The sequence below is a fragment of the Blastomyces gilchristii genome (genome assembly GCF_000003855.2).
Source record: "Blastomyces gilchristii SLH14081 genomic scaffold supercont1.8, whole genome shotgun sequence".
Taxonomy (NCBI): domain Eukaryota; kingdom Fungi; phylum Ascomycota; class Eurotiomycetes; order Onygenales; family Ajellomycetaceae; genus Blastomyces; species Blastomyces gilchristii.
Genome location: NW_003101675.1, coordinates 1,557,792 through 1,629,880, shown reverse-complemented (window position 1 = coordinate 1,629,880; position 72,089 = coordinate 1,557,792). Strand labels below are relative to the sequence as shown.

The following is a 72,089-nucleotide window of genomic DNA, read 5'->3' as shown; positions in this document are numbered from 1 at the left end:
GAATGCAGAAGATCTGATCACACATAATATAGATAATTTCTTCATTATTATGTTCTTCAAGTTCTTAATTAGCTATTCAACATTGAGTTCACTATCATCAGCGGACACAGATCTGTCAATATATAAAGATTTTATATGAATAAAAACAAACATATCAGTATCTGTATTCATGCAAAATTATGTCAGAAGACATGATCAGAAGCTCACTGAGAAGAAAAACAGTCAAGAATGTATGAGAAGATAAAGAAAATATATTATTTATAATAATACATTCTGATAATTATTAGAAGAAAAACAAGTCCTGACTATATTTTATAATACATTACACTTAATGCTAATAAACTGTCTGATATGAGCACTATGATAACACTTGTTATAAGAATAGAAGATCATCATCAGAAATGTGTACAATGTAATAGATAAACAGATAGAAGATATTAAACAGAAGAAGAGATAGAAATCTTGAATAAAATGATAATATTTAATAATGACAATAATAAAGAAGATGATTGAAAAATGAAAAAAGTTAGTGAATAAGTGATATAAGATAGTGAAAGTTTCTTTGTAAGAGTGTAAGAAGAATGCTAGCTAGATTAGAAATAAACTGTACAATTGTGAATGCTAGCAGCACACTAATCTGCATGAAGCTAGAGCTTACATTATAGTCATGTAAGTGTGACTGAATCTGATGAGAGAGAATGTGATTTGAAAGAATGTATGATCATCAGATAATAACACAGCTGCTTTCAAACATGCTTATAAATGTAAAGAGGTTATAGCGGCCACTAATTAATTTAGTATAACATATATATAAGAAGCCGGCGTACGCCTGTAATTATACGCTAACTCAAGCAATCTTTGAATCACAAAATTATCTAAATATATCTTGATAGAAGACTTTTAATAATCTTTTAAATTAATAAGAAAGAGAATATAATAGAAGTCTTCTGAGTCATTCACTAACTTCTTGTGATATGTAATTAAAGAATGAAATCTTCTCTGAAATACTAGATAATTATTTTTCTTAATATATAAGATAATCAATTCTTTCATAATGTGCATACATTCTTTCATAAGTGAGATAATGTACTTAACTTCAATTCTTGTCTATGACATAACTGTGTTATCTGGCTCAAGAATTACAATGATTGTATGTACAGATTCTAATAAGAACTGTAATATACACTGATACAGTGCTTTGATATAAATACTTCATTTTTCAGTACTTAACATGTCTTGACTTATGTCTTCTGAACAGACACATTGATTCTTTGTAAGAATATCAGATTCACTGACAACTTCAGCATTTGCAAAAATTTCTGTATATCAGATCTAATAATTGATGTTATCAAACATAGTTACAGTCTTAGTATTTATAGCTTTTTAAACATTCTTTTGATATTCATGAATCTGAGATTTGAAATTGTCTGTGACAGAGATGACTTTCTGACACATACTTATTCTATCACAGAACACTATAAGATTGTCAAATAATATAAATATTATATCATCTTGACCTATTCTAGATGTAGAACTGATGATAGAATGTGTTTCTATAGATGCTGTATATATAGTACTTGAGCTTGAGATTTCATCATTGAATTTATAATGAGTGTCTATGTCTTAATCAGTGAATAACTTTATGATTTTCTCTGTGACTTCTATGTACTGAGTAATGTCTTCTTTATTTGATTTCTTGTCAATAGAGGTCTGTTAAGCTGTCTGAGTATAAGAATGAGAGTATAGAGTCTTCTTGCTACTTCTCTGAGAAGTAGACAAGCTACTTATTAATTATCATAACCTGAGTATAGACATAAGAAAATAAGAATTCAGACAAGATAAATCTCATTCAGTTGTCAATTTGAAGATTGATCTCTCAATTTCTGAACACATCTACTTGTTTGAGCATGCTTATTCTGAATAATAAGATTGTCTTCTATTCAAATTGACATAGAAAAGTGAATGAATTTACAGACAATTGACTACAGTGTAACCCTTCTATAAAAACGTGTATAAGAGGTCTTATTAAAAGAAAAATCGCGAATATCTGGGCTATAACCTGTACATGGGAAAGGTTGATTTTCTTCTATTCATGTGGAAGTGCTAGCTACGTTATATAACATAAGAGATCACGTGCAGGCGGAGCGACGCCACCAAGGCGGCCGCCGCTACAGAAAGAACATATGACCGCTGAATAATAACGCGGCCGCTTCTGAATACACTTACATATTCAACATAAGATCTGATATTCTGAAGAGTGAATCAATGACTTCAAGTTATTAAGTATTTCTTAAGAAAGATAAGTCTGTGAATTTAAATACTAATTCTGATAATATTCTTAAAAAATTATATGAAGTGATTTATAGTAACTGACTTAAGAAGAATTCTAGAGAAGAGATTTATACTTCTGTTATTACTGATACTGCTAATTATATTCTTTTTATCATAGCAGTACTACACGGTTGAACACTCTATTAAGTGAATATATTGATGATATACTTACATAAATAACTCACTGAGAAAATCTATATAAAATAACTCACTGAATTTGAGACAGATTCACTGAAAATCCGTATCTGTATAGTTGAAAGTAATCTATACAGTCTAAACTCTGCAGTGAAGATCTGATATAATTACTTAATAACTCTGTTAGACTGACTGATGAAATTATGAATTTCATATTTAATCTTATTTAATCTGATCTTATACATTTCTTGTTGTGAATCCCGCTAAGACTAATTATTAAAAAAACATACAAAGTGACTATTTATCAGATCTCAAAATGAGACTATAACTTGAAAAAAATAAGAAAGTAATCTCATTTAATTTTATTTTGTCTCATTCTTGACATTAAGTTACAATTTTTAGACATTTTAAGGTTTTTTTCAGACTATTTTTAATTTTTTAAAAAGTAATGATTTTTGATAACACTCAAATGAGATTTAAAGCCATTTAAAGCAATAAAATGAATTTAAATTGAGAAGTGAAAATCATGACCTTATTTTGAAAATGTGATAAGAGTAGACAGTAAGTCTCACTGAGATAGTATAAAACTACTATCTAATGTTAATACTGTGTAATAAGATCAATTAAATTAATAATGAGACTATCAAATATTCTAGTTCTGATCTCAGACACGGTTACACAGTCAGACTAAACTCTGTTAAGTAATCTTAACTTTACAGTCAGTGTCTATGATTCAGTACTCTGATATCATATATTTAGATATTATTTTTATGTAATAATTTATATTAATAATCTTAACGTTCTATCTGAAGTCTCTGAGAATGCTGATTGATTAGTGAGTATACTCAGTGAGAAATTAGAAGTCAAGAATCTACATTAATTAACTAAGTATTTAAGTATGAAAGTTAATTATTCTGATAAAGAAATTAAGTTAATATATTACTGATATATTAAATATCTTGTTAAAGATTTCTATCTTAATAATACAGTCATTATTAAAACATCAATGAAGAATAAATTCTGTATTGATAATTTTTCAATATCTGAGAAAGAGATCAGTTTTACAATTCAGTAATTTCAAAGTTATTGAAATAAAATCTCATAAAAGAGAGACAAGTTTGAAAGAGGCATGAATATTCTCTGATAGTCAAGCTGCTTTAAAAAGACTTAGAAATAGTTAGATTTATAATGATCAAATAAATCTTGACCTGATTTTAAATTCTGTTTTGAAAATTCAAAAGAGAAGAATATTAAAGCTGATACTTTATCTACACTGAGTTTCTGCTTATATAAATATTCATGATAATAAATTGACTGATTCAGCTATGAAAAAGAATTCAGAATTAAGCAGATCTATTCAAAATCAGTGTGCTGATCTTTCATAAAGAGAAAGATAAAAGAATCTTATTTAAATAAGTGAAATGAAAGCTGACAGAATCAAAAGAAGAGTATACATTATTTCAGATTTAAAATAAAACTCAAGTGAAAATCTTGATTAATACAATTTAAAAAGAAAATATTCTCATCTATAATTTAACTGAAACTAGAACATAATTATTTCAAATCTTATATACAAAGATTTAATAATAGATTTGATTCGACAGAATGCTCATTTCACAATGTAAATGAAAATTCTGAGTATATTATAATGCATTGTACATTATATAATAGTCTCAGAGTCAGATTGAAAGAGAAGTATGATTTAAATCAATTAAATATGAGATTCTTATTCTCAAATGAGACAGAAATTAAGTACTTAATAGACTTTCTATCAGAAACTCAAGCAGCTATAATAAAATGACTGAATTCAGAAATATCTGAATATGAAGAGATGAAAATTAATCAGATATAGTCTGTTATAACAGTTATACACTATTATTTAATATTTTTTATTTTATTATAGTCTCTCTTGACTTTACTTTTCCTTTTCTGTTCTTTTCTATCTACTTATTCAATGTGTCAATCTTTAAGACTTTAATTCTCTTTTCTTTTATCATGTTATGTCTGAATGATTTCAAAGTATCAGAAGGTGTTAAAATACTGTAATTTATAAATAGTTTTTATATTCTGAGCTGGAATTTTCTGATTTTGCATATCTGAAATTCATAAATATATAATAGTTAGCTTTACAGATATTAGAAAAACTCTGAAAACTAAAAGTTGTCAGATAGATGTTATAGTCTCTGACTGCATATATCTATAATAAAAGAATAATAATAATAATAATAATAATTCAGTAATATTAATATGATATGAGCTGCTTGCAATATTTTATAGTTAAAACATGTTCCGATATTACTTACACTGTCTCACTACTCACTCAATTGAATGTTAATTCAATATCTTCATATTGAAAAACTCTGTTACATATTATACATTATTGAAATGAAATACTGCATTTAAGTATGTTCTACAGACACAGTCTGTATGAGAGTTCTGTTTCTCTTAATTCTTTTATTCTTCTCAATTTCTCTGATGATTTCTACTTACTGTCATGCCTCTGGCCGCGCCAAGGCCCTGTTGCGGCTCTACGCGGCTCATTACTTCTCCTCAGATACTTTTATTCATTTCGGAGGTCATTCAAACTGGTTTCAAACCAGTCTATAACATCACTTGAATGCAATATACGAGAATCTGATTGATGAATATAAGAACCCCGCTTCTATACAAGGTTAGCAGATTGCTTCTTTCATAGTAGTAAGATACTACTGAGATATCACTTCAGCTATTCTCACTTATAGAATAGAAGAGAGATATTCATTCATTATCTATATAAAATAGCTAGATACTGACTCTCTATCAAAGAAGTCAGTGATTTGTTTTCTGTCATAATATATACAAGAGTTACTGCAATTCTTACATAATCTTCTTAGTATACTAAGTACTAGATCTATGATATTCTCATAATAACTCTGTAGCTCATGAGCTCACTATTTAAGTAAAATAGTAAAGTTTACTTATACAGCTTCTCTAGATAACTATCTACATAATGTTAATAATTAGTAATCACTTCAGTTTTACTATATTACAATTCAAATTACTTAATTTGATTACAAGTTTGAATTAGTTAAGCTCTATTAATAAACTGATATAATCTTACACAATTATACTAAGACTGATCTGACTTCACTCTCTAAAAGAAACTTCATATTATTCTCTAGAGAGTGTATATCTCTATCTCAGCAGAAATCTGAGATTTCTGAGCTCACTGTACATTTTGATATAAGCTCTTCAATCACTCTAGTATTATCATAGTCTCTACACTTCTACATCTTGAAGATAGAGAGATTAAGATTAAAGGTTCTTTAAATTATAAGAATAATATATCATCTGAATTTCACAACTGTACCTGCACTCTTGAATGAAAATTCTTCCTTAATCTGAGCTAGTTTAATACTCATGAGATATACATAATATACACTGTCAGTCTTCTTGAAGGTATCTCTGCAACTTCTTAAGCTATTAAGAAGAGAGAGCTTAAGTGTATTAATACTGTTATAACTTAGAAAGAATTCGAAGACTTTCTACTGAATCAGATTAAACATTACTATAACTACAGCTTTATAGCAGTACAGCAGTTTAACATATTATATTAATAAGATAATGAGAATTCTTCTGATTTCAATAAAAGATTTAAAGAATATTGAGAGAAATTAACTGATAATTTGAATCAATTAAAGATATAGCTTTATTTCATGAAGCTGACTTATAAGATGTAAATAATAATATTATAGTATCAGAGTTTATTAATTAATTACACTGAGCTTATCAACTTAGCTTCTCAGATCTATTTAAATAATCAATACTCTAGGAAAAAAGATAATAAGATGTCTTTTAAGTAATTAATAATGAGGCCAGCGTGGCTCAGTTGATAAGACTGGTAATCAAGACCACACATATTAGAGGTGCGTGGGTTTGAATCTCATCACTGACATCTGCTGCTTCTTACCCATGAAAGCCCTCATATAATAGAGGCTGAGTTTAATTAGTAAGGCTTGATGCAGAGTAGAACTCTCTGCTGCAAGCTAAGTCACTAGTTAAGTGAGATTCTGCAAACACTTATTAAGACTGATATAGAATGTCAATGTCTCACTATTCTACTGTACATCTATCAAGGTTCTAATGATATAGAGTCAAGCCTAATGCAGTAGTTATACACTACTTAAGCAAGTTCCTAACTAGAACTGTTATCAGAGTCTAGCTCTCTCTCAAATACAGAGAATGATTTTGAAAATCATCTGACTAGCAGGTCTAGATATGTATCTAGGCTCTAGACAGAGCACTCTGATAGGCTAGAGCCTGCAAGCTCACTGTCAAGCTCTAATACTGGCAGAGAGAACTATAGTCATCAAGTCTATGATTAGTCTCTAACACAGAATGAGGTCACAACAGCTGATTGATAGGTCTATGAGTATCTAATGAGACTGAGATCAGCAACTGAAAGCTTGATGTGTACATCATCAAGTGAGTGATAGCAGTCACTAACTAACACCCCTGGAAATTAGTGGCTGGCTCAAGAGAACAGACACGGTGGTCTGTTAATTATAGAGAGTTAAATGTAATTAGCTTAAGATGCATTCTGCGGGTGATCAGCGCCCGTAGCAGCTGCAAAAAAGAGTTCAGAATTAAGCAGATCTATTCAGAAAACAGTGATCTGATCTTTCATAAAGAGAAAGATAAAAGAATCTTGTTTAAACAAGTGAAATAAAAGCTGACAGAAACAAAAGAAGAGTATACATTATTCAAGATTTGAGACAAAATCAAAGTAAAAATCTTATTTAATTAAATGTAAAAAGAAAATATTCTCATCTATAATTTAGCTAAAACTAGAACATAATTATTTCAAATTCCATATATAAAGATTTAATGATAGATTTGATTTAATAGAGTGCTTATTCTACAATATAAATAAAAATTCTGAGTATATTGTAATACATTGTGTATTATACAATAGTCTGAGAGTCAGATTGAAGAAGAAGTATGATTTAAATCAATTAAATATGAGATTCTTATTCTCAACTGAGACAGAAATTAAATACTTAATAGACTTTCTATCAGAAACTTAAGTAGTTATAAGAAAATAACTGAATTCAGAAGCATCTGAATATGAAGAGATGAAAATTGATTAGATATAGTCTGTTAAAACAGCTATATACTATCTTTTAATATTTTTTATTTTGTTATAGTCTCACTTTACTGTACTTGTTTCTTTCTGTTCTTTTCTATCTATCTATTTAATATGTCTATCTTTAAGACTATATTCTCTTTTTCTTTGTCATGATATTTTCAAATGATTTCAAAGTATTAGAAGGTGTTGAAATACTGTAATTTATAAACAGTTTTTATATTCTGAGCTGGAATTTTGTGATTTTATATATCTGAAATTGATAAATGTATAATAGTTGACTCTATAGATATAGGAAAAACCCTGAGAACTAAAAGTTCTCAGGTAGATGTTATAGTCTCTGACTGTATATATTTATAATTGAAGAATAATAATAATAATAATAATAATAATAATAATTAATAATGAGATCTAAAAAGCACTGTGACAGCTTCAGTGCAGATAATATAAAGAAGAATTTCAAGTATTCTGATTCTTTACTCACTGTGAAGAAATATTAAAAAAGATTTAATAAAGATCTCTGCTTTAACTACAGAGCTGATAATCACTATACTAGTAATTATAAGAAGCTGAAGAAGAGAAGAAACTGAGAAGATATCTTCTTAAAATTAACTTCTCTTCTAGCAAATGTATCTGTAGAAGATAAAGAAGAGAAAGAAAAGAAGAATTAATAATTCTTATATCTCTAAGTTTATATTATGATTGCAATAAATACTCTGAATAAGAAGATATCAGTGAGATGTCTAGTTAACTTTAGAGTGAATATTAACTTTATATTCTATTTCTTTTCTTTAATAAAGAGTTAAAAGAAGATAGACTTATTAGATTATATGAAATTTACTGATAAAATGAAATGTCATTATTTCAGTATAATTCAAGTAAAGTATGTGATCACAGACTCAGAAGAATCTTTAAGAAGAGCAGTCTGCTTCTTCACACGATTAATATTATAGATAAGAATATCATTCTAGATGTCACGCTCTCAGCCGCGCCAAGGCCTCATTGCGGTTTCACACGGCTCATCACTTTCATGCGGATGACTTTATTCTATTCAAACCGGTTTTCAACCACTCTATGACATCATTCAGATATATTATAGAAAGATCTGATTGATAAATATAAGAACTCTGCTTCTACACAAGATCAGTAGATTACTCTTTCTTGATAGTGAGGCACTGCTGAGATATCACTTCAGCTATTCTTGCTCATGAAATGAGAGAAGAGTATTCACTCATTGTCTATATAGAATAGCTAGATGCTGACTTCTTATTAAAGAAGTCAGTGATTTGTTTTTCTCTACTGAAATATATATGAGAGTTACTGAATTTCTCATACAATCTTCTTAGTATAGTAAGTATCATATCTGTGATATTCTCATGATAACTCTGTAGTCTATGAGCTCACTATTTAAGCAAGATAGTTAAGCTCACTTATACAGCTTTCTAAACAACTATCTCTATATGATACTGCTGACTAGTCATCACTTGAGTTTTATCATGTTAGAATTTGAATCACTCAATCTGATTATAAGTTTGAATCAGTCAAGCTCTATTAACAGACTGCTATGATCTTATACATCTGTGCTGAAACTGACCTGATCTCACTCTCTAGAAGAAACTTCACATCATTCTCTAGAGTGTGTACATCTCTACTCTGACAGAAATCCAAGATTTCTGAACTCACTGCACATTTTGACATGAGCTCTTCTTCAACCGCTCTGCCACCGCGGCAGCCCCTACACATCTACATCTATTATGAAGATAGAGAGATTAAGGTCAGAGATTCTCTGAGTTACAAGACAAATATATTATCTGAATTTCACAGCTTCATCTGTTTTCTTGAATGAAAATTCCACCTTAATCTGAGCCAGTTTAATAGTCATGAGATATAAGTAATATACATCATCAATCTTCTTGAAGACATCTCTGCAACTACTTGAGTCATTAAGAAAAGAGAGCTTGAGTGTATCAATACTATCATATCTTAAGAAGAATTCAAGAACTTTCTACTGAACTAAATCAAAGATTATCACAATTACAGCTTCACAGTGATACAGTGATTCAACTCATTACATTAATAAGATAATAAGAATTCTTTTAATTTCAATACAAGATTTGAAGAGTATTGAGAGAAATTAACTGATAATTTGAATCAATTAAAAACACAGCTTTATCTTATGAAGCTGACTCACAAGATGTAGATAATAATATCACAGTATCAGAGTTCATTAATCAATTATACTGAGCTTGTCAACTTAACTTTCTGAATCTATTTGAATAATTAATACTCTGACAAAAAGGTTAATAAGATCTCTTCTAAGTAATTAATAATAAGATCTAAACAGCACTGTAATAGCTTCAGTGTGAAGAAAGTAAAGAAGAATTTCAAGTATTCTGATTCTTCACTCACTGTAAAGAAATGTTAAAAAAGATTTGATGAAGATCTCTGTTTTAACTGCAGAGCTGATGATCACTATACTAGTAATTGTAAGAAGCTGAAGAAGAGAAGAAACTGAGAAGATATCTTCTCAAAGTTAACTTCTCTTCTGACAAATATATTCACAGAAGAGAAAGAAGAGAAAGAAATGAAGAATTGATAATTCTCATGTCTCTGAGTTCATATTACAATTATAATGAATACTCTGAATGAGAAGATATCAGTGAGATATCTACTCAACTCTGAGATGAATATCAACTTCATATTCTATTTCTTTTCTTTAATGAAGAGTTGAAAGAAGATAGATCTGTCAGATTATATGAAATTTATTGATGAAATGAAATATCACTGTTTTGACATAATTCAGGCAAAGTATGTGATCACAGACTTAGAAGAAACCTTTAAGAAGAGCAGTCTGCTTCTTTCTATTATCAATATCATAGATAAGAATATGATTCTAGATCTTCTATAATTGAGAGAAAAGAATTCTCTCATTGACTGAGTTACTTAGATGTGATAATACTGTCTCACTGATGAAGAGACAGTGATAGAGAAATCTGAAGAGTTTCATTAAAAGAATCTTGAGAGAAGAATAGAGTTAATATACTGTGTAATAGATGACTGAGACTTGAAAATAGATAAAGAAGTTATCATTCCCACTGTAAGATTAGCAGCAGTATTCATCATTAAAGATAGATGTACATAATATCTCTTTACAGATTATAAGAATGTCTTTTCAGAAAGAGAAGCAGTGAAGTTTTCTAATATCAAAATATAATATAGAATTTGTCTTGAAGATGATGTAACAGCTAGACTGATCATGTGACCGTGTCTGAGACCAGGACCAGATTTTTTAATAGTTTCATTACCAATTTGACTGATCCCATTACACAGTTTTAACATTAGATAGTAGTTTCATACTGTCTCAGTGAGACTTACTGTTTACTCTTATCACATTTTTCAAATGAGATCATGATTTTCACTTCTCAATTTAAATTATTTTTATTGCTTTAAATGACTTTAAATCTCATTTAAGTGTTATCAAAAAGCATTACTTTTTAAAAAATTAAAAATAGTCTAAAAAAAACCTTAAAATGTCTAAAAATAGTAACTTTATGTCAAGAATGAGACTAAATGAGACCAAATGAGACCACTTTCTTATTTTTTTCAAGTCATGGTTTCATTTTAAGATCTCATATATAGTCACTTTGCATGTTTTTTTAATGACTAGTCTTAGCGGGATTCAGGCCAAGAAATGTATGAGACCAGACCAAATGGAACCAAATGTGAAATTCATAATCTCAGTGATCAGTCTAGTAACAGCACTGTACAGATCTCTTTACAACTTGTCTGTAAAGAAATTGAATGTTGTGTGTAAATATCTTGAGAAAGTGCAATCAAAGAACTGAATACACTTATTGAAGAGTCTGACAGAGATGTCTATACTCTTTGTACTCAAGAAGAACAGTAGACTACATTTATGCATAGACTACAGAGGTCTCAATAAGATGACAGTTAAGAATTACTATTCATTACTGTTAATTAATGAGATAATTAATTGATTATCTGAAGTAAGAGTGTTCTCAAAGCCTGATATATAAGATGTCTATCATAGAATCAGAGTTAATGAAGACAATGTTTGAAAAATGACTTTTCATACCAAGTGCAGCAATTTTGAATATCTTGTTTTATCTTTTGATCTTTATAACACTTCAGCCATCTTTCAGGCCTATATAAATAAGACACTGTGAGACCTTGTTGATGTCTTCTGTATAGTATACTTACACAACATTCTAACCTTCTCAAAAATGAAGAAAGAATATGATATTCATGTTTGAGAAGTGTTAAGTTACTTGAGACAGTATCAACTCTATATAATCACTGAAAAATGCTTGTTCTACATGCAGAAGATTGATTTCTTAGATTATATTATTAAGATGAATGACATTTCAATGAACAGAAGCTGAGTCTTTATCATTGAGAACTGGCCAGTGCTGCAGATGTACTGTGAGATGCAGATATTTCTAGAATTTGTAAATTTCTACAAATAATTTATCTATGCATATTCATGAATTACTGTCTCTCTTACAGATCTGTTAAAGAGAAGTGTGAAAGACAGAAAAATAAGACTGTTTACTCTCACTCAAGATACTGTACAGGTATTTACAGAAGTGAAATATGCTTTTACAGATATCACAATACTGAATCACTTTAATCTCAACTTACTCAGTCAGTGTGAGACTGATATATCTGAGAATGAGATCTGTGAAATCTTTTCATAGTTGACACTGAAGATCTATCAATGTTGAAAGAATCAGAGAATAATAATCTCTGAAGATACAGATAAGAAAATGTCTGTAAAAGAAGATTTTTTTATAAAGTCTATAAGATACTGTGAATGAAGATCAGTCATCTTCTTCTTCAAAAAGTTATCACTTATGCAGAGAAGATATAATATTCATGATTGAGAGATATTAGTAATTGTTAAATTCTTTAAGATCTGATGATATTATCTTTAGAATAATAAGTATTCAGTGTAAGTTCTCACTAATCATGTAAATCTGCATTACTTCTTAATAATAAAGAGCTTGATATAATGTCAAGTCAGATGAGTAGAGCTGCTTTCAGAGTATGATTTCTATATCTAATACTATTCAGATTAGCTTAACTCTGTCAATATACTGTTTAAATAATCTGATTATAATATTGTTAATAAGAAGAAGAATTCTATAAAAGAATCTCTATCATCACTGCAGAAGAATCTGGCTACAGAGGGTTGAGATTCTCTGAAGCTTGAAAATGATGTCAGTAAGACAGCTGTATGACTCAGTATAGAAGGTGAAAGAAAATCTGAGTCTCTGCACAGAACTGATACTGAAGATTATGAGCTTCTTGTATTATATCTTACTATCATTGAATTAATAAAGAATGAAATGATCTACAATCTTTTAATCTGACTACTTTTAAAATTTATTAATATATTATAGAAGAGGAATATCTCTACTACAGCTTGAATTCAGAAGTTGAAGAAGAAAGAACTCAGTTTGAACTTAAAAGAGATAGACTCTGAGTGACTCAGAGTGAGACAGTGTCACTAAGAAATCAAGTCACTGATAACTTGAAGAATGTGAACTTCTACTGCTGAATAATTCAGTCTTTATCTCTTATAGCAGAACAGTATGTCAGAAGTTATTGAGAATTGATTATAATAATTCTTATACAGAGCACTTCAGATTAGAGAAGACTAAGAAGCTTTTAAAATATAAATATATTTAAGACAAGCTCTGAGCAGATATCAAAGAGTATATTGAGACTTATAATATCTATCAAAGAATCAAGATTCTGCAGTATAAGTAATACAGTAAGTTGATATTACTGTCTGTTTCAAAGAGCTTATGATAGAATCTATTAATGAATTTCATAGTTGATCTGCTGAAGTTGATAAGAGTTAAAGAATATAACTCAATTTTGATTATTATTGACTGCTTTATGAAGATGACTAAATATATCTCTACTTATAAAAAGATTAAAGCCTCTGAATTGACTGATCTATTTTTAGATATCATTATTTATAATCACAGTACTCTGAAATCATTGATAACAGATTAAGAATCTCTCTTCATCAGCAAATACTAATCAGTCTTTTATTATTATCTTATAATAAGATGTCTTCTCAGTACTGTATTTCATTTACAGACAGATGATCAGACTGAATGCTAGAATTAGACATTAGAATAGCATCTTCAAGTGTTCTATTTATATTATTAGAATGATTAACTTAAACATCTTCTAACTGCTGAATTTGTATATAATAATGTAAAGAATATAATCTTAAAAGTATCTTCTTTCTATACTTATTATGAATATAATTCTTTATTACTCAGTGACATTACAGATAATGTTTCAAAGAGAGAAATAGACAGTCAGATTGTTGAATAGATACAGAGAACAGAGTATCTCTCAGTATCAGAAGTAAAAGTGAGATTGAAACTTTTGAATAAAATTCATAAGAAGATAGTGAAAAGCATTCACTATACTCAGAAGTAGTAGATAAAATACTATAATTAAAATCATCTTTCAATAAAGTTCTTAATAGAGAATTAAATACTACTTTCAGCAAAGAATATCAAGATAATAAGACTATGTAAGAAGCTCAGTGAGTGATAACTAGAATCTTTCTCAGTAATAAGAGTGATGAATAAGCAGATATATAAGTTGAAATTATTCTCAGAATTGAAATCAATTCATTCTATTTTTCATATTTTCTATTTGAAGCTCTATAAGCAATGTCTTGAAGTAAAGCTGTCTTGACTGAATGATATTGAGATTGAGAGTGATACTGAATATCTTATGAAGAAAATATTGAATAAGTGAATATATTATAATAAGCTTCAATATCTTGTTAAATGAAAAGATTATTCATTGTCAGAGAATTTATAAAAATCACTTAAGTATTTGAAAAATGCTGAGAAAGAGATTGTAAGCTATGAGATAACTAGTAGAGATTACTCTGTTATATATCAGAGATGTTGAATAAGAAATACTGCTTAAGACTTCTCATTTTTATTAAAGAATTTTTTAGAGATGATCTCATGATAATGAGCTGATATCTTGTGAACTCTGTAGCACTGTTCTTCTATTTTCTCTCAAAGAGTTTTTAGAAGTTTAATAAGACTATACAAGTATAAAATTTCTGAAGTGATTAAGAGAAAGAGATATTTGAAACTAATAAGATTAATATTATTGATCTGCAGACTGCTGCTATTCTAATAGAGCTGCAGCTCACAGAAAAAGTAAAAAAAGAGATCAGAGTTTACTTATTAACAATTACATTCTCATCAAACTCATTCTTCACTGTTGAAGTCTTCAGCATCAGCATCTTTATCTGTTGAGAAGTTAGTACTGTAACACTGCAGAGAAGCATGCTACAGAAGAGCATGAGAGATTCTTAAAGTATTAACTTATCAATTTACAAAGCATCTTAGTTCTCTGCTTCAATTGAAGTGAGATTCTCTTTAATCAGTGATTTATCTTCACAGTACTTTCAACAGCAGTGCTGACTGATCTCTTCTTAGAGTCAGTCATTCTGAGATGTTTTTTCATCTCAGAGACTCATGCTTTCATCTTCTTTTACAGATAAGTAAGAGAAATCTTCTCAGTCTTGATAGAATCTATCAATACTTGAAGCTCTGAGACTCTCACTCTGTACTGCTTGAGTATCTGAACTTCTCATCAGAACTGATATAATGTCTTCTTATAGAATAGATAATACTTACAGAGAGAAAGAAGTTATTGTTATAAATACAATGAAAATAATGAAAGTGAGAGAAGAGATAAGTATATAAGATTCTCTCTTTCTTCAGCTGCTTAGTATAGTACAGACAAGTGACAGTACTGATCAGAGACTGTACTGAAGCCTTCTCACAGAGAGAAGATAAAGAAATTCTGAAATTCTGCAGACTCAACTCAGCAGCATTCTGAGCAGAGCTCAGATATATCACAGAAGAAGAACTATAAATTGAGCTTCTCAGAGTTACTATTTCTGAAATCAAGCTCTTTCTAAGATTCTCTCTGAATGACTACACAGGGTTATACATCACTGTGTTAACTGAGAGAGAGAGCAGTGTCACAATGATAACAGAGAGAGTAGAGAAAGAACTGAATATGAATAAACTGATCAGCAGAAGAGATGACATCTCACTGCAAGACACAGTAACTACTACTGCAGCTGTAAGAGAAGTAGAAGTAGAAGAAGATATGATAATAAGAGCAGTGCTTCTGTAGCTTATTAACATCATTATCTCTGCCTTCAACCTGACTTTCTTGACAGTTATGAAGACTGCAGCTGCATCATAAAGACATTTGATCACTAGAAAATATCAGAATAAGTTCTTTATTATTTTTCAAAAATGATGCTCTCATACACTCACTATTAAAGATGAAGAGAGAGGAAAAAAATATGTTATACAGAGAAGAATCTTTTTAAAAAAATTCTGTCACTACTGTTAGCTTGTCTCTAAAATATATCACTTTTGCAGAGAATTTTATATACAGGACAGAATATGATAAGTGATCTGTAAACCACTTATTAACTACATTTTTCACATTTTAAATTAATATATAAGAAACTCACTTATCATATAATTGATTTGAACAGAGATGAGAAAGAAAGATCTATATAGTTAGCAGAAAAACTCATCTATTTCTTTGTATCATATGCAGTGTATGTGCTGTTAAATCAGATGATAACTGTTACTATATAACAAAGATAACTTCTAATTCAGTAATCTTAAGAGTATCAGAACTATACAGTTAAAGAGAAGAATATTATAATACTCTCAGTCATGTTAAGACTCTGTTGCAGTTTCATATAACTTATCACTTTCATGCAGATAACTTCATTCTGTCTGAACTAGTTTTCAATCACTCTATGATATTATTCAGATATATTATAGAAAGATTCAATTAATGAATATAAGAATCTCACTTCTATACAAGATCAGCAGATTACTCTTTCTTAATAGTGAGATGCTGCTGAGATATTACTCTGACTATTCTCACTCATGAAATAAGAGAAGAGTATTCACTCATTATCTATATAGAATAGCTAGATGCTGACTTCTCATCAAAGAAGTCAGTGATTCAATTTTCTCTACTGAAATATATATATAGACTGGCCGGCGGGACTATGAATTTCACATTTGATCTCATTTGGTCTGGTCTCATACATTTCTTGGCGAGAGTCTCACCAGGACCAAGCCTCAAAAAAATCTGAAAATGAACCATTTCTGAGAGAAATGGTGTGAAAAATGACCAGATTTAATTCAAGAACAGTGAAATAGAAGTAATTTCTCAGGATAAACTGTGAAAGATAATCATTCTTTCAAAATCAGAATGAGACTGAGACTGAAGATCAAAATCAGTCTCATTCAGTTCATTCAGTGATTGCTTATATAATCAGAATTTGGTAACAATTATTGATAACACTCATGAAACAACTAAATACATTCTTATGCAAGTTTATTCTTCACTTTCTCATGAAAACTACACTTCTCTGATATACTGTGATCAGAGATATTAAACTGTCTGATAATTTCATGTTTTACAATCATGAGTTTCTTGATTATTTCTTCTTGTAATTGTTCTCAGTAATAGTGATAAATATCTTGACTTGAGATGAACTTTGACTCCATTCCCACCCCTGTCAATGAAATTGTCAGAATATCACATGTCATCAGTGCAACAGTTGAATATATACTCTCAACAATTTTTCATAACTCTAGAATTGATTTGACATGTAAATTTGTCAGATTATCTTGAAAATAGCAGTCAAATTCAGTTTTACAAGTATGTAGTTTTGCCTGATTTTCAGTTGCAATCAATGTATGCAAGTTCTGTTTCAAAGTTAGTATTATAGTTCTATGAGATATGAAGTGTTATCAAAGATTGTTACTTACTAGAGAATTGTATTTCACTGTCTTCATATCTTGAACATCTGCTCATTCAAATCTCTGATAGTTGGCATTGTAGTAGTCTCAGACTAATTTGACATACAAGTCTCACTCCTTCTCTGTTCAATCTTGAGAAGTGTAGATATTAACTTAATAAAAGAGATCTAGTAGAGCTGCTATAGTATAGTACTCTGCAAAAGATTGTTCAGTTTTACTGTAGTAATATACCAGTTTATTCCTTACAGCAATAATAGCCTGTGCTATAGTATCATCTCAGACTGAATTTCTTTTTGAGTGATTCAACTGCTTCTTAAGATGAGTAAATAAACTGTTATACACTCATCAGACTGACTGCAGCATTGATGTATAAGTGATTGAGACTGTCTTTATTATCTTATAAAATCAAAACAGTAAATCAATCACATATTTCAACTAAGTTCACTCTATATCAGAAAGTTTCAATATCTGAATCTTTTCTCAATCAGAGTGTTACACTCAATGATTAATCATCTGACACAATCAAAGAGTCTGAACAGTCATCTCATATATTAAACTTCATTATATTCTAATATTCTGTATCATATTCAGTGATGTGACTGATTTATTTATTTATTGAATATCATAGAATCATTGTTATTATTTAGAGAAGATACAAATTACATTAGTAATGTTTTAAATCTGTGATATTTAAATTATTAGTCAATCTATTCAAAATTAACAGTAGTATTATCAGAAAGTGTTATTAAAAAGCAATATTAAAAAGTGTTATTAAAAAATATTATCTTTTGTAAAGTAAATGTAAAAGTTACTTGAGTAATCACTTTCATCTCATTCTCATCTCAAGAATCAGTCATCTCATTATTCTTTATCTTGATGTTAAGATTCTTTATCAGTGTTTGCATCATAAGTTGAATCACATAAGCAATGCAGAGAATATGACCTTGTTTATTATTTCAGAAATACAAAGCTAATTTTTGCTTCAAGCTCTTTATCATAGTATAGTTATTCACAGCATTATCAGTTGTAATTGCAAGAAGACTGAGACTAATATCTTAATAGTCATTTTTAATCACAGTCATTAATATCTCTGCTATATAATCCTCAGTATAACTACTAATCAATGATTCAAATCTAATTAATGTCTCTTAATAAGTTCAGTTCTCATCAATGTAATAACATGTAACTCTTATAAATGTAAGATTATTTATACTAGTTCATGCATTCACTGTGAGAGACACTCTTCAATGATTCTTCAACTCTGATCTTAGATATTATATATTGACTTTGTAGTGTGTCTTGAGGTTGGACTGAAGACAGAATCAATGTGAAATATAAAGATTTGAATTAAGTATTTGAAGAAGTGTTCAGAATTCAGAGTTTTCAATGAATCAAAGAGAAAGATTCAGAGATATACACATATGAAGTAATTATTCACAGAAGTTATCAGATGAGAGTTGTGAAATCAGAGTACTGATATATAATTATTTTTACATGATTTTCTTCAAATTAGAAAGTTAGTATTATTAAAAATCATTATCTGATAGAGTAACTTACTAGCTCAGTAGTAATTTTCTGATTATTTTTCTTTTATTATCTGCATTCTGATAACTTTAGATGTCAGGAAATTTCTTCAGAGCTATGATCAGTTTATAATGAATATTTCTGAATGAAGTTGCAGTGATTGTAGCAGAGAGATAACTCTTCAGTAATCTGTAATACAATCTGTTGATAATTATTTCATAGTTCATCTCAATATTTGTGTTGAGTTTTTCATAAATTTTATGATCTGAAATCAGATATGAAGAATGAAGTGATCATTTATTATGATTGAAAAAGAGCATTCTATATTGAATTGTAAATAACATAGACTTTGTGATTCACAGTGATTTCTTGAAGAGTTTGTGAATCTTCAATAGAAGTAAAAGAAGTGAAAGAAGTGAATTCAGAAGATATGATAATAATTTAAGAAAGATAATAATTTATTTTCAATAACTGATCACTGATGTGTGTAAGAAGAATTAATATAAGAGAAAATAATCTTGTTTCTTAGCTTAGTTATAATTTTAGTACTAACTCAGATTGAATATCATTGATATATAAAAGTAAATAAATAATCTTGATTAATCTCTGTCATATTTCTTAAAATATATTAATATTATAAAAGAGAGTGTTATCAAATTATATTATCAGATAATATCATTAAAAATATATTAATATTATGAATATCAATGTTGAAAAAATGTTGATACTTATACATTATAGTGATTTGTGAATCATGATAGTTAAATATATATATATATATATATATCATTTCTGACTTGATTACAACTTATACAATAATTTTTGAAAACTCAAAATCAATTTTAATTATTAATAATTAAAAACTTAAACTTATAACTAACTAATATAAAAAGAAAAAAATCTACTTCTTCTCTTTCTTATTCTTCTTATCATTCTTCATAATTCACTTCTTATTCTTCTTCTTCTTCTTCTCCTTCTTATCTGAGATGATAATCACCTCAAAATCTCTCTTCACTGTCTTCTCAGAGAAGAATTCTCACTGCTCTCTCTCAGTCAGATCAACCTGCATCTCAAAATCCTGCATTTCCTGGTCTGCTGTCTCAGATTCCACCTCAGTGACAAGCAGATTGACATGCTCAGAGAGCAGGGCTATCTTCTCAATATTCTGAATCATGAAGCATATTCAAGACCTGAACAAGGTCTCAATTTCCTCCTTCTCTGCTAGCTTCTGCTAATCAATTAGAGAACAGAAGTATTATCAAAAATCATTATCTCTTAATAAATAAAAAACTTATCAGTTTTGACTTCTTTGTCTTCTGCTTTAACACTCTCTTAATCTTCTTCTATTGTTACTTATTTACAGTAACACTCTTCTTCTCTCTCTCTCTCTTTATCTTGAACTCAAATCATTCTCAGAACTTCTTCTGATCTCATCACTACTGTATGAGACTCTTCACTGTCTTCTTCTTCAATCTCTTACAGACAGTGTCATTCACATTATTTCTATACTTAGTTCAGTCTAAATCTATCAGAAGCATTACTTAAAATTGTTATCATTTTACTCTCTTATAAAGTCTCTTCAAGGTATTATAACATGTTTTGTGATCTGTCTTCTCTCACTTAAACATCTTCTTCTTCTCTCTCTTCAATCTGTGACAGTGCTCACGTGTCTTGATAGTCCACAGAATCACAGAATATTTGAAGAGAAATAATATAATATTTCAGTAAGTGTTGAAGAGAGGTAAAGGTAGAAGAGATGATCAGAAATGATATAATAATAGTGATGATAATAATGATGATGATGATAGTAATAATAATGATAATAGTAATAATGTTGATAATAATAATAATAATAATGATGATGATGATGATGATGATGATGATGATGATGATGATGATGATGATGATGATGATAATGAAAGAAGAAGTGCATTGAAATATATTACTGACTTATCAAATATAAAGAGATAAAGAAAATATTAACAGCTTTCAGAGATATACAGAAACAGCTACAGTATTGCATAGCAACATCATCTTCATTCAATACATGCAGTGTTGATATTCTTTGTATGCAGTTATCATATAATCTATATCAGAGATACATGTAGAAAATAGATCTTTGTTACTAGAGAGAATGATTGCAGTGATTCTCTGTTTTTATATTATAAAGATAAGTTATTCTCATTTCTTTCTTCTCTCTTTTCTCTTCTTCTTCAACTCATCACTAAGTTCAAGCCAGTATGAAAACTATTAAAACACTCTTAGAAATCCTCAAATTGAAGAGTATAGACTAATCAAATTTTAAATGCAGAAGAATCAAATTACATTCAATATTACTAATTATTCATTCTCTCTCAATAAAATCACAGTTGTGTCTTTCCTTCTCTCCTCCTCTCAAATGAAACATGGTCCATGAAAAGTGAGTATCACACCAGGTCATAATGATCAACACAGCCTCAGTATGCAGGGCTGCATACATGCAGTGTATGCTGGACTGAGAGACTGTGTGAGTTGCAAACCAGCGCCAGCATCTCAGAGAGAGTCATGTGGTGTGAGAAAACTGCAATTCTCAGTCACATGTGCAGAGAGTGAATCATCACAGTAAGTGCATATGTATTGCATGAAAGTAACACTTTTTAATAACACTCAGTCTCTGATATTATGAAAATAGAGTCTCTCTGTGAGATCTGTTTTTATCAGAAGTCAGGAAATCTTATATTTCTCAAGATCATTTTCACCTGCCTTGTCTATGAAATCAATGAGAGAAATTATCAATTCCAGCATTCTGTTCTTGATGTCATTTAAGTGACAGCAGAGTCCACCCTGGCCACACTTTTTAAGTGTATATTTTCTAAATATTCACATTTATACAGATATATACTGATTATTTGTTAGATAATGTTAAAACAATAACTCATCACAGTTATGTTATTCTCACTGTGAGAGATACACAGTTAGTAATGAATATTATAAAGACTCTGAGAAGTGAGTATTTTGAGAGTACTGTGACTCTGTAATCTTGATTTTTTTTATTTTTATTTTTTGTTTTTTTCTTTTTCTTTTCTCTTTTTTTTTTCTTTCTCTTTTTTTTTTTTTTTTTTTTTTTTTTTTGTTCATTCTGATTTTTTCTTGTTTTTGTTTTATTTTTTATTTTTTATTTTTTTTTTTTTGTATTTTATATTTTTTTTATAATTAAAATTATATGAATTATGATCTGTGTTCAGAAAAGTAATGATATTTAGTAACACTCTCTGTTGAATTTTTAACAAATGAGCACTATGTTATGATATTATGTAAGTAAGAAGTGATTTTATAATCTCATTTAATGCTATTCTCAATAATGAGATCAGAATGAAAATGTGACTAAGAATTCAAACATATTCTTTATCTGAGACTAGATTTTTATTTGAAAAGTGAATCTGAGATCTTTAATATTTGAAATAATGTGATTTGAAATCAATGTAATGAACACAAACCATGACCAGAAGTAATGCTTTTAGGCAATGTGACAACTGTAAAGTTTGGTCCTGGTCTCAGACACAGTCACACGGTTAGTCTATATATATATGAGTTACTGTATTTCTCATACAATCTTCTTAGTATACTAAGTACTGTATCTGTGATATTCTCATGATAACCCTGTAGTCTATGAGCTCACTATTCAAGCAAGATAGTCAAGCTCACTTATACAGCTTCTCAAACAACTATCTCTACATAACGCCGCTGACTAGCCACTGCTTCGGTTCCGCCACGTTACACTAGATCTCTTATAATTGAGAGAAAACAATTCTCTTATTGACTGAGTTACTTAAATGTGATAATACTGTCTCACTGATAAAGAGATAGTAATAGAGAAATCTGAACAGTTTCATCAGAAAAATCTTGAGAAAAAGATAGAGTCAATATACTGTGTAGCAGAGAACTTGAAAACAGATGAAGAAGTTATCACTCTCATTACAAGATTAACAGCAGTATTTATTATTAAAGATGAATGAATATAACATCTTTTTACAGATTATAAAAATATCTTTTCAGAAAGAAAAGCAGTGAAGTTTTCTAATATCAAGATATAATATAAGATCTGTCTTAAAGATAATGTAACAGCACTGTACAAGTCTCTTTATAACTTATCAGTAAAGAAATTGAATGTTCGGTATAAATATATTGATAAAGCATAATTGAAGAACTGAATATACTCTTTAAAGAGTTTGACAGAGACACTCATACTATTTATACTTAAGAAGAATGATAGACTATATCTTTATATAGACTACAGGGATCTCAATATAATGACAGTTAAGAATTACTACTCATTACTATTAATTAATAAGATAATTAATTGATTATCTGAAGCAAAGATGTTTTCAAAGATTGATATACAGAATATCTATCATATAATCAGAGTTAATTAAGATGATATTTGAAAAACAGCTTTTCATACTAAGTATAATAATTTTAAATATCTTGTTTTATCTTTTAATCTTTATAATACTTCAGTCATCTTTCAGATCTATATAAATGAGATACTGTGAAGCCCTGTTAATGTCTTCTATATAGTATATATAAATAACATTCTAATCTTCTTGAAAACAGAAGACGAACATAATACTCATATTTAAAAAGTATTAAGTCACTTGAGACAGTATTAACTCTATACAAATACTGAAAAATACTCATTCTACAGCGAGAAGATTGATTTCTTAGATTATATTATTAAGATTAATAATATTTCAATGAATAGAAACTAAGTCTCTGTCATTGAGAACTGATCAGTACTGTATATATATCATAAAATGCAGATATTTCTAGAGTTTGTAAATTTTTATAGATAATTCATCTATATATATTTAGACTGGCCGCCGGGACTATGAATTTCACATTTGGTCCCATTTGGTCTGGTCTCATACATTTCTTGGCGTGAATCCCGCTGGGACTGGCTATCAAAAAAACATGTAAAGTGACTATATATCAGATCTTAAAATGAAACCATGACTTGAAAAAAATGAGAAAGTGGTCCCATTTGATCTCATTTAGTCCCATTCTTGATATAAAGTTACTATTTTTAGACATTTTAAGGTTTTTTTTAGACTATTTTTAATTTTTTAAAAAGTAACACTTTTTGGTAACACTCAAATGAGATTTAAAGTCATTTAAAGCAATAAAAATAATTTAAATTGAGAAGTGGAAATCATGGTCTCATTAGAAAAATGTGACAAGAGTAGACAGTAAGTCTCACTGAGACAGTATGGGACTACTATCTAATGTTAAAACCATGTAATGAGATCAGTCGAATTGGTAATGAGACTATCAAAAAATCTGGTCCTGGTCCCAGACACGGTCACACGGTCAGTCTATATATATTCACAGATTAATGTTTCTCTTACAGATATATTAAAGAGAAGTGTTAAAGACAGAAAAACAGAATTATTTATTCTTACTTAAGATATTATAAGAGGATTTACAGAATTGAAACACGCTTTTACAGATATTATAATACTAAATCACTTTAACTCTGATCTACTCAGTCAGTGTGAAACTGATATATCTGAGTATGAGATCTGTGAAATCTTTTCATAGTTGACATCAGAGATCTTTCAATATTAAAAGAATAGAGAGTTAATAACTTCTGAAGATTCAGATAATGAAATACCTGTGAAAGAAGATTTTTTTATAAAGTCTATAAGACACTGTAAATGAAGATCAGTAATCTTCTTTCTCAAGAAGTTATCACTTACACAGAGAAGATATAATACTCATGATTAAGAAATATTAGCAATTATTGAATTCTTTAAGATTTAATAATATTATCTTCAGAGTAGTAAGTACTCAGTATAAGTTCTCATTAATTATATAAATTTGTATTATTTCTTAATAACAAAGACCTTGATAGAATATTAAGTTAGATAAGTAAAGCTGCTTTCAGAGTATAATTTCTATATCTGATATCACTCAGATCAGCTTAACCTTATTAATATACTATTTAGATAACTCAATTATATTGTTAATAAGAATAAGAATTCTATAAAAGAATCTCTATTATCACTGTAGAAGAAGCTGACTGTAGAGAGTTAAGATTCTCTGAAGCTCAGAAACAGCACTGATAAGACAGCTGTATAACTCAGTATAGAAGTCAGAAGAAAATCTGAATTCTTACAGAGAACTTATACTGAAGATTATAAGCTTCTTATATTATATCTTACTATCATTGAATTGATAAAAGATGAAATAATCTATAATCTTTTAACTTAACTGCTTTTAAAGTTTATTAATGAGTTTCAGCAGAGAAATATCTCTACTATAACTTAAATTTAAAAGTTGAAAAAGAAACAATCTGAATTAAACTTAAAAGAGACAGATTCTGAGCAGAGTAATACTACTAAGAAATTAAGTCACTAATAACTAGAAGAATGTGAACTTCTACTACTAAATAACTCAGTCTTTATCTCTCATAGCAGAGTAGTGTATCAGAAGTTATTAAGAATTTATCATAATAATTCTTATACTGAACACTTTGAGTTAGAGAAGACTGAAGAGCTTTTAAAGTATAAATATATTTATAATAAGCTTCAGACAGATGTTAAAGAGTATATTAAGACTTATAATATCTATTAAAGAATAAAGATTCTGTGATATAAGTAATACAGTAAGTGAATATCACTGTCTATTTTAAAAAATCTACAATAGAATCTATTAATAAATTTCATAGTTAATCTGCTGAAGTGAATGAGAGTTAAAGAATATAACTCAATTTTAGTTATTATTAACTCTTTTACAAAGATATTAAAATATATCTTTATTTATAAGAAGATTAAAGCCTCTGAATTGACTGAGCTGTTTCTAAATATTATTATTTATAATCACAGTGCTTTAAAATTATTAATAACAGACTGAGAATCTCTCTTTATTAGTAAATATTGATCAGTCTTTTACTATTATCTTATAATAAGATATCTTCTCAGCACTGTATTTCATTCTCAGACAGATGATCAGACTGAATATTAAAATCAGATATTAGAACAGTATCTTTAAGTGTTCTATTTATATTATTAGAATGACTGATCTAAACATCTTGTAACTACTAAATTCATACATAATAATATAAAGAATATACTCTTAAGAGTATATTCTTTCTATACTTATTATGAATATAATTCTTGATTACTCAGTGATATTGTAGATGATATTTCAAAGAGAGAAATAGACAGTCAGAATATTGAATAAGAACAGAGAACAGAGTATCTCTCAGTATTAAAAGTAAAAGCTAGATTAAAACTGTTGAATAAAATTCATAAGAAGACAGTGAAAAGCATCTGTTATACTTAGAAGTAGTAGATAAAATACTATAATTAAAAACATCTTTCTATAAAGTTCTTAATAGAGAATTAAGTGCTACTTTTAACAAAGAATATTAAGATAATAAGACTGTGTAAGAAGCTCAGTGAGTGATGATTAGAATCTTTTTCAGTAATAAAAGTAATAAATAAGTAGATATATAAGTTAAAATTAATCTCAGAATTGAAATTAATTTCTTTTATTTTTCACATTTTCTATTTAAAACTCTATAAGTAATGTTCTGAGATGAAGTTATCTTGACTGAATAATATCAAGATTGAGAGTGATACTGAATCTCTTATGAAGAAAATATTGAATAAGTTAATATATTACAGCAAGCTTTAATATCTTATTAAATGAGAAGATTATTTATTATCAGAGAATTTATAAAAACTGCTTGAGTATTTGAAAAATGCTGAGAAAGAGATTGCAAGCTATGAAATGACTAGTAGAGATTATCTTATTACATGTCAGAGATATTGAATAAGAAATATCACTTAAGACTTCTTATTTTTCTTAAAAGAGTGTTTCTCAGAAGAGTTTTTTAAAGATAATCTCATAGTAATAAGCTAATATCTTATAAACTCTGTAGAATGCTTCTTCTATTTTCTCTCAAAGAATTTTTTAAAAGTTTAATAAGACTATACAAGTGTAAAATTTCTGAAGCAGTTAATAAGCAAAGAGATATTTAAAACTAATAGATTAATATTATTAATCTGCAGACTGCTGCTATTCTAATAAAGCTGCAACTCACAGAAAAAGTAAAAAGAGAGACTTTAAAATCTACTTATTAATAATCTCATCTTTATTAAACTCATTCTTCACTATTAAAGTCTCTGACATCAGTATTTTTATCTGCTGTGAAGTTAGCACTGTAATACTACAGAAGAGTATGAGAATTATATAATGAAGTATTAACTTCTTAATTTACAAAGCATCTCAGTTATCTAGTTTAATTGAAGTAAAATTTTCTTTAATCAGTGATTTATCTCTATAATACTTTTAATAGTAGTATCAGTTAACTTCTTCTTTTTAAGATTAGTTATTCTAAGATGTTTTTTCATCTCAGAGACTTACATCTTCATCTTCTATTATAAATAAGTAAAGAAGATATTCTTATTCTTAATAAAATTTGTTAATACTTGAAACTCTGAGACTCTTACTCTGTATTACTTAAGTATCTGAGCTTCTTATCAGAACTGACATCATATCTTCTGATAGAGTAGTTAATACTTATAAAGAGATAGATATTATTATTACAGATATAATAAAAGTAATATAAATAAGAGAAGAAATAAGTATATAAAATTCTCTCTTTCTTCAGCTGCTTAGTATAGTGTAGATATATAGTAGTATTAATCAGAGACTGCACTGAAGCCTTCTTACAGAGAGAAGATAAAGAAATTATAGAATTCTATGAACTCAACTCAGTAGTATTCTGAGCAGAGCTCAGATATATTATAGAAGAGAAACTATAAATTAAACTCTTTTAAACTGCTATTTCTGAAATCAAGCTCTCTTTGAGATTCTCTCTGAATGATCACACAGAGTCATACATTACTATATTAATTAAGAGGAAGAGTGATGTTATAACAGTAATAAGAGAAGTAGAGAAAGAATCAGACACTGTTAAATTAATTAGTAGAAAAGATAACATCTCACTGCAGAGCACAGCTTCTACTGCTGTAACTGTAAGAAATGCAGAAGAAGAGAGAGATGTGATAATTAGAGCAGTACTTCTGTGATTTATTAATATTACTGTCTTCATCTTCAATCTAATCTTCTTAACAGTTATGAAGACTGTAGCTGCATTATAAAAACATTTATTAATTACTAGAAAATATCAGAATAAGTCTCTTATTATCTTTCAAGAATGATGCTCTTATACACTCACTATCACAGATGAGAGAGAGGAAGAAAAATGTATTATAGAGAGAAAAGAATCTTTTAAAAAATCCTGTTACTACTCTTGAAGAATAACGTTGTTGTGTTGTATTGTAATCTAACTACGCGAGTTACACTAAATGAATAGATTGAGGTGGCATGTGACTAGAGTAGATGTAGTAATCACTAACACCCTTCCTTGCTACACTGTGACCTATAATAAGCCGCCACCCGGGGCCTCTTTCATTCTCAAATCTTTCAAAAATGCAATAATAATTAATTACATGAATCAGATTCTGATTTCCTCATTAGAAAAGGCATCTGTACAGCAATAACTGTAAAAATCAAGAAATACATGTAAAATTCATTGATTTGCTGTATTATTATTATCATTCAATCATTTCTTCTTCTCAATTTCCTGAATGTCAATCCTTTTGACAAATTCTTCAAATGCAGGCTTTGCCAGTGACTTGATGAGCCTGTCAGCTATGTTTGCTGTAGAATCAACATGTTTCATCATGATTTTCTCTTTTTCAATCAAATCACAGAGAATATGATATCTAATCTCAATGTGGCATGACCTTCATGTTAAGGATTTCTCCTTTGCTAGATCAATTGCTCCCTTATTATCAACTTATAGATGTGAGCATATTTTTGCTTTTTTATCATTCATCAACTCAGTGTCATATAACATATCATTCAATCAGATTATCTCACAAGCTGTCTCACTAGCTGCAATATATTCAGCTTCTGTGATTAATTTGACAATAGATGTCTGTCTCTATGACTGCCATGAGATCAGTGACTCATTAATTAATATAACATAGTCAGTAGTTGATTTGTATTGAAGATTTACCCCTGCTCAGTCTGAATTGCAGTATGCTACAGAACTCAGACTTATATCACTGATCTTCTTTCTGTATAATATGTCATGATTTTTCATCTTCTTAATATAACATAGAACATGCTTCAATGCTACTTAACATGCTTTGTGTGAATGTGAGTTAAAATGTGAGAGATAGTTGACTGTGAATACCAGATCTGATCAGCTGCTTGAGATTAAATACTGCAATGATTTCAATCCTTGATGATATCTTGTAGCTGTAAAGTTGTCATTCAATTCATCATCCTCATCAGGTGAAAACTTCAGTTATATGCCTGTCATCATTGAGGTCCCCGCAGGATTCATCTTATTCATGCTGAAATCTTCAAGAATCTTCTCAATATAATGACTCTGTGTAACTGCTAGATTATCATTTCTCTGGCATTTGATCTTCATTTCAAGATATGACTTGGTCTCTTTGACATTCTTTATCTCAAATCTCTTTATGATCTTTCTCAATACTCAGTCTAATTACTGTTCTTGAGATCTCATCACCTGACAATCATCAACATGCAGTGTCAGATAGATCTTGTGAATAGAGTGATATAGAAATTCACTGTTATAAGATGATATCTTGAATCTCAATGTAGTCAGATACTCTGTTATGAGGAAATATTATATTCTTACAGCTTGCTTCATTTTATATAGACTCTGACAGAGTAATCTCATCAAGTTCTCTCTGCTGTACTTAACATCTGTGAGTAGTTGCATATAGATTATCTCATTCTGTGATAGTATGTTATTCAAAAACACAGATATATAGTCAATCAATTTGATCTTTCATTCTTTGATAGTTGATATAGTGAATAGACTGTGTGATGTAGGCCCTGATATCACTGCAGCATATAATCTCATATAATGAATACTCTGCTGTTGCAAGAACTCTCTAATCACTCAGTGAGCTCTAAAATGAATGATTTCTTTCTTATTATTGAATTTTCAATCATATACTCATTTATCTGTAAGAATATTCATTTCCAGAGTCTTCTTAATAATAATATATATCTTCTTCTATTCAAATATCTTAATCTCCTTTTTCATTATCTTATATTAATAGTCTCAGTCTGAGCTTCTCTTGACTTCTGTCAGTGTAGTTGATCAGTCTGTCAGAATACTTAGAATAGAATCATTCTTATTAATGAGATCTTTGAACTCTTCAATCATGATAAGCTATATCTTATCATCTAGAAGGTAGATTGAATCAATTACATTCTCTAAGTTCTTATTGATAATCATCTTCAAAATATCTGACTTTTTCTTCACTAGGTGTTATAGTAAGCAGTGCTGTTATTCCTCTCTGACATTCAGAATGTTTAATTCATTAGACAATTCATTGAATTCTCTTATTATATTTACAGATGTATTTGCATTCATGTCAAGAGCTTCATCAAATATGATATCTCATGCAATCTCAAGATAACATGCAACAGAATCTCACATGTGATATTAATGTAATTCTTGATATTCAATCAGCTGTCATTTCTTGCTGTCAGTTCTATTCACAAGCTTATTCAACACTTTCAAATCCTTCTTATAGACCTTGCACCCTCATCTTCATATTCAATGAACAGAAGATTACACCTCAGTTCAAGCTTTAAAAGATGTAAGTGATGTTTCTTTCTTACATTCAAATATCTTTATTGATATTGAGAATGTGTTGATTATTATAATCATGACTTGTATTACTTCATTTCAAAGTTCTCTTTCTAATTCACTATTAAATAGTAGACTTTGTATCTTTTCTGTAACTATTCAATTTGTATGTTTCACTGAGTCATTTAATTGTGATGTATTAGATATAGTCATTTTATATGCTATTTCTTTACTCTGACAGTAGATCTTAAGTTCTTGACTTTTGAACTCTTCTTCATTATCTCAGTGTAGAGTTTCAACTTGATATTGTATAGTTATCTCAATATCTGTGATGAAATTTATTAATCTTATAGTAGATTCTTTCTTTCTCATCATAAGAATTGCTCATCTATAACAGATTGTATCATCTATTATACTTAATTAGTAGCTTACACTCTCTCTAGTGAGAGTGTCATTCTCATTAAAAAGTGTTTTTCCATTCTCTGTCAGATTGATAAAGAATCTCATTATCAGCTTGACAGCTTATGTTATAGATGTGAAGATTGAATATGTTATTTTTATCTGAACACAGACTTTACAGAATAATAAAGCTTATTAATTAATAATTCTCATTTCTAGATGTGAATCTGCTGTTATTTTTACAATATTCACAGAATTTAGATGTTCTAGCTTTTAATATTATTGCATCATTGTAAGTTCTATAATCTTTGTATCATTTCTTTCAGATAGTGTCAATATTGTATCATCTTTCATCTGTAATGTGTTCACAGATTCAAAATTATCATTGAGTATAGTAAATCAGATCAAGTCTCTGTATATAACTGGTCTTTTCATCTCATAGATATCATTCTCATTTAATCTTACTGTAAATGAGAACATGTGATCAGAAGACATAATCAATATAGTATGATTATTCTTATATATCAACTGCTTATAGATATAACTCTGATGTATAAGCTTACTCATACTCATGAGATTCACTTCTAACTTCAGAACATAGTGAATATTATTTAACAGTATATTTATCTCTTTCACTGAAATCTTTATATCTTCTATAGCTGTAGTGAGAACTATCATTCTGTCTGTCATTTTCAATATCCCTTTCATCTTCTGAGGTTTTGCTATGATAAGATCTCTGTGAGATGTGACATGAGCATCTGATTCAGAGTCTAGAATTCAGATATCTTTTTCTGTCTGATTACTCATATAGATCTTTTCTTTGATATAAAATACTTACTTTATAACATTATAAATAGAAGTAGCATCTGTATTCTCTGCATTCTTGTCTTTATTCTTATTTTTATTGATATTGAAATTTGAATTTGAAGAATGTTTCTCAGAATATTTCTTTCAACAGTCAGTCTGAATATAATCAATCTTTTGATAATGATAGCAGATTCTCATATTATTATCTCTATATTCAGATTTGAATTCAGTGTTCTTATTCTTGTTATTGTCTTTCTCTTTATTCTTATCTTTCTTATTCTTATCTTACACATTGTTTGTGGTTCGGAAGAACGTACGGTGGTTCGGAAGAACGTACGACCGTCGGATAATAACGCGGCCGCTTCTGAACTTGCTTACAAGTGTAAAGAGGCCATAGCGGCCACTAATTAATTTAGTGTACAATATTATGATATATAAGAAGCCGGCGTACGCCTGTAATCATACACTGGCAAGCAATCTTTGAATCACATCTGATAGCATGTCTAAAAACCAGTGAGAAGTGCAGACTCTCTCAGAGTGTGATAATTTCATCTATGAAGTGATTTGTAGTTATTATGCCAGTGTGGTTCTAAAATGCCTCAAAAGATAGTGTATGAAGAGCAGTGAGTGAAAGAGCATCTGATTGATACTGCTTTGCTTGTTGAGAGAAAACTCCACACTCAGGCAAATGTCATGTACACAAATAGATGAGATGTGAGAAAGAGAATGAGAGTAGTGAATGAGATTCAAAGAAGTCTGCTCTCTACTCAAAAGAAGAATAAAAAGAAGAAGATAATCATCACCAGAGTCATATAATGATAACAGAAATCATATAATGATATAGTGATATAATGATATAGTGATATAATAATACAGTAATATAACAATAGACATTGTATAATTAATGAGAAATTACTGAAATGAATATCTTCTCTAGCTGATATGAACAACACTCTTCTCTGTTATCTGAACTGAAAGATATACAGAACCTCTCAGAGAGTTTACTCAAAGCAGTAAGAAAAGCGGCTGAAACTGCTGAACTGAAATCAAAGCTCTGTATACATACAAGAATTTTAAATGAGATCAAGATCTTATGTATACAGTGATAGACTGAGATGAAAGTTAAATAATAATTAGCATTCACTGTAGATCAAGTATTCACTATAAAGAGCTTCACTGATACAATCATTATTATTAATAAGAATAGAGAAAATCAGATCTTAGACCTGTAGCAGAAGATTGAACATTTACACAGACAGATAACTATACTGAATCTGAAGATCTTATCATGATTATTTATAATCTCTTCAGAAGTGTATACATCATTAAAGATCACTGCACAGAATGAGAATCTGAGTATAAAATATATCAAGTCAGAAGATCTGCTGAAGTTACTAAGCTTTAATAGTGACTGAAAAAATGATGCTGTAATCAGCTAACTAAGTCAGATGTAATTATATTATTAAATTGAATGTGAACTCACAGACAGATAGTTAACAGAATTTTAACAAGTCTTAAGATCTGCTGCATTTCTACACAGAAAAAGCACAACTATCTATCCAACCGCTCCACCACGAACTCGCTCGATTTTTCGAATAAGAACCCGCCGATAGATCCATCGAAAAGCCCTCGATCATACGAGCATTTTGACCCCATCGCCGACCGCATACCCCGTGTGGTGGTGGAGTTATCCAGCCAAACGTGAACCAGATGTCGTTCGGAACTCCTGCGTGGGATTATCCCCCATTCTCCCCTACCACACCACAACCCCGGGCCAAATTGCCATACAAATTGTAAGGTGAAGAGACCTAGCCGTATGCACCAATCTTCTCGATTTTGGAAGATCCCCGATCTGTAGTTGTGGAGATATCTGAGGTGCGACCTCCGCGAAAACCCTGTCCATCTTTGATGTTCCAAAACACCAACGCCAAGTCCCACCCTCATACCGCCCTTCCCAATCTGGCTCATCCCCAGCAGAAAAATACAAAAAGATACCTCGGCAATAATATCAAGCACATAATCAACAGACAATGAGTCAACAGCACATCAACAACTATAAAATCAGTATACCCCAAGGTCTGACTGAGCCTTTGATCCCTGCACAGTGAGATATATTAAATCTAGTTTTAATATCTCAATATTCAATAGATTCTGCAAGAGATTGAGAACAGCAACACTAGGTTTCTATTGAATTTGAGAATTAACTCTATATTGATATAATCATTGACAAAGTCTTCTATTTTGAGATATAAATAACCAGTTCCTCTACATCCTGCTGACAATATTTATATTATTATATAGAAACAGACTTATATTCTCTATAATATCAAGACCCTGAAGAGGGAAAGTCTTAATAGAGAGTATACAGTAGTGCATATTTTAGTAGTTTCTATCTCATTCTTCTGCAGCAGTTAATGCAAAAAAAAAAAGATCTTAGAAATAGTTTTTTACTTCTCTTGAAAAAGTAAGGTGTTTTTCTCTGGGTTTTACACAATATTCTTACAAAGAATTAAAAACAGAGTTGTTTTCTGTCATAATTTCATATTCTTTTAAGTAAGAATTACTTTTTCAGTGGCTGAAGAGCTTTCATTAATACTTAATTCTTTTTTACACTCTTTATTAACTGATTTGAGTTGCACACTTGTTGTGTGAGAAGAATTGAATGATTTAGAATAAAATTGAATAGTTTTAATCAATTTCTCTGCAAAAAATTGATTTATTTTTTGTCAGTTTTTCTCTCAAAAACTGTCATATCATCTGATTTACTATCAATTGATATCATACTTTTCCTCACTGTATCCCAAGAAAGAGATTGTAAAGATTTTATTAATTTATCTTAAAAATCAATTTTAGTTTATTAGATTCTCTTTAAAAATCTAATCTAGTTACTGAACTAGAGTGAAAAAAATCAGGTGTTTTATACATAAAAGTCTGCTATTCTTCTTTTGAAATAGTCTGATCAACTTTTCAATTGAAAACAGACTTAGAAACCTCTTAATTGAAACAGTCTGACCAACTTTTCAATTCAAAAGAGTTTAATAAATATCTCAATTGAATTAGTCTGACCAACTTTTCATTGAGTAAGAACAATGAGTTCAAAAGTACACTCAGTTGATGTGGAAAAAGATGCTTTCTTAAATACTATTTCTGAGATTGAAATTCTGAAGAGAAGAAAGAAAGAAGAAATAGAGAAACAACAAGCTCTTAAAATACAGAAACTTGAAAAAGCAAGTAAAATTCTTGAAAAGCAGTGTCTGAGTGAGATGAATGAAGAAGTTCTGTTAATTCTTCATACTCAGACTAGACAACTACAGAAAGTGATCAAGTTCAAACTTGGAATTTCAAACACAGTTCAAAAAACTTTGAAAATTTCTAATACAATCACTGACTCTTCAGTTTACTCTTCTTTCTTTTCTACTTCTTCTTCTTCTTCTTCTTTAAATCAGAAGAAAATATATGCTCAAGCAGCTGAATCTGCTGTCTCTAAACCTGCTGTCTCTAAATCTGCTATCTCAAAACCTGCTCAAAATTCTGAGAAAACTGAGAAGAATACTGCTCATACTTCTAGTGATAGAAGAGTGAAGAAAAAAATGCAAAAAGAGAAAAATCTTCAAATCTTCAGAAATAGAAGACTTATTCTCAAAGTCTCAAATCAGAACATATTGCAGAGAAATAAGCTAAACTCAAACCTCATTTTCAGAATTAGAAATGAAATTAATCAGCAGTTCTTTTCTCAGTTAATGACTGATATTGAAGTTCAAAAACCAGTTATAGCTTCAATTGAGTCATCCTTCTTTGAAAACTTCATTATTCTGACTACAATGCCTGAATTTGATGCTGAATTCCTTAATCAGAATGAGAATCTCTGGAAATCAGCAGTAGAATCTTTGTTAAACACAACAATTCTATCTGAGAGAGATGAAAAGTGAGACAAATTCATTCTTCATGATATTCCAGTTGAAATTTTTGACTGTGAAGAAGAAATGCTACTTCTCAAAAATAAATTAGAAGAATACAACTCTATTCAACTGAGAAAGAAGCCTGTATGACTAAATTCAATTGAGTTCAGACAAAGCAGAAGAAATGCCTCTGTTCTAGTATATACAAAGACAATAGAACAGTCAAAGATCTCTGAAGTAAGAGTAGCAGGTTTGAAAATGAGAGTTCATGAATATAAAGACTCAAGAATGAATCTCAAAGCTCAAACACAGTGTTCAAACTGTCAAAGATATGAACACTTTGCAATCTTCTGTTTCAGAGACTCAAAATGTGCATTCTGTGTCAGAGATCACAAAACTAGTGAGCATAAATGTGAAACATGCTCAAAAAGAGATGAAATATGTCAACACACTCTGCTTAAATGCTCTAATTGCAAAGAAAAACATGCATCTAGCTCAAAAGAATGTATGTTTGCTCCAAGAACTCAAAAGAACTGGAGAAAAGATGAAGCTCAGAGTAAACCTAGAACTGAAGAGAATAGTCAAGTCAGTAAACTCACAACTGTAAGCTCAAAAAGAAGAAACTCTCAACTATCTAAGTCTTCAAACTTCAATTCTCCAGCTAAATGTAAACAGAATTTGAATCCTCAAACTCCTGTTAAGATTAGAGAATTGAGAAATGACTCTGATGATAAACTAGATATAATGCAAGCAGTTCAGATTTCTACTTTTCAGAACAGTTATAATCTACTATCTGATGATAGTAATTAGATTCTACTCTACTCTCTTTTAGTATGAATATACAACAAAAACAACAAAAAAAGTTTAAAAACTCTTCAAAAATCACATTTATTCAAAATAATGTGAATAGAAACTCAAATTGCATTTATTCTTGTCTTCAAATTACATTTGAATAAAAAGTTGATTTTATACTGCTTCAGGAGCTGAATTTTGATGCTGAGCAAAAATATGTCATTTCTCATTCAAGCTACTACTGCTTTTTATCTCAAAAGTCTGAGATAAAGTCAAGAGTAGTGATCTATAGAAGAAAGAGATCAAGATATCAATTTAATCTAAGATTTAATATCATGTCTGACTCTGATATTCTGATGAGTGACATTATAGATAAAGAAAATGAGTTTGATACTATACAGCTCATAAATATCTATAATGAAAAGTCATTGAAGGAATATAACAATATCTGGACAATTGATAGAGAATTTCTGAACATAACTTTATCAAGAAACTCTATAATTGCAGGAGACTTCAATGCACATCATCCCTGATGAAATTCAGAATGCAAGAGAGCAGTGAGAGCTGATAATCTGATTGAATGAATCTTTGAGCATTCAATAGATTTGGTTAATAAGTCTGATCAACAAACATTCTTTAGAAAAGGCATGAAACAGAAGTCTATTATAGATCTAATCTTCATGTCACAAAATCTAATGAAAAGAAGACTTGTAAACTGATTTATTAATTCAAATGAGACATCAGAATCAGATCATGAGATTATTCAATTTAATATTGAACTGAGTGAAAAATAAATGAGTGAAAATCCTCTTCTCTCTAATCAGTATAACTTTGAAAAAGCTGATTGAAAAGCAGTTGAAGAAAGCATAAAACTGTTAAAATCTGAAAGACAGAATGAGCTATATTGAAATTCTGATCAAGATATCTCAAATGAAATGCTTGAGAATAGAGTGAAGCTTATTACATCTATTATTCTAACATGTGTTAGAGATAATATTTCAAAGAGAAAATCTTCTGAGTATTCAAAATCTTGATGAAATGAGAATATCTCATCTAAAAGGAAAGAATTAGCTACTGCTAGAAGAGATTGGAAGAATGATGTAATATCTGATGAAGAGTTCAAAGCTGTCAGAAATGAATATTTTTCAGATATTAAAAGAGCTAAAACAGACTGCTGGAATAAATTTCTTGAAGAAGCATAAGAGAAGGAAGTTTTTAAAGCTTTTAACTATACTAAAACAAGAAGTGTAGCAAAACTTCCAGCCTTAGAATATGAGTTTCAGAATGAATCATATACAGCACACTCTTTTGAGGAAAAATGTCAAGCTTTCATGAGAATTCTCTTTCAGAACTCACCAGATTCAGATTCAGATTCAGAGGAAGAGAATATATCACTTCTCAACTACATTAATGAAAATGACTGGGAATGGCCTGATCTTATATAAGATGAATTAGAGTCAGCTATCTTCTCAAGTTCTGTTAAAACTGCTGCAGATCCTGATTCAATTAATCACTTGATTATTCAGAATATATATTCCTACTTAAAGAATGAGTATTTTGAGCTCTTTTTCAATCTCTTGAAAAATGAATATCATTCTGAATGCTGAAGAGAAGTCACTGGAGTGATTCTTGCAAAACCTAATAGAAAAACTTCAATTTCTAAGTCATATAGAGTAATATCTCTATTGAACTGCCTAGGAAAGATTTTAGAAAAGATAATAGCTACTCAACTATCTTTTATAAGCTCTATAGATAATTCTCTTTTATTCAGTGAATAAATGAGAGATAGAAAACAGTGTTCTACAATTGACACTGTTCTCTCAGTTATTCATAATATTCAAATAGCAAAGCATGAGAATCTGGTCTCAACTGCAGTTTTCATTGATATAAAAGAAGTATTTGATCATGTTTTAAAGTCAAAGTTAATTCAGACATTGAAGATATTAAAACTGTCACTTTCTCTAATAAAATGAGTTAACTGTTTTATGTCTAAAAGAAGTATATAACTCTTCTTTGATGGAATGAAATAAGACAAGACTGAGATAAAAATAGAAGTATCACAGAAATCTTCAATCTCACTCATTTTATTTGCAATATACACTGTATATCTATTTAAAAATAGAAATATGAGAATAGTGTGATCTCTGAGTTATATGAATGATATTGATCTAGTCTACAGCTCAAAAACTATCAAAGAGAATTTGAAAGTAATTGAAGAAGCTGCAAAGAAAATCTTTGTTAGAGCAGATATCAATCAAATTCAATTTAATATGAATAAAACTGAGTTAATTCACTTCTTTTCAAGATTCAATGAGAAAGAACTATCTCTAACTCTTTTAAATAGAGAGATTAAACCCAGTGTAAATGTCAAATGATTAGAAGTATGATTAAACTCCAAGTTGAATTTTAAATATCACATTTAACAAAGAACTGTCAAGGCAGAAAGACTATTGAACAACATAATCAGACTATCAAATACAGAGAGGAGTCTATCCTTTCAGGCTAGAAGACAGTTATATATAGCCTGTATTACATCAGTAGCTGATTATGAAGTTCAAGTTTGATAGAATAATCAAGAGAATTTCACTGAACTCTTTCAAAGTCTGTAAAACAGAGTCTTGAGAAGAATTCTGAGAGCATTCAAATCATCTTCTATTAAAGCAATGAAAATTGAAGCTTCAATTCCTCCTCCTGCTATTAGATTTGAAAAGGCCTGTATGAACTATGCTCTGAGAGTTGTAAAGATGAGCTCAAATCATATAATCAGAGAAAGAGTCTCTTCTTCATTTCCATCAATTAACTCTGGTAATGAACTGGATTGAAATAGATTTCTTGATTGAAATGAAAATAACTCTTCAAAGAAAATGTCTTCTCAACTGTACAGACTATACTCTCTGATTAAAAATCAATTTTCTTCTTTAAATATTGAAAAAGTTGATCATGAGAAGTTATCTCCCTGGAGAGAAAAGCTTGAATCTCTTATAGACTTACAAATAAGTGAACTATCAAAAGAGAAAGAATATGAACAGCATTTGAAGAGAATTTCTATAATCAATATAAAAGACTCTATTCTGATTTATTCAGATGACTCAAAAAATGAGAACTTGAATAGATTAGACACAGGAATTGCTTATACTGAAGATAATATCAATTTTATCTCAGATTTCTGAAATCTAGGCTCTGAATATGAAGTCTTTGATGCTGAACTATTTGCAATAGTGAAAGCTTTCAAACTCATTGAAATAAAATCTCATAAAAGAGGAAATTGTTTGAAAGAGGCATGAATATTCTCTGATAGTCAAGCTGCTTTAAAAAGACTTAGAAATAGTCAGATTCATAATAATCAAATGAATCTTGAACTGATCTTAAACTCTATTTTGAAAATTCAAAAGAGAAGAACATTAAAGCTGATAATTCATCTGCACTGGGTTTCTGCTCATATGAATATTCATGACAATGAATTGGCTGATTCAGCTGCAAAAAAGGGTGCAGAATTAAGCAGATCTATTCAAAAAATTGTGTCCTGGTCTTTTATAAAGAGAAAAATAAAAGAATCTTGTTTAGACAAGTGGAATGAAAGCTGGCAGAAATAAAAGAAGAGTATACATTATTCAAGATTTGAAACAAAACTCAAGTGGAAATCTTGTTCAATTAAATGTAAAAAGAAAATATTCTCATCTATAATACAGCTGAAACTAGGACATGACTATTTCAAATCTTATATACAAAGATTTGATGATAGATTTAACTCAATAGAATGCTTATTCTGCAATACAAATGAGAATCCTGAGTATATTGTAATGCACTGTGCATTATACAATAGTCTCAGAGCCAGATTGAAAGAGAAGTATGATCTAAATCAATTAAATATGAGATTCTTATTCTCAACTGAGACAGGAATTAAATACTTAATAGACTTTCTATCAGAAACTCAAGCAGCTACAAGAAAATGGCTAAATTCAGAATTATCTGAATATGAAGAGGAGGAAATCAATCAGATATAGTCTGTTAAAACAGCTATACACTCTCTTTTAATAATTTGTTTTGTTATAGTCTCTCTTTACTTTATCTTTTTCTTTATCTTTTTCTTTCAATTTCTTTCTATCTATCTATTTAATGTGTCTATCTTTGAGACTGTGTTCTTTTTCTCTTTTCCTTTGTCATGATATTATCAAATGATTTCAAAGTATCAAAAGATGTTAAAACACTGCAATTTGTAAACAGTTTTTGTATTCTGGGCTGGAATTTTCTGATTTTGCATATCTGAAATTGATGAATGTATAATAGTTAACTTTACAGATATAGGAAAAACCCTGAGAACTAAAAGTTCTCAGGTAGATGTCATAGTCTCTGACTGCATACATCTATAATTGAAGAATAATAATAATAATACACAGAAAAGCAAAGTTATTATGAATAACTGATAAAAAGATAAATCTCACAGACTTGAAGTGATATTCATTCTTATAAATATGAAATGAGTTTTTCAAATGAATCTTGCACAACTTTGAGAAAGTGAATATATGAGATAAGTGTTATAAATACTTCACTAAGTGTAGACAAGTGAGTACTGTTATATCATACTTCATACACTTCAGCTTACATTATCTTATATTGAATAAAGAGCTTTCAACATCTTTCTGTTTACAGATCTTTATTCATGATCTTACACTTAAGTTAAGAGTGAAATGAAAATGCTTAATCTCACAGTCAGATATAGTGAAGAAAGTATATAATATTCTTATTATATGAGAATAAGTAAGTCAATTGTAATAGAAAATACTGCAATTAAGTATATCTCAGTGAAGAATAGATAATCAGACTTCTATGATATAAGTCACACACTCAGATATAATGAATCTAGATCTGAATATCATTACTAAAGTGCTGAATCCTCTGAAAAAGAGATTCTCTGAGTGAAAATCTTGATATTATGAGTATTGAGCTTGCTTTAACTGCAGATACTAAAATTATGATGTAAAAGATGACACTCAGTATACATAGTCAAGAGAAGCAAGAGAGTTAAAAAACTAGCAGAATCAGTGAGCTCAGAGACACTTGCTGATATTCTATAAAAAGTCTTCAAAGTGAAAGAGATGTCTGTGTTAGATAATTCTCTGAATTCTGTGAATATCAAGAGAAAGCAGGCTTCTGACTGAGATGTGAGTGAGGATGAAGTGAATACTTATCTCAATGCCTTGAGACCTGAAATGTTAATGTATAAGAGACACTTAAGTAAGAATTAAGAGATGACTGCAAAAGTGTTAGCAGACACAGAAGCTTCTATATAATATATTAATAATTATATAATCTGAAGACTGAAAGAGATCTGCTAAGTGAAGAATTCTCAATGTATAAGATTATCTGATAACTAATATTTAATATCATCTGCAAGAGTAAGAGTTCCCTTGCACTTCAGAGAATGATCTTACTATATTTAAGTGTGAGAGCTGCAGAACATGAAATACAATCTTATTCTCAGACTTGATTAATTTCAAAGGTTCAATTCACAGATTCAATGACATACATATCATATACAGTTAACTGATAGAAAGAAAACAGTTCATACAATTCTATCAACTGATATAAGAAGAACATTTCACATCCCTGATATAGAAGAGTTAAATCTGCTTATATATTAATAAGTAAAGAGAATGATTCACAAGATCTCATCTGAAAGCATTCTGTATATCATACAGAATCTGAAAGTAAAGAAAATCAAGATAAAGAATATGCAGAAGAACAAGTGTATGAAGAAGCTTCTGAAGAAGTATGAGAAGGTCTTCTGAATAGATCTTTTATCGGAATTGCTGCTGAAACAAGAATTCATATATAAGATTGACACAGAGAATGCAAAACCAGTCAATCAGAATGCATACTCTCTGTCATAAACACATCTCAAAGAACAGAAGTATCAGATTATTAATCTTCTAGAACATGATCTCATATGATTCTCATCAAGTATGTGAGGCTTTTCAGTTCTATTTGTGAAAAAGACAGATGAAGAGTGATGAATATGTATTAATTATCAAGCACTCAATAAGCTTATGATCAAGAATGAATATTCACTGTCATGAATTCAACAACAGTTAAATACAGTTGAAAACACCTGATATCTATTAAAGATTGATCTTCTCTCAGAATACTAGCAGATTCATGTAGATGAACTGTCAGTTTCATGAACTATATTTAATATACAATGAGAGAAATTCAAATTTCTGATAATATTATTCAGTCTGATAAATATATCTATCAACTTTCAAACAATGATGAATACAATTCTTCATAAACAGAATGAAATCTCATACCTTATATATCTCAATGACATTCTAGTCTTTTCAAACTCATATAACAAACATCTGAAGTATCTCAATGAAGTGCTTACAACTCTGACAGAGTATAAGCTCTACATCAAATTAATAAAATATGTGTTTGAAATAGAAGAGTTGAAGTTCATAGAACATGTAGTGAGTGATAACTGTATACATCTCATCTCAGAGAAATTGAATGTTATAGTGAATTGACTGCAGCTGAGAAATATACACCATATATAATAGTTTCTTGAGTTGGTCTCATATTATCACAGATTCATCAAGGATTTTATATGAATATCTGTATCACTCTCAGATCTCTTAAGAGAAATGAATACAAATCTGTAAAGAAAGAAGTTTCATTCAATCATCTGAAATGCTGTGTACAAAGAAGCTTTTCTCACACTGAGAAAATCTATAACAACATTCTCAGTGCTTATTCAATCAGATTATAATAAATCTTTCTACATTGAGATGAATGCATCTGAATGAGTTATCAGAGACACTCTTCTACAGATGAGTAAGAACAGCAAGCTGCACTTGATAGTATACAATGATAGAAAACTATCAGGCACTGAGCTTAATTACTTAGTGTATAAAAAGAAATTGCTAGCAATCAAGCATGCACTAGTATTATAAGATAGATATATTAACAATGAGTATACAATAACAGTGATCACAGATTATGAAAACCTCATCTATCTATAATTAATAACAAAATCTTTCAAACACTTAGTATATTGAATCTTGAAGTTTCAAGTGTACAATCTTCATATTAAATATTAAAAGAGATTGAATGCTGTAATATCTGATACAATCAGTCACAGATCTGATTTCATGAGTAAGAGTTCTGTAAACTAGATATAAGAGAAGTTTGCATTAAATATACTGAGAGAGTGTAAGAAATCAGAATAAGTGAACATCATGATCTCTTATTTAGAGAATGACAAGATATCAGATGATAAACATCTTGTAAGAGTAGTAGAAGAGATGCTTTTGAACTTCAAGCTGAGAAAATTGAAAAATGACATTGTGCTTTATCATAATCTAGAATACATAGAAGCTCTCTATCTAGAATCTTCATTTAGATATGACTTGATAGCTCACATGCACAAGGAATTCAGTCACTTAGAAAGCCCTGAACTCATGAGCATACTTGAATCAAGAGTATACTGATCAAGCATGACTGAGAACATTCAGATGTATACTCACAAGTGCCTGAATTATCAGGTTGTGAAAGAATCTAAGAAAGGATTAGAACATGAGAAAGTATAATATCAGATGAAGTATATAATACAACTGTTTAAATGATGAGAAGTGAACCTTATAGACATATTATCACAAATATAAAATGAAAATTGATGAATAATCACTGCTATTAATTACACTACTGACTGATCAGTTGTGAAAGCAGTTTCAGAGACAATAGAGAAGATAATGACAAAGTTTCTATATAATGAGATCTATATCAACTATGAAATGCTGTGTGAGATTCTAACTGATAACAGTGTGAACCTTGTAGAAGAAGTAGTGAGGCATTTCATGAGTCAGTTATAGACAAGACATTATAGAACAACATTATATCATTCATGAATAAACAGAAAGATGAAACACTTGAATAAAATCTTGAGTAACATGCTGATGAAATATCTAGTGAACAAGTCTATAAGATTATGAAATGAATATCTCAGTCAGGCACTATTAGTCATGTGAATTCAGCAGCATGCAGTCTTTAAGCATTCATCATTCTACCTGTTGTATGAATTGCATCCGCACATTCTGGAGAATGCTTCAGAAAAGATGAGAAAGAAAACAGCAGTTACAGATGCAACAGTTGCAGATGCAGAATCAAGATTGAAAGAGATCAGTCACACATGTGCAAAAGTGAATAAGTTACTTCTGAACTGAGCAATTCAATCAAAAAGAATACAAGACTCACTAGTTAAGAAATTGAGTCTCAAGATGAAAATGTAAGTTCTTATATATAATAAGAGTTCTGAGAAGTTTCAATCTAGATGATTTGAGTCATATAAAATACTCAAATCACATTCTCTGAAAATATATGCATTGAAAGAATCAGAGAAACAGATCTTACACAACTTAATAATTGATTCACAACTTGTAAAAGCAAAGATGCAAGACTTGAGTGAATTATAGTTATTCACAGCACTATTATCAGTGTTGAAAAAGAAGAGACTTATAATTGAAAAGTCTTACAAGGTAAGAAAAATCATAGATGCTTATGAATCAGATGATCTCACTTATTCTGATCTTTTTATAATTATAAGAAAAGAATGAGAAGCAATGAAGAAATCAGATAAATGCTACACTTCAATAAGTAATGAGACTGTAGCTGATTGTATGATAATGTGCTGCAGATAGCAGATATAACACAGTAAACAGCAGTCTCAAAGCAGCAGACTTGCATGTGAATCAGATCACAGAAGAAAAAGAAATTCAGAGTTGAATTTAACTGTTTACATCAGTTCAATTGTGAAGATCACAGAGAATAAACTATCTGAAATATTCACAGATATGTGAGATCAAGCTATCTTGACCTCTGAGAATGCTCAGAGATCAGATGAGGTTAGTTTTAATAAGCTGTTCACTATAGTAATCTGAGTGAGTGAAGAGAGACAGTATAATACATAAGACAGAATTCTAAAAGATGAAAGCTGCTGAATCTAGTTACTGAATACTGTATTATATAGAGATTGTGTAAGAGTAGTAACTAGTAGATAAAGAAAAAGTGTAAGAAAAGAAAAGAAATAATGAATTGATCATTAACTGTAAGAATTGACTGTAAAAAAGACAAATGTTATTATACATACTTCATTCATTTTCATATATCACATGTTTAATCTATTTTCAATGCCACATCACCTGGAAAACATTAAAAACAAAAGGAATCTCAAAACTCAAGATCTGTAAGGGATTTGAGAGCTGTAAGCTACTCTTACAATAACATCATACATATCTCTGATTTCTCTATCACTCTGTATATGACATTATTGTCATTTATCACATGATTGACTGAAATGCTAATATAGAAATGTGTACACATACACATAGAAAAATTGAAGAAGAGTGCAGGACTCACAGAATCAGAAGTCAGAACAGAGAGAGCAGAGATGAAAGAAATAGAAGAAGAAGAAGACATAGAATCAGATAAACAACAGTGAGAGTCATCTGAGACTGAATGCTTATAACTCAGTGTGTACACAATCTTCTCTGCAGAAGAGAAAGAGAAAGCAATAGAAGAAGCTTAAGAATGAGAGAGAATAGTCTCAGCAGTATTATTATCTTCAATTAGAATGATCTCTGATGTCAGAGTAACTAAGAATTATTATTAGTATATAAAAATCACAAAATCAGAGATGAGAATAGTTATCAAATAAATACTCACTGACCTTAGAGTTGTACATATAATTACAATATACACAAGGCTTCTCAGAAAGAGAAAGAGAGATACAGAGAAATATAGAAAGCAGAACACAGTATATAAACAGCTTATTTTCATGATGACATCTCAGACAAGGTGTATAAGTCTTATACTCATGAGTGTAAAAGAGTATGATATCTATGTTCTCATTTCTGAAAACACAGATATCTTTTATCTGTATCACAAAGTCAGATGACAGATGTTAGAGACTAGACTGATACAGATCTATTATTCTGAAGGAATTTATTAAAGCAGATGTTTCTGTGATATTAAACTTTACAGTTATAAAAAGCTTTTTAATGTTTGTGAATGCTATAACTTCATATATAGTAAAACTTATAACAATTTCTTCTAAGAATAGAAAAATCAGTATTAGAAAGAAAAGATGAAAAATGAAAAGACTTATAATCTTAACACTGTTGAGAGAGAGAGTGATTCTCTGAAATGAATGAATAATTATCTTATTATAAATATTTAAAATGAACATAATAATTAATGTCTGTGACTGAGCTTCAGATAGTTGTGTCATATACTGTCTTTATACAATAAATTGTTCTAGAGATCAGCAAGAAGAGTAGAAGTATACACACTGAAAAACATGATTCACTGAGCCTATGCAATATCTTCTTAAAACAGGAAGAGCTAGTAATAAAGGTAGTGATGAGAGCAGAAGTAGCAGAAGTGAGAGTTACAGAAACAGAGGTAGTGAGAGTGAAAGAATCAGACACAGAGACAGGTGTAGAAGATTGAGAGAGAGTGACAGAGAAAGAAATAGAGAAGACAGAGAGAGATACAGAAGATCTGATTATACATAATATAAGTAATTTCTTTATTATTACATTCTTCAAGTTCTTAATCAATGATTCAACATTGAGTTCACTATTATCAGTGAATGCAGATCTGTTAATATGTGAAGATTCTATATGAATAAAAACAACATATCAGCATCTGTGTTTATGTAAAATTATGCCAGAAAATACAATCAGAAACTCACTGAGAAGAAAAAGATTAAGAGTATATAAGAAGATAAAGAAGATGTGTCATTCATGATAGTATATTCTGATAATTGTTAGAAGATAAACAAGTCCTGATCACATTTCATAATGTATTATACTTACTGCTAATGAACTGCCTGATATGAGCACTATGAGAATGCTTATTATGAGAATGAGAGATCATCATCAGAAACATGTATAATATAATAGATGAACAGATGAAAAGAGTTGAATGGAAGAAGAAATAGAAATCTTGAATAAGATAGTGACATTTGATGATAATGATGATAGAGAAGATAATTGAAGAATAAGAAAAGTTAGTGAATGAGTAATGTAATATAGTGAAAGTTTCTTTATAAGAGTGTACACAGAATGCTAGCTGAATCAGAGATAGGTCACAAGATCATGAATGCTAGTAGCATGCTAATCCGCATGAAGCTAGGGTGAATATCATGATCATGTAAGTGTGATTGAATCTGGTGAGAGAGAATGTGGTTCAGAAGAATGTATAGTGATTTGAAAGAATGTACAACTGTTGAATAATAACACGGCCGCTTCTGAACTTGCTTATAAGTGTAAAGGGGCCATAGCGGCCACTAATTAATTTAGCATATGATATTACAATATATAAGAAGCCGGCGTACGCCTGTAATCGTACGCTGGCAAGCAATCTTTGAATCACATGTTGATAGAATTTCTAGATATATCAGTATTTACTTCATTCACAGCAGAGAGCTGTAAAAGAATATCACAGTACAGACTTATAAAATTATTCTCTAAGAGTTAAGTATTATCTTTGTTAATTTGATTTATTTAATTTCTTATAAATAAGACTCAATCTCTGTTAACTTCTGTAAGCAGTCTGTTGAAAAATATGATATTCAGAATCTTATATTCTAGACAGATATAATCAGTTCTTATAATAATCAGATATTCAATGAAAGTGTAATCTGAGTCTTTTAACTTAGTAGTTATACTAATCAGTTTCTCAAACAGATAGATTCTGTAAATAGTAGATCTCTCAGAAAAGTTATTCTCTATAATAGTTTATAAAGTATAAGTAGATAACTTGAATTTCTTAAGTATAGTGAAATAAGTTTTAGTCTGTGAGATAATTACAGATTATATATAACTATATAATCAAAGATTGCATTCTTTTCAGAAATGTTATATATTTATAATAATATTCTTATCAAGATTATTATCTTTAAGAATATTATTAATTTCAGACTGTTTTATAGTTAAAAGAATTTTCTCTCTTCATATTAAGTAGTTAATAAATTCAGTGAGAACTATTAATTTTTTAATAAGTCTTACTTAGCTTCTGAATTCTTTAAGAACTTTTATTATAATAGATATCTTCTCTTTCTATTGAAGATATTCTATCAGATCTGCTCTTATCTTATTATTTACAGAGTTATCTCTACTGATTTTTATCTACTCAATCTTATACTGAAGTCTTATAATTTCTAGTCTCATGTGAGTCTTCTCACTTACTGAGCTATTATTATTTCAGTCACTTGAGCTCTTTATATTGTCTGATATCTCACTAATATCTTCAACTGAGTCTTTATATATATTAAACTTATCAGACTGTTTCTCTGTGATGATTTTATCCAGCTTAAATATCTCTGAGACAGTCACTTTTCAGTTTATTACAGATATTGATAAGCTTATATTCAATTCTTCTTATACTTCAGATGTTTGTAAATTTCTTCTTCTATGTATTGACATGTAATTCTTTGTTAAGTCAGGCTTTTCACCTGATCTCAGGTTCATCATGGGTTCAATTAATTAATAAATCATCTAGGCATGCTTGTAATGACGCGTGGAGATGTCAATTGCATGTTATTTTCCAGCTTTTCATTGCATAGAGGGCTTTATAACCTCTTGAAGAATAACATTGTTGTGTTGTGTTGTAATCTAACTATGTGAGTTACACTAAATGAATAGATTGAGGTGACATGTGACTAGAGTAGGTGTAGTAATCACTAACAACTACTGTTAGCTTTACTTCTAAAATACATCACTTTTACAAGAAATTTCATATATATAACAGAAATATGATAAGAGATCTGTAAGTCACTTATTAACTACATTTTTCACATTTCAAATCAATATATAAGGAATTCACTTATCATATATTTAATTTGAATGAAGATGGAAAAAAGAAGATTTATACAGTCAGTATAGAAACTCATCTATTTCTTTATATTATACTTTTCTTTTTTTTTCTTTTCTTTTTTTTTCCTCTTCATCTATTTACACACACTGATCACTTCATGCACGTTCTCTTCCTATTGTTGTTTTTTATTACCTTTCTTCCATACCTTATGTTTGCCAATCATAGTTATGTGCAATCCGCGTTTTCGTTTGTTCGGTACATATGTGTATGTAAGTACTATATATACCTAACAAACATACCATAAATAAATTGTTCTGATGAACTTGTGAACGAAAATTTAAAGTCATGAAAGGGAAAGGAAGCGTCGAAGGGAGAGAAGGCGGAATTCCGCCTTTCCCCCTTTTTGGCTTTTTGGGGCAACTATTTAATTATCTACACTTTACATACCCCCGAGGTTATGAATGAATATACAAGTCACATAGGAGGGAGAGGGAAAGCAGGAAAAGCAGGAGAAAGTAGAAAGATGGATGAACTCGACAAAGAGGGAGGCGTAAGGGAGATTGTGATGATGACGCCGTACGCCCTCTTCGATCCTGTCAAATTTCCAATGAATGTGCTCCTATCGCATTGATCGGGCGTCCGAGGATCACACCAATACTACCTCTTTTCTCCGGTGGTAAGTCACCTACATAGGTTGGTTTAAATTATCTTTGATGAACCATATCGCATAGTATAACTAAATCGTTCTTCAGGTTTTTATTTAATCACCTAGAACGAACGGTGCTCCCTCTGTAGGTCATGGACATTGAATTGATATATGTATAGTACATACCTACCTACCTACACCAGCAAAGTAAAAAGAACAGCAAACACTTAAACAGTAATTAGCGTTGCAAAAGGACAAAACACCCGCTCTCGATTATGTTCCAATGCAGCAGTCATGAATATCTTTCCTTTTCTTTTTTTAAAGGAAGGCAAGAAATAAACAAACCAAACTCCCACGTCATTTTCCATACCACATACCCCTACCACACGGCCTATCCTATCCAAAATTTGCACCTCCACAATCTAACACCTCTTCTCCACCCCCTTCTGACTAACACACAGGTACTTAACCCCTTTATACGGCTTGACCCCCTCACCCAGCCCCCGGCTCCTCCGCGCATCAACCAGCAACCCTTCAACCCGTATTCCGCTCGGTAGCCACCCGCGCACCGTGAACGACACAGAAACAGACGATGGCATCAAAGACGCCATATGCGACTTGCGCGCGCGCTCGAGCGGCGTCGTCGTCGAGCCTTGCAGGCCCGATGATGACGAGGGGTAGTGTTGTTTTGAGGTGTGGTGGGCATGTTCCAGGTCCTGGTAACTGCTCTCGGGCTGGTGGGCGAGGGTGTCGTCGTAGTAGCCGATTAGGGGGTTTGTGCGGTATTGTTTTCTCGCGGAGCTCGGTGTGGATTCGTATCTAGTATTATCATCGTCGTCTTCGTTGGCTGGTGAGGAGAGCGGGCCGATTATCGTGCAGCGCAGGGTTGCGGTGCCGGAGAGGCTGCCTGCGTCTTTGCTGGTTGTAGGGACGCGCCATTCGAGCGTGTCGCCGCCCGGTGTAAAATTCGCTTCGCCGCGGCTAGGACGGAGATCTGTGAGGTTCCGGACGGAGGTGGAGATGGGGACTGTGACTACTACTTCGTCTATGGTTGGGGCGTTGGATGTGGAACTGGAGCTGCCTCCGAGGAATGATGGGGTGGATGTCCCTGAACCCCGGCCGGGTAATCCACTCCTAGGTGGTAAGCCGGGGAAGTTGGTGTTTAAGGTAAGTCGGACTTCGAATTCGGCCCCGGTTGGGCCCAGGGACCTTTGTAGGTCTACGCTAGCAGGTAGGAATAGCTTCTCCATGTGGCTAGGTGGATTGTCCTTGTCAGGTTCGATGGGCTGTAGGTCAACTTCATACCCTGCAAGCACAAAACGCCCGTCAGGAGGGACGAAGCTGAGCTCTCCCGGTTTTTCCCTCCATCGTGCAAGACGAACGCAGGGGTGAAATACGGGGAGTTGAAGCTTGTGGGCTACGTTTTTTTGACCTCCCGGGGCGCCGAGGGAGAGCAACAAGTCGGGCACCCCTGATATTTTCGCAGTGAAGACAATAGTCCCATGTACTAGTGCTGAAATAGGTCTTCCCGAGGGAGCCAGTGTAACGGACAAAGACTCAACTATATCGACGTATAGTTCGTTGGACGTATGCCGGACCCCCTGTCGTCGCCACGGAATGGCTGGGGCTGACGCTCCATTTACATGCGCCGCAGTGGCCAGTGATGATTTCAGCGAATTCGAAGGTCCAAGGGCGGGTGAAGCACTGTTTTATTATTCATACAGCGGCCGGTCAGCCTATCACCTCCAAAACAGACAAACGACAGCTTCCATAAACTCAAAACAAAAGCTCCGAAATGATCAAGGGGGTTGTATATTGACCCTGGCAAGCCAACCCCGACAAGCAACTTATCCATCCACCCGGGAATCTCAACGGTTTCCTGCAGCGCATTCGGTTCGGTATTGCAAATAATACCGCCATCGCACATCTCATTCAACAATTGCGCAACAACGTCATAGTTGCTCTGTATCTTCCCCGCCAGGAGCGGGGCGCCGACGAATTCCTCCAACACATCAATGACGCGGTGAAGAAATTCGAGAACGAGGAGGGGTTCGCTCTCCGTACTCGAGGGGATTAGGAACAGTAGATTTGAATGCGTTACGGAGAAGACCGATGTTGGGGGCGTCGCGTTGGAGAGATATAGCAGCGAAGGACGCGGGCTGGGATGGGCGAGGAAGAGACCGAGTAGCGTAACGGCGGCAGGTGGGCGGCCGCGGTAGACGTGCTCAAGGATCGGAGTACTAGAAATTCAAGCCGGGCTTGGTCAGTAAGATAATAAAAAGAGATACCTGTAGTCCAATTTTTGATAATGAATCACTTACTTCAGCTCATCAAATATATAAAGCGCTTCTATGGCGCTGTTCATTGTTGCAGCTTGCGGTATCTTTGGTGCTTGGGGATCAGCTACAGGCAACAAGAGGCTCCGGCGGGGAAGGGATTGTTGGCGTAGGATTGATTACATAAGTTAAGAGTTTGGTCATTCTCTCTGCCGATCTTAAAGACGAGCAGAAGTTGAGTGTTAAATCGCAACCAGCTCGGAGCTCTCTTGGGAGAAAAGTATGTATGATCCAGCACCTCTCCGCGCTCTATGATTAACTAGTTAATCCATTGCCTATTCTAGGGATGCGTTCAGTACAGCTGATTAACTTTGGATAGTTAGAACAAAAACTACAGGAAGGGAGCGATGATATGACGAAAGGATCTCCTACCTGGTTCCCGCTTCTAAGTGTGCAAATCGCCTCACGCTTCCACAGCTAATAAGATAAGCCTACCATGGCCAAAGAAGATACTTCATGGGATATAACTCCCAAGGATATGAAGAAGGCGATTGCCCAGGAAAAATACCAGGATGATTGCCTTGCTTGTAAGGTTACAGGTACGGGTACTCATCCTCCTCCCCCCAGCTCCTCGCGAGGATGCGCAAGAAAACTAGGCACAGGCAATTTATTCTAATACGGCAAAAAAAAAAAAAAAAAAAAAAATCTTATAGGAAGTTTGGCTTTTATCGGACTCGGCGTATATAGCTACATCTCCGGCATGAACAATCTCACGAAGCAAGAAAAAGTCATCCTGAAGAGCAAGTCTCCGTATAGAATGGGTTCAAGACGGCTAGGCATTGCGACGATATCGGCGACGCTGGTTGGGATGGGGATATGGCGTGCTCTTCACTGAAACCGAAAGGAAATGCGATACCACTCCATTATACGATGTTTGTTGGACGTTGCTCGAAGACGATTGTGTTGCATGACAGGACAGGGAGACTGGATGTCCATGGGAACATTTGTCTCCTTGTGAGGCTATAAGATAACCTTGTGGCTCTGAATGGAGGATATGATTTGTATACATGAATTTAGTTAAAGAGCTCATATCATCTGGTCATGGGTATCTTGATTGGATGCTATCTATGTAATGTATGAAAATGCTAGAATACTGACTCCGTAAATGCTTCTAATCATGATATGACCTTTGGGTTGGCCGTTGGAAACAAAAGGGACAATGAGCCAGAAGAAAGGGTATGTGGGGATGTGGGGATAAAGACTAAGCTAAATGACAAAAGGGTCGAACAACAAGACAAGCAAAGAGCAGAAAGAAAAGAAAGCAAAACAAAAAGTAAAAGTAAATGAAAACCATAATAATGCTCCGTCGTTATCATCCCATCCCAAGGAATTCTGTCTAACCCAATATTATGCCCCCAAATGACGGCGTGCCATTACTTCAGATAAAGCGGCCCCGCTTGCCGCCTCCAAAAGCCTCTCGTCCGTTCCCAAGACTGGAGATATCAAAAAAATCTCCAAAATGGAATTTTCTCTTGGATCCATTGTTTGAAACGGGATCCCGCGCCGACGCTCGTGCGCTATGTCGATTACCGTTATTGAGTCGATGGGGGGTTCTTGATCCTCGAGGAACTACTTCAACCCTGACGGTTGGGGAGCTATTGATAGTCGACGAGTGTGGCAGGTGGGAGGAATCCGGTTGCAAGGATGCAGGAGTAGTCACTGGCACATACTCAGAAGTTTGCATGTCGATATCGGACTGTTGAAGGACCGGGAACTGCGGTCCAGTGGTGAACGTGAAGGTGGTTGGTCTGGATGGTGTAGTAGATAAGTCAGGGGGTGCTGACGGTTGGAGGGTACTGGTTTCTTGCCGCGGGGGAGAGGTGGCTCTAGGTGCTTGGGATGTATGATTAACGTCCGGAGTCTGTTTTCTCGTGACGGTTGGGGATATACTCCGCTCTCGTTTGCTGTCGACCTCTCCTCGCTCATCGTCACTATCCATCGAAGAGGTGGCGGCGGCGGTTCCATCTATTCGCTCTGCGACCCAACATCGCACTTTCGACCCTTCCCCATCACTCAACCCAATCTTTTCCCTGTCGAGAAAAGCGCGAAGGTCTTCCAGAGCTTCTTGGTATCCAGTTTGGCGGGCATTTGCTTGGTCAGAAACGGCGGTTTTGTAGAGGTTTGTCACGGAGAGGGCTGCAGTTTTGAACGCTTGGAGCAGCTGCTCAGGAGGCTGTCCATAGTTTGGACGAGGCGACGAAACTGGCAGAGACGTATTGAGAGATCTCATCGAGTCCATGGCGCGAGGTGTTTTGGCAGTTTGGGGTGCAGCCAAAAAAAAAATATCTTCGTCTGCGTCGGCAACCCAAAATCAGATGAACCTTCCAAGACTAATGAATAAAGTGGGTAGTTAACGAACTTAATAAGGTTCCAAGCTCGGCAAAAAAGAAAAAAACAGATGGAACAACAAGAAGAAGAAAGCTGCTCTCAGACACCGAAAGGGAATGCAATATAGAGTAGCATACAACCAAGGGGACAGGTGGTCGGGAGGAGGCGGTATATCAAAGAGGAATTATGGCAGATTGTAGGAGTACCTCGATGGTGAGTTTGCCCGCCAAGCCGTAGTTACCACATGACAAGCACTGTCGGACAATAGATATTCCGTTTACATGAAAAACCCGCTGAGTCAGTCAGCGCCCGGCCAATCGGCGCGCGTGAAAGGGCTCCGGGTCTTTTCGAGCCCTTCCAACCTAGAGCCACGCGATTCATTCAGATACTACATTGCCATCTTCAATCGCGAACCCTCAACCTTTCACTAATGACATGAACCCTGCCAGCCACGGCCACTGCCACGCTTTCTTCCTATCTCTCTGCATCTCCGCGTTGCCTGCTCTCAGCACATTCTGTCTTTGTGGTTGTTGAAACGCGTTTAGCCTTTCATATCACCTTGTTCCTGGCTGGACGCCGCGCCGTGCAGCCTGCTGCTCGCAAAGCACATATGGCCCCTTCGCTCTCTCATCTGTCTGGGTCGGAGTCACCCGCCCAGGCAGATACTCCTATGGCTGATGCCAATGGTTATCCTTCCAATACTATGGAGGGAACCCGTGATGAGGACCAAAGCATGGTGGTAAACTTTTTTAACCCCCCCCCTTTCAAACAGCCCACTCGGGCCATATATGACTATCTTCAAGTCATCCAATGTTAAAAATATCGCTAACACTTCCGGGATTATCAGGACACTCCAGACTACACGGTATGTCTTCTGTCAACTTTTGCCGCCCGCGAAAATAGATATCATTTTAAACACTTAGACCATACGCTCTAACATTTAGCCAGGATTCCGATACGAACCCAAATACGACCGCAAGTAGTATCGCGGGCGATATAGCTCAACAAGATGGACGAAAACGAAGATCAGAGGCCTTTCAACTCCGGAAAAGCGTGCTGGGACGAAAACATGGCCGTCTCGATGAATCAAAGGTAAGTCAATCATGCCCCAGCTCACCCTCTCCTCCCTGCAGAATAAGTCTTCCTCAAATCAGATACATTCTGATGTCATTATTTTTTTTTATTTTTTGTAGGAAGATGATTCGATCCGCAGATTTCGCTACCTGCTAGGATTAACTGATCTTTTCCGCCACTTTATTGAAACAAATCCAAATCCCCGCATAAAGGAAATTATGGCAGAGATAGATCGCCAGAATGAAGCGGAGGCCAACTCCAGGAAAGGCCTCACTCGTAAAGGAGGTGCCAGCGGTGAACGGCGGCGGCGAACAGAGCAAGAAGAAGATGCTGAACTCCTAAAAGACGAGAAACGAGGTGGCCAGGCGGAGACAGTATTCCGCGAATCACCAGCGTTTGTCAAGGGAGGTGAAATGAGAGATTACCAGGTCGCTGGTTTGAACTGGCTAGTCTCGCTTCACGAAAATGGTATTTCTGGAATTCTAGCCGACGAGATGGGGCTCGGGAAGACACTACAGACAATTGCTTTTCTGGGCTACCTACGGCACTTACGCGGAATAACTGGTCCGCATCTCATTACCGTTCCAAAATCAACCCTCGATAATTGGCATCGAGAATTCTCAAAGTGGACCCCTGACGTCAACGTTCTCGTGCTGCAGGGTGCAAAGGAGGACCGCCACAAACTCATCAATGAACGACTCGTTGACGAGAAGTTTGACGTATGTATCACGAGTTACGAGATGGTTCTAAGGGAGAAATCTCATCTGAAAAAGTTTGCTTGGGAGTATATCATTATTGACGAGGCCCATCGGATCAAAAATGAAGAATCTTCTCTAGCTCAAATCATCCGTGTGTTCCATTCAAGAAATCGACTCCTCATTACCGGAACACCTCTCCAGAATAATCTCCACGAGCTGTGGGCTCTACTCAATTTCCTTTTACCCGATGTTTTCGGAGATTCTGACGCATTCGACCAGTGGTTCTCCAATCAGGAAGCGGATCAGGATACCGTGGTTCAGCAACTCCATCGAGTTCTCCGACCATTTTTGCTCCGGCGTGTTAAGAGTGATGTCGAAAAGAGCTTATTGCCGAAAAAGGAAATGAACTTGTACGTGGGCATGTCCGATATGCAGGTAAAATGGTACCAGAAAATCCTAGAGAAGGATATCGATGCTGTCAATGGAGCCCAAGGGAAGCGCGAATCAAAAACTCGCCTTCTTAATATCGTTATGCAACTGAGGAAGTGCTGTAACCACCCTTACCTTTTTGAGGGTGCGGAACCGGGGCCTCCTTACACCACAGATGAGCACCTGATCGACAACGCCGGAAAAATGGTGATTTTAGATAAGATCTTAAAGCGAATGAAGAATCAAGGAAGCCGCGTCTTGATCTTCTCACAGATGAGCCGTGTTCTTGATATTTTGGAGGATTACTGTGTTTTCCGCGAACATCAATATTGTCGAATTGACGGCTCAACTGCTCATGAAGACCGTATTGCTGCCATTGATGAATACAACCGTCCCGGCTCGGAAAAGTTTATTTTCCTCCTCACGACACGCGCTGGTGGCCTAGGAATCAATCTAACCAGCGCTGATATTGTCATCCTATATGACAGCGACTGGAATCCCCAGGCAGATTTACAAGCCATGGACCGCGCCCATCGTATCGGCCAAACGAAACAAGTTATTGTTTTCCGTTTTGTGACTGAAAATGCCATTGAAGAAAAAGTCCTCGAACGCGCAGCACAAAAATTGAGGCTAGACCAACTAGTTATCCAACAGGGGCGTGCTCAACAGCAAGTGAAGAATGCGGCGTCTAAGGACGAACTATTGAGCATGATCCAACACGGTGCTGCTAGCGTTTTCAGCACCAAAGGCCCAACCGGGGCTCTGGCAAAAGGCAATGACATTTCAGAGGATGATATCGATGAAATTTTGAGAAAGGGCGAAGAACGCACCGCGGAGCTGAATAAGAAATACGAGAAACTCGGAATCGATGACCTTCAGAAGTTCACATCCGATAACGCGTATGAGTGGAACGGTGAGGACTTCACTAATCGAAAGAAGGACATCGGGATCAACTGGATCAACCCTGCAAAACGTGAACGGAAAGAACAATCGTACTCGATGGACCAGTACTATCGACAGGCATTGGCTACTGGAGGCAGGACGGCTGATCCAAAGCCTAAAGTCCCCCGGGCACCGAAACAAATTGCCGTCCACGACTGGCAGTTCTTCCCGCCTAAACTCCAGGAGTTACAGGAAAAAGAAACCGCCTACTTCCATAAAGAGATTGGATACAAGGCGGTCCTACCTGACGGGCCTGACGAGGAACTGAGTGATAGAGAAGCAGAGCGAGAATTAGAACAACAGGAAATTGACAATGCTGTTCCGTTAACGGAAGAGGAACAGGAACAAAAGGCCGCCCTGTCCGAAGAAGGCTTTGGTAATTGGAATCGAAGAGACTTTCAACAGTTTATCAACGGGTCCGCAAAATTCGGTCGCACTAATTATACCGAGATTGCTACTGAAGTGGACAGCAAGGACCCAGATGAAATCAAAGAGTATGCAAAGGTCTTTTGGAAGCGATATACCGAAATTCAAGATTACCCCAAATATATCCGTGTCATCGAGCAAGGCGAAGAAAAGATGCGCAAAATGAACCACCAACGCAAGATGCTTCGCAAGAAAATGGAAATGTACCGCGTCCCCCTCCAACAATTGAAAGTGAATTATACCGTCTCCACGACAAATAAGAAGGTATACACGGAAGAGGAAGACAGATTCCTCCTTGTGATGCTGGATAGGCACGGCGTCGATGGCGAAGGCCTCTACGAGAAAATCAGAGAGGAAATCAGGGAAAGCCCGCTCTTTCGTTTCGACTGGTTCTTCCTAAGCCGGACACCCGTTGAGATTGGTCGACGATGCACGACTCTACTAAACACCGTCGCAAAGGAATTTGAAGTTGATGGAGGCAAAATTCCCAATGGCGATACGGGCAGCGGTAAGGGCCGTGGCCGTGATCGCGACGATGACGTCGAGAATGAAGAGGTTGAGGCCCCCGCGAAGAAGAAAACTAAAAACGGCGCTGTGGTAAGTCTCAATTTATTTATTTTTATGTTCCACCCGCGATCTATATGAACCTAACTATCTAACGAGTCGAAACAATAGAACAAGCAACTCAAAGCTGTCCAATCTGCCAGTGGCAGCAGAGCTACATCCACTGCTACATCGAGAGCTGGCAGTGTCTCGTCAAGCGCACCGGCCACCAGCAAATTGAAAGGGAAGAGGAAATAGAAAGAATAAAATGGAAAAGGAGTTATTTAATGTCTTTTTATTTTACTTTATATTTTTCTTAAGAGGCGCTTGCTTGTGGCAGTTACCTTATTATTTATTTTCGTTTAAAAGGGGCGCGTGTTTGGATTGGATTTCATTATTCATCTTAATTTTGTTAATTTTTTTTCTTTCTTTTTCTTCAAACAGCAAGGTTCCCGGCGTTTTTAACAAGACGTGTGTGTTTGAATGAATAGGACGGATTGATGGATACGTCGATGTATGGAATGGGGTGTATGAGTTATTCTACTTCCCTGTAAAGAATGAGCCCCTTTGAGGTTATGCAACAATGTGAGATAATGAGAATGTACGGGAGAATGTACGCTGGTATCTCCTCGTCTGAGGGCGAGGTACAGTAGTGTTCAACAAGTTAGTGCACTAGGGGCTCAGCACTGAGAATACCTGTTCGACTTACCTGCTCTTAAGTATGAAATAAAATGTCAATCAAGTATTCAATTCAATTCAATTCAATTATCCACTGTGAGCCTTAAAGAGGCCATACAGAGCTGCTATACTATCACATACACAGTTTTCCTCCATGCTTCTCTATATCTATACTATCTTGAGGCTCTGATGACAGCCAGGGATGGAGCATTTGAACTATATATTCAAAATAAGATTATGTGTCAGATGAAATTGAGACAGAATGTGTTGTCTGAGTCATCACTTTGTCAAAATGTGAACTTCTTGAGCAGTTCTCAATAGCCTGTTGTAGTCTAAGTTGTTGTTCAGAAGAAGTTCATGTCTGATATCTCTGTACTGAGAACAGAATAGAGTCACATAAGCTGCAGTTTGAGATGCAGTCTCACATATACAGTCTGATGAGCATGATCATGCTTTTGACAGCTTTTACAGTGTGATTTCCAACCGCTCCACCACGAACTCGCTCAATTTTTCGAATAAGAAACCGCCGATAGATCCATCGAACAGCCCTCGATCATATGAGCATTTTGACCCCAACGCCGACTGCATAGCCCGTCTGGTGGTGGAGTTATTCAACCAAACATAGTTGGAAACCCCCGCGTGGGATTTTCCCCCGTCCACCCCTACCACACCACAACCCTGGGTCAAATTGCCATACAAATTGTAAGGTGAAGAGACCTAGCCCTATGCACTAATCTTCTTGATTTTGGAAGATTTCCAACCTGTGAGTTGAAGAGCAATCTCTATGAAAACCCTGTCGGTTTTTGATGTTTCAAAACATCAATTGTAAGAATCCCGCTCCTCGCGGATCCTTTACCCCTATTCCTATCTCTTGCGTAACCAATAGGGTTAGCAGCCCTTGGCTACACACAACTATATAGACTAGAGTTTGTGACTACTATTTATAACTCAGCTTGAATACTATATATATTTAATCTCTACATTTTATCTTTCTACTGTGAATACTTCTAGTAGTTAACAGTATATATTATATCAAGCTGTAAATATCTGAATAATCATCTATAAGCACTTATTCTTATATTTCAAGCTCTATCAGTCAGTAACTGCTTATTATAACTAAAAGAACTAGAAACTTATATACTTTAATCTCTGTAAACTCTACTGTAGATACTCAGAAGCAGTTATCTAAATTATGAATAATTCTTATAAAAGAAGTTTCAGAGAACTTATTAATTATTTATAGAATATTATTCTTTATATCTATAATAAAGAAATTCTCTGAATTTATAAATAAATTAATCTCAGTGAAGAACATTCTTAAGTATTCTCTATAGACTTAAACTATTTTTCTATAAGAAATACTTAATGTAATCAATCACTCAACGCCCGCTCAATCTTCATTTTTTCATTCATCTTCAAACACTCACAACATGCATCATAAAGCAGTTATACAAGCAGCAATTGATGATTTGAATGTGCAATTGATTTCTAATTACACTGAGACTGTTAAAAAATATGAAATCAGTCAATATACATTATCACAGCATTATAGAGATGTTCAAATATTAAGAAAGAAAGCAAGCTCTATTCACTGCAAAAATCTCACAGATTCACAAGAAGAACAGCTTGTTTTTCATAGTAATTAATTAACAGATTGCAGTTTCTCTTGCATATCTCAAATCCTTCATAATCTCATTGTTGAGATTCTTGTGATTCAAAGATTGCTTAAGCCAGCGTACGATTACAGGCGTACGCCGGCTTCTTATATATTGTAATATTGTATGCTAAATTAATTAGTGGCTGCTATGGCCCTCTTTACATTCATACACTAGTAGTTCGGAAGCAGCCGTGTTATTATTCAACAGTCATACATTCTTCTGAACCACATCCTTCCCCACCAGATTCAGTCACACTCACATGATCATGTCATACACTCTAGCTTCATGTGGATTAGCTCGCCACTAGCATTTCATGATTATGTGACCTATTTCTGATTCAGCTAGCATTCTGCATACACTCTTACAAAGAAACTTTCACTATATTATATCACTCATTCACTAACTTTTCTCATTCTTCAATTATCATCTTCATCATTATCATCATCAAATGTTATTATCTTATTCAAGATTTCTACTTCTTCTTCTGTTCAATTCTTTTCATCTGTTCATCTATCACATTATATGCATTTCTGGCAATGACTTTCTATTTCTATAACAAGTGTTCTCATAGTGCTCATACTGAGCAGTTCATTAGCAGTAAGTGTAATGCATTGTGAAATATGACTAGAACTTGTTTATCTTCTAATAATCATCAGAATGTACTACTATGAATGACATATCTTCTTTATCTTCTTATACATTCTTGACTGTTTTCTTCTCAGTGAGTTTCTGATCATGTTTTCTGACATGATTTTATATAAATGCAGATACTGATATGTTGTTTTTATTTATATAGAATCTTCACATGTTGACAGATCTGCATTCACTGATAATAGTAAACTCAGTATTAAATCATTGATTGAGAACTTAGAGAATGTGATAATGAAGAAATTATCTGTATTATATGTAGTTAGATCTTCTGCATTCTCTCTTATCTCTTCTACTGCTTCTTTCTCTGCTGCTTTCTCTCAATCTTCTACACTTGTCTCTGTGTCTGATTCTCCCGCTTCTGCTACCTCTGTTTCTGTGATCTCTACTTCTACTACTCCTGGTTTTACTGTCTCTGCTTTTATTATCAGCTCTCCCTGTTTCAAGAAGATATTATGTAGACTTAATGAATTATCTCTCTCAGTGTATATACTTCTACTCTTCTTGCTGACTTTCAGAATAATTTATTGTATAAAGACTGTATACAACACAACTATTTGAAGCTCAGTTATAAATATCAATTATTATATTCATTTTAAATATTTATGATGAGATAATTATTTATTTATATCAGAGAATCATCTCTCTTCTTAACAGTATCAAGATTGTAAGTCTTTTTCTTTTTCATCTTTTCTTTCTAACACTGATTTTTCTGTTCTTAGAGAAAATTGTTATAGATTTTACTGTGTATAAAGTCATAGTATTCACAGATATCAAGAAGCTTTTCACAACTGTAAAGTTCAATATTATGAGAATATCTGCTCTAACAAATTTCTTCAGAATAATAGATCTGTATTAATCTATTCTCTGATATCTGTTATCTGACTTCATGATACAGATGAAAGATATCTGTGTTTTCAGAAACAGAAATGTGAATATTATACTCTTTTACACCTGTGAGTGTGAGACTTGTATGTCTTGTCTGAGATGTTATTATGAGAATAAGCTGTTCATATACTGCATTCTGCTTTCTGCATTTCTTCATGTTCTTCTCTCTCTTTCTGAGAAGCTTCATGTGTGTTGTAATTGCATGTACAATTCTAAGGTCAGCAGATGTTTATTCAGTAATTGTTACTTCTGCTTTTATAGTTTTGTATACTAATAATAGTTCTTAGTTGCTTCAGCATCAGAGATTATTTTAATCAAAGATAATAACATCACTGAGACTACTTTCTTCTGCTCTTAAGCTTCTTCTATCACTTTCTCTTTCTTCTCTGTGAAAAAGGTTGTGTGTACACTGAGTTATAAGTGTTCAGCTCTGAGTGACTTCTGCTATTATTCATCTGATTGTGCATCTTCTTCTTCTTCTGTTTCTTTCATCTCTGTTCTCTTTGTTCTAGCTTCTGATTCTGCGGGTTCTGCACTCTTCTTCAATTTCTCTATATATACACATGCGCATTTCTATATTAGTATTTCAGTCAATCTTGTGATAAATGACATTAATGTTATATACAGAGCAGTAGAGAAATCAGAGACATGCATAGTATTATTATAAGAGTGACTTACAGCTTTTGAATTCCTTGTAAATCTTGAGTTTTGAGATTTCCTTTGTTTTTGGCATTTTTTGAGTGACATAGCATTGAAAATAGATTAAATATGTGATATATAAAAATGAATGAGATATATATGATAACATTTATCTTTTACAGTCAACTCTTACAGTTGATAATTAATTTATTATCTCTTTTCTTTTCTTATACTTTTCTCTTTATCTGCTAGTCACTACTCTTATATGATCTCTATATAATACAGTGTTCAGTGACTAGATTTGACAGCTTTTATCTTTTGTGATTCTATCTCATATATTATACTGTCTCTCTTCACCTGCTCAGATCACTACAGTGAATAGCTTATCAAAACTAATCTCACTCAATCTCTAAGTATTCTTAGAGATTAAGATGACTTAGTCTCACATGTCTGTGAATGTTTCAGATAGTTCATTCTCTGTAATCTCTGTGATTAAACTGATATAAACAGTTGAATTCAACTCTGAATTTCTTTTTCTTCTGTGATCTGACTCATGTGTAAGTCTGCTGCTTTGAGACTGCTTTTTACTGTGTTATGTCTGCTATCTGTGACATGTTATTATATAACTGACTACAGTCTCATCACTTATTGAAGTATGATATTTATCTGATTTCTTCATTTCTTCTCATTCTTTTCTTATAATCATGAAAAGATCAGAATAAGTAAGATTATCTAGTTTATAAGTGTCTATGATTTCTCTTACTTTGTAAGACTTTTCAATTATAAGTCTCTTCTTTTTCAATACTGATAATAGTGCTGTAGATAATTATAATTCACTCAGATCTTACATCTTTACTTTTATAAGTTATGAACTATTGATTAAGTTGTGTAAGATCTGTTTCTCTAGTTCTTTCAATGCATATATTCTCAGAGAATGTGATTTGAGTATTTTATATGACTCAAATCATCTAGATTGAAACTTCTCAGAACTCTTATTATGTATGAGAACTTATATTTCTATCTTAAGATTCAATTCCTTAACTAGTGAGTCTTGTATTCTTTTCAATTGAATTACTCAGTTCAGAAGTAACTTATTAGCTTTTGTATATATGTGACTGATCTCTTTCAATCTTGATTCTGTGTTCACAACTGCTGTGTCTGCAACTGCTACTGCTGTGTCTGTAACTGCTGTTTCTACTGTGTCTGTAACTGTTGTATCTGCAACTGCTGTTCTCTTTCTCATCTTTTTCAAAGCATTCTCTGAGATGCACGGATGCAATTCATACAACAGGTAGAATGATGAACACTTGAAGACTGCATGCTGTTGAATCTGTATAGTCAGTAGCATCTGTCTGAGATATTCATCTCATAGTCTTGTAGACTTGCTCACTAGATATTTCATCAGCATATTATTCAAGATTTCATTCAAGTATTTCATCTTCTCATTTATCTGTGAATGATATGATATTGTTCTACAATGTCTTATCTGTAACTGGCTTATAAAATGCCTCACTGCTTCTTCTATGAGATTCACACTGTTATCAGTTAGAATCTCACACAGTATTTCATAGTTGATATAGATTTCATCATGTAGAAACTTCATCATCACCTTCTCTATCATCTCTGAAACTGCTTTTATAACTGGCTGATCAGTAGTATAATCAATAGCAGTGATTATTCATCAATTTTCATTTGATGTCTGTGATAATATGTCTATGAGATTCATCTCTCATTATTTGAACAGTTGTATCATACACTTCATCTGATATTGTGCTTTCTCATATTCTAATCCTTTCTTAGATTCTTTCATGACCTGGTAATTCAGGCACTTGTGAGTGTATGCCTGAATGTCCTCAGCCATGCTTGATCAGTATACTCTTGATTTGAGTACACTCATGAGTTTAGAGCTTTCTAAGTGACTGAATTCCTTGTGCATGTGAGTCATCAAGTCACATTGAAATGAAGATTCTAGATAGAGAGCTTCTATGTATTCTAGATTACAGTAAAGCACAATGTTGTTTTTTAATTTTCTCAGCTTGAAGTTTGAAAGTATCTCTTCTACTACTTTCATGAGACACTTGTTATCTGATATCTTGTCATTCTTTAAGTAAGAGATCATGATGTTCACTCATTCTGATTCCTTGCATTCTCTCAGCATATTTAATATGAACATCTCTTGTACCTGATTCACAGAACTCTTACTCATGAAATCAGATCTGTAACTGATTATGTCAGATATCACAGTGTTCAATTCTTTTCAGTATTTAATATGAAGATTGTATACTTAGAACTCTGAGATTTAATATACTAAGTGTTTGAAAGATTTTGTTATTAATTATAGATAGATGAGGCTTTCATAATCTATAATCACTGTTATTATATGTCTGTTATTAATATATCTATCTCATAATATCAGCATATGCTTGATTACTAGCAATTTCTTTTCATACACTGAGTAATTAAGCTCAGTGTCTGATAGTTTTCTATCATTGTATGTCACTGAGTGCAGCTTGCTGTTCTTACTCATTTGTAGAAGAGTGTCTCTGATAACTTATTTAAATGCATCTGTCTTGATGTAGAAAGGTTTATCATAATCTGATTGAATAAGTACTAAGAATGTTATTATATGTTTTCTTAGTGTAAGAAAAGTCTCTTTGCATGTGATATTTCAAATGATTGAATGAAACTTCTTCTTTCACAGATTTATATCTGTTTCTCTTAAGAGATCTGAGAGTGATGCAGATATTCATGTGAAATCCTTGATGAATCTGTGATAGTATGAGATCAACTCAAGAAACTGTTATACATGATATATATTTCTCAGTCACAGCTAATTCACTATGACATTCAATTTCTCTAAGATAAGGTGTATACAGTCATCACTCACTACATATTCTATGAACTTCAACTCTTTCATTTCAAACACACACTTGATTGATTTGATATAGAGCTTATACTCTGTCAGAGTTATAAGCACTTTATTGAGATGCTTCAGATATTTGTTATATGAGTTTGAAAAGACTAGAATATTATTGAGATATACAAGGTATGAGATTTCATTCTGTTTATAAAGAATTGTATTTATCATTGTTTGAAAGATAGCAGATGCATTTGTCAGACTGAATGATATTGTCAGGAATTTGAACTTCTCTCATTGTGTATTAAACACAGTTTATGAGACTGATAGTTTATCTACACAGATCTGTCAGTATTCTGAGAGAAGATCAATCTTCAATAGATATCAGGTGTTTCTGACTGTATTCAACTATTATTGAATTCATGACAGTGAATATTCATTCTTGATTGTAAGCTTATTAAGTGCTTAATAATTAATACACATCTGTCACTCTTCATTCATCTTTTTCATGAATAGAACTGAAAAGCCTCACATGCTTGATGAGAGTTGTATAAGATCATGTTCTAGAAGATCAGTGATCTGACACTTCTGTTCTTCAAGATGTGTTTGTGACAGAGAGTATGCATTCTGATTGACTGGTTTTGCATTCCTCATGTCAATCTTATGTATGAATTCTTGTTCTGACAGCAATTCTGATAAAAGATCTGTTCAGAAGATCTTCTCATACTTCTTCAGAAGCTTCTTTATATACTTGTCCTTCTACATATTCTTTATCTTAGTTTTCTTCACTTTCAGGTCCTGTATGACATACAGAATGCTTTCAGATGAGATCTTGTAAATTGTCCTCTTTACTTGTTAATACATAAGCAGATTTAATCCTTCTATATCAGAGATGTGAAATGTCCTTCTCATATCAGTTAATAGAATTATATGAACTGTTTTCTTTCTATCAGTCAACTGCATATGACATATATGTCATTGAATCTGTGAATTGAATCTTTGAAATCAATTGAGTCTGAGAATAAGATTGTATTTCATATTCTGCAGCTCTCACACTCAAATATAGCAAGATCATTCTCTGAAGTGCAAGAGAACTCTTACTCTTGCAGATGATATCAAATATTAGTTATCAGATAATCTTATGTGTTAAGAATTCTTCATTTAACAGACCTCTTTCAATCTTTGAATTATATAATTATTAATATATTGTATAGAAGCTTCTGTATCTACTAACACTTTTACAGTCATCTCTCAATTCTTATTCAAGTGTCTCTTATATATTAACATTTCAGGTCTCAAGATATTGAGATGAGTATTCACTTCATTCTCACCTGCTTCTCAGTCAGAAGCCTGCTTTCTCTTAGTATTTACAGAATTCAGAGAATCATCTAACACAGACATCTCTTTCATTTTGAAGACTTTTCATAGAATATCAGTGAGTGTCTCTGAGCTCACTGATTCTGCTAGTTTTTTAACTCTCTTACTTCTCTTGACTGTGTATGCTGAGTGCAATCTTTTGCATCATGATTTTGACATCTGCAGTTAAAGCAAGCTCAATGCTTACAATACTAAGATTTTCACTCAGAAGATCTCTTTTTTAAGAGATTCAGCACTTTAGTGATAATATTCAGATCTAGATTCATTGTGTTCAGATGTATAACTTGTATTATAGAAGTCTGATTATCTGTTCTCTGCTGAGATATACTTATTTGCAGTATTTTCTGTTATAATTAACTCACTTGTTTCTGTACAATGAGAATATTATATACTTTCTTCACTGTGTCTGACTGTGAGGTTAAGTATTTTCATTTCATTCTCAACTCAGATATAAGATTATGAATGAAGATCTGTAAATAGAAAGATATTGAAAGCTCTTCATTCAATGTGAGATAGTATAAGCTAAAGTATGTGAAGTATGATGTAAGATTACTCACTTATCTACACTCAGTGAAGTGTTTATAATACTTATCTCATATATTCACTTTCTCAAAGTTGTGCAAGATTCATTTGAAAAACTCATTTCATGTTTATAAGAATGAATATCACTCTGAGTCTGTGAGATTTATCTTTTTATTAGTTATTCACAATGACTTTGCTTTTCTGTGTAGAAATGCAGCAGATCTTAAGACTTATTGAAATTCTGTTAACTGTCTATCTGTGAGTTCATGTTTAATCTAATAATATAATTGTATCTGACTTAGCCAGCTGATTGCAGCATTATTTTTTCAGTCATTATTGAAGCTTAATAACTTCAGCAGATCTTCTGACTTGATGTATTTCATACTCAGATTCTCATTCCGCACAGCAGTTTCTGATGATGTGTACACTTCTGAAGAGATTGTGAATGATTGTGATAGAATCTTCAGATTCAGTGTAGTTATCTATCTGTATAAACATTCAATCTTCTACTGCAGGCCTAAGATCTGGTTTTCTCTATTCTTATTGATGATAGTGATTGTGTCAGTGAAGCTCTTCATAGTGAATGCTTGATCTGCAGTGAATGTTAATTGTTATTTGACTTTCATCTCAGCCTGTAACTGCATACACAAGACCTTGATCTTATTTAGAATTCTTGTACATATACAGAGCTTTGATTCTGATTCAGTGATCTCAGCTGCTTTTCTTACTATTTTAAGTAAATCCTCTGAGAGATTCTGCATATCTTTCAGTTCAGATAGCAGAGAAGAATGTTGTTCATATTAGCTAGAAGAGATATTCATTTCAGTAGTTTCTCATTGATTGTACACTGTCTATTATTATATCACTGTATCATTATATCACTATATCATTATATGATTTCTGTTATTATTGTACAACTTCAGTGATGATCACTTCTCTCTTTTATCTCTTTGAGTGAAGAGCAGTCTTCTTTGAATCTGGTTCATCACTCTCATTTCTTTTCTCACACCTCATCTGTTCACATATGTGGTATTTGCCTGGATGTGAAGTTTTTCCTCAACAAGCAAAGCAGTATCAATTGAATACTCTTTCACTCACTGCTCTTTGTATGCTATCTTTTGAGATGTTCTAGGACCACACTGGTATGATAACTATAAATCACTTTGTAGGCAGAATTATCATGCTCTGGAGGAGCCTGCGCTTCTCACTAGTTTTTAGACATGCTATCAGATGTGATTCAAAGGTTGCTTAAGCCAGTGTATGATTACAGGCGTACACCGGCTTCTTATATATTGTAATATTGTACACTAAATTAATTAGTGGCCGCTATGGCCCCCTTTACATTCGTACGCTAGTAGTTCAGAAGCGGCCGCGTTATTATCCGATGGTCGTACGTTCTTCCGAACCACATTCTAAAAGCATCTATTAAAATCAACTGAGTGTCACAATTCTGTGAGCACTATAAGAATGTAATCAAGTTACTCTATCTTTGAAATATCAATTAAAAATACAAGATTGCAGACAATTCAATATATTTTAAGCATTATTTTAATCTTGTAATAGATTTCTTTCTTCTACTGATTTCTTTCTTCTACTGATTTTTTACTTCTTACTAATTAATTTATAGCTACAGGCAAAAATAACTCAATACAACATTGAACTCATGAATATTTATAACTAAACTGACCTTGTGACCGTGTCTGAGACCAGGATCAGAATTTTAATAGTCTTATTACCAATTCAACTGATCTCATTACACAGTTTTAACATTAGATAGTAGTCTTATACTGTCTCGTGAAACTTACTGTCTACTCTTGTCACATTTTTCAAATGAGATCATGATTTTCACTTCTCAATTTAAATCATTTTTATTGCTTTAAATGACTTTAAATCTCATTTGAGTGTTATCAAAAAGCATTACTTTTTAAAAAATGAAAAATTATCTAAAACAATCTTAAAATGTCTAAAAATAGTAATTTTATACCAAGAATGAAACTAAATGAGACTAAATGAAATCACTTTCTCATTTTTTTCAAGTCATGATTTCATTTTGAGGTTTGATATATAGTCACTTTGCATGTTTTTTTAATAACTAGTCCCAGCGGGATTCACACCAAGAAATGTATGAGATCAGACCAAATGAAATCAAATGTGAAATTCATGGTCTCAGCGGCCAGTCTATTTATCACTTTGATGAGAAAGAATTTCTATTAGAACTTATTCATATTCTCAAATATATCATATCAATTACTTCACTCAAATCAGGTTATATAATAGATGCCAGCCAGAATGACAGTTGAGAATTCATAACACTACTTATCTTAATTTATGCAGATAAAACTTCACTCTCATCTGCTCTTATATATTAAGAAGAATCAAGAGATATGTAAGATACTTGACTGAAGAATTTTAATAGTGAAAAGAATCAGGTCTACTTTACTACTTCAGAAAATGAATAAAGTAATAATGAATATGAATTAATGTGATTAAAGAAGATCTTTAAATCTCTTATAAAAAAGAAAGCAGAATGTAAATATAGACTTCTTATATTAGATAATCACTTCTCTCATATTAATATAATATTCATCAATTACACAGATTGTTATTGAATTCTACTTACTATCTTTTTTTCTCATTCTACTTATTAATTACAGTCACTAGATATTGAAATATTTAAATCATTGAGTAAATCATACTTCAATCAACTGAATGAATAAATGAGAACTAAAATGAGATTTATATACACTATGAAGAGGTCTTTTTAGCAGCTATTTAATACTGTATAAAAGAAGACAGTTAGATCTTCAAATATTACATCTGCATTTACTACTACTGGTCTACATTCATTCAATTCAGAATGAGTACTCAAAAAGCTTGTAATATAATCTTATACTCTCTCAGATACATAATATCAATCAAGAATCTCTACTTCTATTATTGATATACAGAAATTGATGAAGTAAGTCAAGCAGTAGCAGTGTTGAATATCTAGTAATCTCAACTGAGTGATTTATATAGAAAAAAATCTTACTCTTAATAAAGAGATTCTTCTAATAGAGAATAGACAGCTACAGCAATCTCTTAATCAAGAGAGAAGATGTTATAAGTATTATTATTATTATTATTATTATTATTCTTTCATTATACTTATATACAAGCGGAGCTTATGATGAGTCCTTGCATGATGTTAAATACAGGCCAAGTGTTGATTATACAGGAGGAAATACAGGTGTTAAGAGCATGCCAAGATAACAAGAACATAGGAAATACAAAGAAGTGACAATTAAATACATGCAATAATAACTTCTCAGCCCAGGAACATAGAGCAATTTTATTGAAGCGATTTGTACACCTCTGTATTTATTAGAAACCTGAGGTGCTTAGGTTCCGGATTTAATGTATCCCCTGCGGGTTTCGAACTCACACGCCCTGGTTTCCCACGCCAAGGTGCTACCGGGTGGCCGCATTAACCATTCGGCCACCGGGGCATGTTATAAGTATGACAGAGCAATGAAATTACTAGATTCTTTAAATTCATCATTGACACAGTTCTTTTCATCAGTAAAGATGTAGATCATGTATGAGAAAATGATAACTTTTAAAGCTGTTAAAAAGAATGAGCAGACTTGTAAGAAGAATGTCAAGTTATAACACACTATTCTTAAGAAATAGAAGAAGAAAGATATTATAAAGAAGAGAATGAAGTGAGAGACAGCTTATCAGACAGTAAAGTAGTAAAAAGATATGAATAAGACTGCAAGAGCTACTCAACAGCAGATTGAAAAGAAGCTTAGAGATATAAGAAAGACTCAAGAGTAAAAAGAGAAGAAAGAACAAGCTGCTGTACAGCAGTAATCACAGTTAAATAAGAAAAAGATTAAAGAATTCAAAAATCATCTTTCTAATCAGAAAAGTAAACTCTTGATTTTATAAAGAGTA

At 32.4% G+C, this 72,089-nt stretch overlaps 5 protein-coding genes across 6 annotated transcripts; 2 read left to right on the top strand and 3 right to left on the bottom strand.

The window, feature by feature from the left end:
- Window positions 1-33,452: 33,452 nt before the first annotated feature.
- On the bottom strand, window positions 33,453-33,772 carry BDBG_17096 (uncharacterized protein; the record flags this gene model as incomplete). Its single annotated transcript, XM_031724888.1, has 1 exon — window positions 33,453-33,772. A coding segment is annotated over one exon (318 nt), but the record flags the coding sequence as incomplete, so codon positions are not given.
- A 16,314-nt stretch (window positions 33,773-50,086) lies between these two features.
- BDBG_04915 (AP-3 adaptor complex subunit mu) lies at window positions 50,087-52,730 on the bottom strand. Its single transcript, XM_031721899.1, has 3 exons — window positions 52,429-52,730; window positions 51,928-52,347; window positions 50,087-51,811 (listed from the first exon to the last, which is right to left on the bottom strand). Exons 1-3 carry the CDS (start codon window positions 52,470-52,472, stop codon window positions 50,530-50,532), a joined length of 1,746 nt encoding a protein of 581 aa, XP_031578410.1. The 5' UTR covers window positions 52,473-52,730; the 3' UTR covers window positions 50,087-50,529.
- BDBG_04914 lies at window positions 52,603-53,808 on the top strand. 2 transcript variants are annotated; one of them, XM_031721898.1, is made up of 3 exons: window positions 52,603-52,663; window positions 52,763-52,982; window positions 53,097-53,808. In XM_031721898.1, exons 2-3 carry the CDS (start codon window positions 52,880-52,882, stop codon window positions 53,276-53,278), a joined length of 285 nt encoding a protein of 94 aa, XP_031578409.1. In that variant the 5' UTR covers window positions 52,603-52,663; window positions 52,763-52,879; the 3' UTR covers window positions 53,279-53,808. The 2 variants fall into 2 exon arrangements, with proteins under 2 accessions (XP_031578409.1, XP_002625050.1); XM_002625004.2 differs by having other exon boundaries at window positions 52,613-52,663; window positions 52,767-52,982.
- Window positions 53,478-54,971, bottom strand: BDBG_04913 (uncharacterized protein). Its single transcript, XM_002625003.2, has one exon. It carries the CDS (start codon window positions 54,680-54,682, stop codon window positions 53,822-53,824), a length of 861 nt encoding a protein of 286 aa, XP_002625049.1. The 5' UTR covers window positions 54,683-54,971; the 3' UTR covers window positions 53,478-53,821.
- A 145-nt stretch (window positions 54,972-55,116) lies between these two features.
- BDBG_04912 (adenosinetriphosphatase) lies at window positions 55,117-59,508 on the top strand. The gene is made up of 5 exons (XM_002625002.2): window positions 55,117-55,510; window positions 55,619-55,636; window positions 55,720-55,863; window positions 55,965-58,937; window positions 59,016-59,508. The coding sequence occupies exons 1-5, from the start codon at window positions 55,382-55,384 to the stop codon at window positions 59,139-59,141; spliced, it is 3,390 nt and encodes a 1,129-aa protein (XP_002625048.1). The 5' UTR covers window positions 55,117-55,381; the 3' UTR covers window positions 59,142-59,508.
- Window positions 59,509-72,089: the final 12,581 nt, after the last annotated feature.

Excerpts from the sequence above, each read along its gene's own strand:
- BDBG_04913 (XM_002625003.2), bottom strand. The coding sequence starts at position 54,682 with ATGGACTCGATGAGATCTCTCAATACGTCTCTGCCAGTTTCGTCGCCT.
- BDBG_04914 (XM_031721898.1), top strand. The coding sequence starts at position 52,880 with ATGGCCAAAGAAGATACTTCATGGGATATAACTCCCAAGGATATGAAG. Across the intron at positions 52,983-53,096 it reads CCTTGCTTGTAAGGTTACAG|GAAGTTTGGCTTTTATCGGA; the intron begins GTACGGGTACTC and ends AAAATCTTATAG.
- BDBG_04915 (XM_031721899.1), bottom strand. The coding sequence starts at position 52,472 with ATGAACAGCGCCATAGAAGCGCTTTATATATTTGATGAGCTGAA. Across the intron at positions 52,348-52,428 it reads TATATATTTGATGAGCTGAA|TACTCCGATCCTTGAGCACG; the intron begins GTAAGTGATTCA and ends TTGAATTTCTAG. Across the intron at positions 51,812-51,927 it reads GTCGGGGTTGGCTTGCCAGG|TGCTTCACCCGCCCTTGGAC; the intron begins GTCAATATACAA and ends ATAATAAAACAG.
- BDBG_04912 (XM_002625002.2), top strand. The coding sequence starts at position 55,382 with ATGGCCCCTTCGCTCTCTCATCTGTCTGGGTCGGAGTCACCCGCCCAG. Across the intron at positions 55,864-55,964 it reads GCCGTCTCGATGAATCAAAG|GAAGATGATTCGATCCGCAG; the intron begins GTAAGTCAATCA and ends TATTTTTTGTAG. Across the intron at positions 58,938-59,015 it reads AAACTAAAAACGGCGCTGTG|AACAAGCAACTCAAAGCTGT; the intron begins GTAAGTCTCAAT and ends TCGAAACAATAG.